Source organism: Indicator indicator, chromosome 35, assembly GCF_027791375.1.
Source record: "Indicator indicator isolate 239-I01 chromosome 35, UM_Iind_1.1, whole genome shotgun sequence".
Classification (NCBI taxonomy): Eukaryota; Metazoa; Chordata; class Aves; order Piciformes; family Indicatoridae; genus Indicator; species Indicator indicator.
Window position 1 is genome coordinate 1,461,911 of NC_072044.1, and position 68,575 is coordinate 1,530,485.

At 51.1% G+C, this 68,575-nt stretch overlaps 3 protein-coding genes across 3 annotated transcripts; 1 reads left to right on the top strand and 2 right to left on the bottom strand.

Moving 5' to 3' along the window:
- Positions 1–1,237: 1,237 nt before the first annotated feature.
- On the bottom strand, positions 1,238–11,957 carry CAPZA1 (capping actin protein of muscle Z-line subunit alpha 1). The gene is made up of 10 exons (XM_054395845.1): positions 11,919–11,957; positions 7,213–7,276; positions 6,910–6,961; positions 6,003–6,066; positions 4,645–4,851; positions 4,155–4,234; positions 3,655–3,733; positions 3,119–3,190; positions 2,029–2,091; positions 1,238–1,401 (listed from the first exon to the last, which is right to left on the bottom strand). The coding sequence occupies exons 1-10, from the start codon at positions 11,955–11,957 to the stop codon at positions 1,261–1,263; spliced, it is 861 nt and encodes a 286-aa protein (XP_054251820.1). The 3' UTR covers positions 1,238–1,260.
- Positions 11,958–12,304: 347 nt separating this feature from the next.
- Positions 12,305–37,830, top strand: ST7L (suppression of tumorigenicity 7 like). Its single transcript, XM_054395954.1, has 16 exons — positions 12,305–12,503; positions 13,476–13,558; positions 14,349–14,508; positions 15,614–15,668; positions 16,215–16,330; positions 19,116–19,194; positions 19,895–20,049; positions 21,051–21,148; positions 22,071–22,185; positions 24,001–24,073; positions 24,233–24,335; positions 27,683–27,833; positions 27,978–28,070; positions 30,735–30,874; positions 37,498–37,566; positions 37,792–37,830. The coding sequence occupies exons 1-15, from the start codon at positions 12,305–12,307 to the stop codon at positions 37,549–37,551; spliced, it is 1,674 nt and encodes a 557-aa protein (XP_054251929.1). The 3' UTR covers positions 37,552–37,566; positions 37,792–37,830.
- Positions 37,831–47,158: 9,328 nt separating this feature from the next.
- On the bottom strand, positions 47,159–64,320 carry WNT2B (Wnt family member 2B). Its single transcript, XM_054395989.1, has 5 exons — positions 64,157–64,320; positions 51,629–51,849; positions 49,424–49,701; positions 48,393–48,657; positions 47,159–47,388 (listed from the first exon to the last, which is right to left on the bottom strand). The coding sequence occupies exons 1-5, from the start codon at positions 64,318–64,320 to the stop codon at positions 47,159–47,161; spliced, it is 1,158 nt and encodes a 385-aa protein (XP_054251964.1).
- Between the last annotated feature and the right edge of the window lie 4,255 nt (positions 64,321–68,575).

Consider the following 68,575-nt stretch of genomic DNA (forward strand, 5'->3'; position numbering starts at 1 on the left):
CTCCCACCTCCTTCCTTTGTGTACATCAAAACAGTAAAACACAGGCCAGTTTAAAAAGTAGAACCTGCAGGCAGGCTCTGTGATTAAGAGCAACTGGGGCTCACCCACGAATCCATGCTCTGAAGCCTGCCTGAGAAAGCCACAGGCACACTTCAGCCTCCCCTCAGGGAAACTGGCAGCGCTGCTGGTTTTACTTCTACAAAGTACCAAAGCAAACATTTAGAGAGCAGTGAGCTAAAACTCCAACCCCCCCAACCCTGCCCTGTAAGTATGACAAGAAACTGGGCACGAGAGACAATAAAGAGGAAAGGCTTTTCCTCTTGCTTTGGTGCAAGGTTGTTTATTTTGTACACTATCCATCCATACACCTGTGAGACAAATTCAAGGAACCTGCCACAACAAAGCATGAAAGCACAACATACCCCTTGTTCCAAGGACATTTGCATTTCTCATCACCCACCCAGCCTGCCTGGCTCAGGAACCTGCAGGGCAGGGAGAAGGCAGCTGTCCAGTAACCGTACGCACACGAGGTGGGGAGAGCAGAAACAGCCACTTTGGGGGAACATGGCTCACATCTTCAGGTTAAAAAAGAAGGAAATTAAAAAAAAAAAAGAGCTGGAAGAGCTGACTGGAGGGGTGTGTGGGGGGTTCTGTAAGGATCTTGTAAACTCATTTGATAAGGGAGACAGAAGCCTGCACACTCCCTGCTCTGTGGAGGGCAGCGATAAGGGTAGAGGAGGATTTGCTGTCTTGCTTTTGTTACCTTGCAGCACAGCGCCCGGAGCTGTTGGCAGGTTTGACAAACTTCACTGTAGTACCTGGAGTGCTGTGATGGGGTGAGGGGAAAGCTCTGCACCCTCAGCTCTATTTATAGTAGGGCTTTTCCAGTTAGGAAGTTTTCCAACCAGTCCAATCAGTAATTGGTAACATGCTACACCTCTGAACCACAGCTGAGGTGTAGCTGAAACGACCTAGCAGTAAATGCAGTCACAACAGCAGGGAGTTGATGTGGCAGGAAAACACAAAAACACAGAAGACAACACAATTTTGTTCCACAGTTCTGTCTGAGGCTAGAAAACCTGTTAACTGAAAGCCCTAGAAAAATGCTGCACTGGTTTGGAACCCATCTACTTGGCATAGGACCACAATTTGTTTGTTTGGGGTTTTTCTTGTTTGTTTGCTGTTGGTTTTTTTTTTGTTTTTTTTTTTTTTTTTTTTCCACACAAACATTCTGGAGGTCTCCTCATCCTCATCCCCATGCTAAGCATTCTGCATTTCCTTGCCAATCTTGTAGCTGAGGATTTTGTTCCAATCAATCTTGGTGCGGGTGACAGGCAGCTGCCGGCGTAAGGCTTTGAAGGTGGTGTCTGACATGGTCTGGTAGTTCTCACTGATGGCTGTCTGCAACAGCAAGAAGATTTGGTTAGGGCTAAGGAGCTGTGAGGAAGCAGGATTCTGTGTTGACACCACAAACCCTTCTCCTCAAGGTGAAGGAAATACACTGTTCACTCACAACCCCCTCACCAGTGTGAGTAAAAGGATCTCTGTCCAACCCCTGGGGCTGTAGCAGCTCCTCAGGTGTTTCACTCATCTGTACCAAGTCCCTCTCACAGGGACATTATGAAAACTTGTGACACATCTCCAAATATCCTTAGGTGTTTCACTCATCTGTATCAAGTCCCTCTCACAGGGACATTATGAAAACTTGTGACACATCTCCATGTTAAAATCTCCTATTTTTAACTGTCACAGAGGAACACACTCAGACTCGCCCACTCCCCTCCCATGCTTGTTCCAGGCACCATTTGTAACCCTTTAAAATACCTATCCAGCAGCAAACCTGGCTGATAACTGCCCAGCTTTACAGCTACAGGCTTTGAACAAATCCCACTGCCCTTTTCTAGGGAATTTCTTACAGTCCACACCAGATTCAGCCCAAACCAGAATGAGGTCACTTGTCCATGTCTCCATGCACTGTGAATGGAGCCTGAAATGATTCCATCCCATGTTAACCACCCCTGAGCTTACCTGGTACTCATTTTCTGCATTTTCTATGATCTTAATAAATTCCTTAGCTGTCTGGACATCACTCTACAAAAGGGAGAAACAGGTTTTTATGGTTAGGAGCAGCTTCCAAAAGCTACACAACAGATATCTCCTCCAATAACGGGCTGGGTATGGATGAAGTGGGTAACACCCAGCAGGTTGTGCCTCATATCTGCAGGCTCATGCTGGGTGCCTCACAGCTGTACTGGCTGGAGCTTGTGCTCCAGGCTGAGACAGGGCTGCACCCTAGTGAGCACAAGATGAGCATCTCAGCATAGATTAGGGACTATGTGACTGCTGCTCCCTCTGCTGTACTGACAGGACTTCCTGTTTTCCCTTGGTACATTTGTAGCTCTTGCTGTTTCCCTTGCACATGGATACATAGAACACATTCTGTCCTCTTTAACAGAGCCTCACAAGCTTTCCAACAGTCTGCACTGTCTGAGACGCTCTGACCTGAAGCAATTGAAAATTTGGGCTTCCCACATGACTCTAAACACAACCACGTTGACTAGTGACTCTCAAATGACACTGAAGTCAAGAGGCTGTAGTCACAGGAGTGTGTGCTTCAGGAGATGTTGAAGGAATAAAACAGTGTCCAGAGAAGGGCCACGAGGGTGATGAGGGCTGGAGCTCCTCTCCTATGAGGACAGACTGAAAGAGTTGGGGCTGTTCAGTCTGGAGAAGAGAAGGCTCCGAGGTGACCTTCTTGTGGCCTTCCAGTATCTGAAGGGGGCTACAAGAAAGCTGGGGAGGGACTTTTTTAGGGTGTCAGGTAGATAGGACTGGGGGGAATGGAACAAAACTAGAAATGGGTTGATTCAGGTTAGATGTTAGGAAGAAATTCTTCCCCATGAGGGTGGTGAGACACTGGAACTGGTTGCCCAGGGAGGTGGTGGAAGCCTCATCCCTGGAGGTTTTTAAGGTCAGGCTGGATGTGGCTCTGGGCAATGTGATCTAGTGTGAGGTGTCCCTGTCCATGGCAGGGGGTTGGAACTAGATCATCCCTTCCAACCCTAACAATTCTATGATTCTATGATCATTAATTAAAAAAACCTTGTAGCACACTTACTGAGACCTGTACAGAGTCCTGGATGTCTTTATGACTGACCAGCTGAACGTTGCCATCTTCATAATAATGAACCTGGAGAGAAGCAAAAAGGCAGGCTTCATTAACACTCATTTCTTAGCCCCTAGAGCCCCCAAAAGCTGCCAGCATGGCCCAACAGCCTCGTTGTGCCACTCTGCTTATGTGGAGGCTACAAGCAGGATGGCTTTGCTAAAAGGTTTCACTCTTTGTCAAGACTGTTCAAGATTATGTTAACGCAGTAAACATCTGGAGCTGAAATAAGAGCAATTATAAAAGAATTCATGGCGTAGGGTTTTAGCCCTATGAAGTGAAGCTGAGTTGGAGGTACATAGGGTAAGAAACCACAGGCCAGGCTGTAGATGATGTCCAAACCACAAGATTTAACAATCAGCCTCTTGGATTGCATAGTTTAATAGCATCTTGACTTGAGAAAGACATCAACTGACTTGGGAAGCTGAATTGTGTGAAGAGAAGCACAGGGTAGCTTCTCCTGTTCTTGCCAGAAGGATTTAACTCACCTGGATTTTGAGCACTGCAGCCACTTGAGCTGTGGGTGGTGTGATGGTAAACTTCCATTCTGATCTCCAACGGCCATTCCTGGAAACAAGCAGAGCAGGCAAAACTCTTTCCCCAAAGCTCTAGCAACAAACAGAACCAAACCACCAAGAGCAAGTTGTGTCTGCTGTCATCTTCCGACCAGGGTTACACTGCCCTCCATGGCACTGAATTCCATGTCTGAAGCAGAGCTGAACCCAGTGCAGCTGCTCTAGAGAGCAGCTCACCTCCCTGTGCTCTGGAACAGCTCATGGGGGCTCTGTCTGGCTCTGCTACTCTCTGGATAGGTCACTGAGCCACACCAAAAGCTTCAGGGAGGTGCTAGAAGGGGATCAGAGACTACAGAATGGCTCTTGGGAAGCCCAAGGCTACCTGCCCTCCAGACTGTCTCAGAGGACACAGGGGATAGGTTTATCTGAGGACTAGCAAAGGAAGGAAGCAGACAGTGTTGAAATGGTCTTACCAGAAGTTTTTGGGCTGGAACTGGTGGCTCTCAATACAGGCAATAATTGTCTGCTGCCCATCTATAGATTTACCATAAACCTGTGTTTAGAAAGAGAGTTAAAAAGGCCCAAGTGCTGAGGAAAGCCATTCTCAAGCTGTGTTCTTGGCAGCACTGTGGAGGTTTGTTATTGTGGTAGCTGCCTGGGAACATGCCAGCACCAACTACGCTGTGCAACACCTCCTCTTGCACCTAGGTGCAAATAATGCCTCCTTTTTATTAACTGGTGGTGTCAAGGTGCTTGGCAGTCATGACCTGATGAAAACCAAGGTCTGACACACCTCTGCCACTGTGTGCATGCTGAGGTATCTGCACCCTCTTTGGAAATGGTTATTCCAAAGTTAGTCAAAGACACCACCGAGGATGGAGAGCTCAGGCAGTCCAAAGCCCATTCCTGGTCCTGACTGCCACAGAGCAGAGAACTTGAGGAGGAAGAAGATGGATACTCAACAGTGCAGAAGCCATTGGGGTAATGATCCTTCACATAAGCCCTGAGGGCACTGTCACAGGCATCTCTCCACTGCTTCAAGGCTGACTCCGTGTCCTCGGGCTGGGGGTCACTTGCTTCTTTTCTTAAGTGATCAAACTTGAAAGAAAGTTTGTTTCTTGGGTCTAAAAATCTGCCATTGCCCAGATCACCATGTTCTGTGATTAAGACCTGGAAAAGAAGTTGGAATTCAGATACTTGATACTCAAGTTATGCTGCTGGCAATGGGCTGGTTTGCTTTTTCCCCCCCAGTTTGTTTGAAGAGGGATCAATGTTCCTGAAGATTCTTTGAGCTATAACATCACACATAAGGACTTGGAAAAGGCTTTAGGTTCCCTTCCTCACGGTGACAGCACTCTTGGTCTTCTCCCCCAGAAACGGCCCTACTACACCAATGGATATATTTAGTTTCAAGTTGGGCATCCCTACAATACAAACAGGTGATTTTAAAGTTATTTTTGCTTCTTTTCTTCCCCCATTTCTAAATGGAATGGAGAATTTTATTCTGACCAGTTAGTGACACAGTCCATGTAACAGTAGCTCTCCTAGTCAAGAAGAGTCCAGAGACTTCTAACATCCACTAAAGTACACAGCAAAGCAACACTGAGCCTCCCCTCTCCTGTGTCTTATTTACCACAACTCTTTGGCTTCCCAAACATTGACTTTCTTATTTATATTTGTTTTTGCAGGCTGTACTGCAACTTGCTCTTGCCAAAGCTATTTCTATGGACAGTCCTCTTAAAAAAAAAATATCTGCCTGCCATGAATGTATCTGGGACAGCAGAGAAGCTGGGTCAGTGCTTGGTTCCCAGAAGAGAGCAGATGGCCAGGCCAGCTTTGCAGCTCTGGGAGCACTTGCTGCTTGTTCTCAACCAAAAATTTGGTTTTGCTGGCATAAGACTGGATGGTATCAGATTGGTGCAACCAAAGATATAATGTGGGGTTTGGGGTAGCTGGGGATAGACTAAAAAAGGCAGAAAATGAAAAAAAAAAAAATTACTACTAAGAATCTGCTACCAATCACTAGGAGGAAGTGTCAGCAGGTAGCAGCATAAGGATTTTTGATTGAGCTTTAAATAATCTTTAACAATTCATACTCCAAGTGGAATTTCAGTGACTTCAGCAAAGAGCTTTACTAAGGAACAATGAATTAGAGCTTCTAGGCAGTGTCAGACAATACTCTAAGAGAACATGTTGGTAGTGATAGGGGGGGAGGAAGGAGGAGAGGAGAGTAGAATGAAATTAGTCAGCATCTTGATGAAAGAGCATTTGTCTTGGTTTGGCAGTGATACACACCAAGTGTAGGAAGTGTTTTCTCTTACCTGATCATCATACCCTTCTATCTTCACTGGAGTGAACTGATCCATGTTGTACTGTGCAAAAGCACTGTCAGGAATGAAAGGAACATGAAGGGAACTTTAGCTGTACAGGCACATCTATCCTGACTCAAATTGGTGCATGGTGTGATTTATGTTACAGAAAAAAATCAGCTTAATGTGGCAAATAATCCCCTTGAGCACTCTTAAATGACTTTTCAATACCTTTTATTGACAATAGCTGTAAAAACCCCAGGTCTAAAACCAGGTTTGGTTAGTGATGGGCAGGAAAAGTACAGAGTTCAAAAGCAGAACAGCAGGCAGCCTGGGGGAATCTGAGCAAGCCAAGGCAAAGCAGGAACAGCCCAGCTACAATTCAGACAGCAGCAAGGTAAACAAACCAGTAGGCTAATATTGACACAATTTTCTTCTGTAAAGACCTGCTGACTGCCAGGTCACCTAGCCTGAAGTCAAATCTTAGCATCAAAAAGCTCATCTGCATCACCTTCAAGCACCTCCTGATGAGACTGTGAGAATAAACAAGGTCTTTGGAAAGCTTTTTTACTGAGGGCAGCTCTTTTTTCTGAACTTCACTAAGGATTACTCAGGATTTCAGGCTTCACTTGCTTGACAAATGATGCTTTAACAAGATCAGACTTGCTGCTGCAGAGTTGAACTTTTTGGCAGGGTGCCTTTCCTGTCAGTTTTATGCAGCCTCAACAGCACAAATTCCAACTTAAGGCTTTCAAAAAGAATCCCCAAGCCTCTCCTTGGGTATTTTGGTGGAGGATAAGGAACTGCAGATGACTGCTCTCAATACAACACGTGGCTTGCTTTGTCCTGGGGTGATGGGTGTGAGGAAACAGCCACCTCTGATGGCAACCTGACTTGTGTTTGGGGTTTCAGTACTTACTGTGCTGCTCCTTCCCTGAGAAGATTGTCATTGTTGAGCAGTAACCGGACATCTGGAGAGGAGAGAGCTTGGGGTTGGTTACTGGAGGTTGGATCAAACCTTTCTCTTGATGCATTTCATTGCCAGCTGCACCAATGGCAACGTCCAAACGCCTCAACCATGTCATGAGGGTGCAGTCACGGAATGACAGCCTCCTCTTCCCTCAACACTTAAGCTTTCAAAGCTAATGGGCACAGCCTTAGACTCTCCCAAGAGGTGAAACACAAAGAGAACACCACTGATCACTTGTCCTCAGCCACTCACCATTGAACACCTCGTTGAACTCTCCAGGGGGGGCATGAGTGATGAATTTTGCAGCTATACGCACCTAAGAGGAAGGAGAAGAGCAGTGAAACTGAAGACAAAAGATCACTGAGCTGCACACTGCACCCTCCATTCAAACAACCCAACAACAAACCCAGCTCTGACACTGACAGCAAGCAGCAAATTTAGGGAGAATCCAGTCTTGCACTCTCAGAACTGAAATAATCTCATAAGACTTTTTTTTCAGTGTGGCCAAGCAGAATAATTCCAAATGTACTCAAGAAGCTGGAAAAGAAAAAGGCACTCTTCTGTATCTGGGCTGGGTAAATCTAGGCTGGTTGCAGAGTGGGTTGAGAGTGGCTCTGAATAAAAGGATTTGGGAGTATTGATTGATGAGAAGCTCACCATGAGCTGGCAGTGCCAGGCTGCATCAAGGGGAGTGTGGCCAGCAGGGCAAGAGAGGGGATTCTGCCCCTTGACTCTGCTCTGCTGAGACCTCACCTCCAAACCTGCCTCCAGTTCTGGTGTCCCTCGCATAGGAAGGACACAGAGCTGTGGAGTGAGTCCAGAGGAGGGCCACAAAGATGATCCAAGGGCTGGAACAGCTCTGCTGTGAGGACAGGCTGAGGGAGCTGAGGGTGTGCAGCCTGGAGAAGAGAAAGCTCCAGGGAGACCTAACAGCAGCCTTCCAATACCTGAAGGGATCCTACAGGAAGGCTGCAGAGGGACTTTTCATAAGGGTGTCTAGAGACAGGACAAGAGGGAATGGCTTGAAGCTGAGGGAGAGCAGGGTTAGACTGGAGCTGAGGTAAAAGCTCTTCACAAGAGTGGTGAGACTCTGGAATAGGTTGCCCAGGGAAGTTGTGGATGCTTCCTTCCTGGGAGTCTTCAAGGCCAGGTTGGATGAGGCCTTGAGCAGCCTGAGGCATTCTGCCCATGGCAGGGAGGTTGGAGGAGATGATCTCTGAGGTCCCTTCCAACCTAAGCCATTCTCTGATTCTAAAGTAATAAAGCTGCACAGTGCTCTGAACAACACCACACATCTTGCCTTGTTAGAATTTAGGTATTGATTCTGCTGGAACTAGGAAGAGTTTATGGTGGTCATAATAAAATCTTTTATGTTTTTTACAGGGCTAAAGGGAACAGAATCGCCTGGGAAGACTTGAAACAGGAATGGCACCAAATGAAACCCCTCCCTACGAGTAATAAAACCATCCCATTTCTTCCATCAAGCTCAGCTAACAAAGCTGTGCTGCAGCCTTTCTTGCTCAGCCAGACATTCACTCAAGAGGAACTGCAGAAGAGTCCTTACACCTCTGATTACTTTCTCCACTTTTCATCTTGAGCAGTAAGACAAAGGAGCGTGCATCCATCCAGCTCCTTCAGCTGCCAGAGCTGGAAATAACTTGCTTCTCTCAACAGCCTTCCCTGTTTTAATTAGGAATTGTTTGTGTTGCTTGTCACATAATGACTTAAAGCAAGCCCTGAAATGAACCAACCACCTTCCCAAACAAAGGGCCTCTTGCCTTATTCCAACAGGATCAAGTAACAGCTCTGTGCCTTAACTGGCTTGAGCTTCAGACAAAAATAGATCATCTTCCAGATTAGCATTTACTCCCAAAAAATATCTGTAGATTCTTTATGACTTAAGCCATAAAAAAATACAAAGCTTTTAAGTCAAGCTGCTGAAATTAGGAGCGGAGTGCAAGACAGAAGCTGCAGATTAATCAACTCTAAATGCCAACGGCTGCTGGGTTTTGGAGTTGTTTTGTTTCAAGGGGTGACAGCTCGGAGGCAGGATGTTGGGTTTGCAGGAGCACAGAACGAAGACTTTCTGCAGTCTGACCTACTTCCTGCCCATCGTTGCCATTTCAGGTAGCTCTGCAGCAAAACTCAACTTCCTGCTTCTAAAATGGGGAAAGTCTCAGAGAGGGAAGCTGCTCAAATGTGAGCAGCAGAATGAGCTTCAGCAGACAACAGGGGACATTGTAGCAACCCCTGAACTAAAAGGAATCCCTTAGCTTACCTAAAAAATGCCTTTGGGGACTAGAGAGTGAGGCTTAGAGGGGAATGTAATAAATTAACTTTGCTCTATTGATTCTTTTTTGTTTCTTTTGCTTTATTTTAAAGCACTGGTAAAGTCAGACTTTAAAAAATGAAGCAATTGTAGATGGGTCTACAATGGTTATTAAATGGATCCTATAGTGAATCCCTGCAGCAAGTTTCTTTTTCAGATCCCCACTCGAGATCATAGAATCATACATAAGCCTCTTCTACCTGTGCAGCACGGAGTGCCTTCAAATTGAGGCTCAGTTGCCTCAGCTGGAGTGTGATGGTTTGAAACTGTCTTTTTAATTTTTCCTTGCAAAATTCAGAACAGAGAAAGTGAAAGAATGTAAATAAGTCACTATTGGGTGTAAGAAGGCAAAATACTGATTGTTCTAAACACTTCCATTGGATAGATAGAAATGTTTAAGAACTATTACCCAAAACAAAGTGGGCACTCTGCACATTCTGCATTCTGCAGTGGGGGCAGTTGCTGGGCTGTCTGGCTGCTGGTTTTTTCTTCTTCTCTTCTGGCTGAAGATAACACACACTGACCTTGGCAGCTAAGTTAACAACTTTCTGCTCTAACTAACTCTGCTTTCTGTCCAGGGGGGTCTGGGGGGAAGCTCCTGGGAGAGAGAGAGGCCCCTTTGGGAGGGTCCCCTTGGGGGGAAGCAAAGGGAGATCGGTTGTGCTTTTCTGTTGATTGTATATATTTGTAAATGTTGTGAATTTTGTATATTTGTACAGATTCATTGCATTTCATTGTAGATTTTAGACTCTGCTTGTAAATACAGCTTTTCATTTGCTTCCAGACTGGGCTAGCCTGGTTATTGTTGGTGGGGGGGGAATTTCAGCTCACACCGACACACTTTTTATTTTTGGCGCCCAACGTGGGGCTTGATTGCTTGTATGATTTATTTCTGCTCAGATTAGGAAGCAAAATGAAGCTGTTTTGGATTCTGAGTCATTCTATTTCGTCTATTATCAGTGTGAATGTCTACAGATGGGCTGTTTCCTGCATGATAGACAAGATTGTGAGATATGTGGCATATAAGTCGTTTCTTTGGGTTAAGAACAAGTTACTGAATGCTGTTGAATTCTGTTGTGGTCTTATTGGGCTTAGAAGCTATGGTAACTCAACTATGGATCTGCTAGCAGACACATTTGAGTTTGTTACTCCTCTTACAACTACAGAGGGTCTTTGAAACCAGTGGTACCCTAGATATCTTGTGCTAGCCTTAATTTTGTTGTTTCTTGGAATAATCATATGGCTACTGATAGCACTGTGTCAAGAAAGACATGGAGCATGAAGCACAATAAAAGCTCCAATTTCAAGCAAAATCCCACCTGCTCTACTAAATAAAGTAGTTGGGCACACATGGTTTTTTGGAGGAGCCTCTTCTTGAGGGACAATATCCTTGGCAAGCACTTTGGAAGAACTGCAGATGGATACCAAGGCAGGAAGAAAAAAACATCAAGTGACCCCAGGCTCTCTGACTCTTATTTCCAGATCAAATATTCAGCCTAGGTTAAACCCAGACAGGGACTACAGTTCTGTTCCCAGCCCCTTAAGGCTTTGCTGGGTTACCAAGTGTGATTTACTTACCCCAACTCCCCCAAGATTCAGCTTCTCACATCAAATGCAAGGATTGCTTCAATTTTAGCAGTTCAAATGCAACTCAGCCAAATGGCATGGTGTAAAATATTTAATACAGCACTGGACAGATTTCAGTTCTGTGCTAAAAGCCATTATGAATTCTGTCCTGGAATACTCATTTCACACAATGCTCATGTCATCTAAAATATCACCTACAGGATGAACTGCACCTTCCAAGCTCTATCTACTCCTTTCAGGAGGAGTCAGGGTAAGGAAGCTGAAATTGGCAAGCTAAAGAAAATTGAAAGCAGGCTGCAGACGACCTCTGAACCCTAACGCTCCCTCCAGAACGTTAAGAAAAAAACCCTGCATCTAATATTTTTATGATGTGAGAAAGAGTAACGGTGGATTTTTTAACTACCTTTTGTAGGTAACTGGGGTTGCTTGGCAGAAAAGGCGACCTCTTAATTTGTTAAACGAAATTCAGCGCTGCTTCTTAGGGCTGGAATTTTCCCACGTTCCCACGCAAGAGGAACAATCTGTTCATTTCTCCCTTCCCTAAAATAAATACTGCTCCGTTTGCTCCTGCTTAGTCCCTTCCAGCCAGCATAATGTGTAGGATCTACTTCGAAGTTACTGTCGGCAGTCGGGGCAAGCAGAGAAGGTGCAGACACGCTCTGAGGGTGATCTGGGGCTGAACAGGTTGCTCAGCGCCTTCAGAAGACGCCGCTAACTTTGCTGAGATGGGAAACGAAAGCCCAGGAACAGCAAATACATTTCCGTACACAACGACGCGCCGAGGCACCTGAGCTGCACCCACGCAATACGGAAATGGAAAAAACCAAAGCCTGGCGCTGACCAGCAACCGCCGATCCCCGGCCGGTCTCTCATCCGGACAGCGGCGGCCCAGCCGGTAGCGGGGGCCCGCCCTGAGGCGGAGGGAGACCGGCTCGCCGGCACCGGGAGATCCTCCCCGTCCTCCCCCCCGCTCGCTGCCCTCTCGCGGGTGCTGCGGGGCCAGCGGAGCCATCCCGCAGCAGAGCCACGACCCCCTCCCTACCTTCTCTTCATCCGACACCCGCTCCTCGAAGTCAGCCATCTTGGCAGCTCCGGGCCCGGCCCCGCGCGGAGCCTGCCGGGAGCGGGGGGCGGGGCTGCGCCGGAAGGGCGGTCGGCGCCATGTTGGCTGTGGGCAGACGCCATGCTGTGGCCATCGCAGAAACGGGCGGGCTGGACTGGATAGCAGCGTCAGGGCTGCAGCGGTGGGAGCAGCGCGGGGGCTCTTCGGGTTTTCCGGTCTACACTGAGTGGAGACGCTTGGTCCATGGCCCGCCGGTGGGGGAGCGGTGATGGGATGGGGAAAGGCGCTGCTCGCGCTCCTGGAGCCCACCGGGCCCCGCCCTGTCGTGTGGTCCGCCCCTCTCCCGGCGTTCCCCGCTGGCGGCCATGGCGGACAGCGGTGGGAGCGGCCGGGGTCCGCCGTGCCCCGGGGCAGCCGCGGCGCTGCGGCGTTGGGAGCTCCTGCGGCGGCGAGCGGCGGGAGCAGCGCCCTGGGCCCGCGGGCTCCTGGCCGTGGCCGCCGGGCTCGGCCTCTTCTACGTGGTGTTGCGGGTGCCGTTCCGACTCCGGGACAGTCTGGCGGCTGGTGAGATGCTGCGGGCCGCGCCGGGGGGCTGAGGGTTTGCCGGGGGAAGGCTGCTGCCGCCTGTTCTGGGGGCAGCCGGACCGAGCTCCCGTGGAAGTGAGCGGGGCCGTTGGTGCGGGCAGGGCTGGCAGCGTCCCGGGCCTCCCGCAGCGACACAGCGAGCGCCTCAGCCTGGTCCCGGGGCTCCCACCGGCCGCACCCTCCGGGTTCAGGGAACAGCCCCGTCTCCGGCGTCACCTCCGCGGTTGTAACTGGGTCTCGGCAGCCCTGTAGCGGTACCGGGGCGGTTGGAAGCGTCCGGGGCGGCTGCCCGAGTGCCCCGGGGGGATGCTGGCCGTGCCCCGGCTGCGTCCCCAGCTCACATCCCGGGCGTGTCTCGGCAGGCTGGAGCCCTGACGGAGGGCGAGCCTGCGGCAGTCGAGCTTGCTGTCATCCCCGGGCCGGGCAGCTCTTTGCCACCAGCATCTCTCCCGGGCCGGGGGTGGGTGGTAAAGCTGCTGTTAAATGTGGGTCAGAAGCATAGGTAGAGTAGCTTTAGAAAAGGGCATTCCCTGCCGTGGGCTATGAACACCTTGAAGGAGAGGGTTGTGGGCAATCTATGTTCTTGACTTTAAATAGAAACTTGCATTTAAACACTCTTTGCCTGTTTAGACTAAACTGAAATAAGAGATTAAATTGGCTTCTTGTGGTCCAGCAGTCATGCTGTGGTTGTGACCATCAGCTGCTTTGTCTAAGAGTTTACACAGATTTTTTTTTTTTTAGGTGGAGTCTGTAACCTAACTCACGGTCACAGCTGGTTACAGACAGGAAATTGTACACAGAAAGGATTCTGTGACAAAGTAACATTATCTGTGAAGTTTCAGGGGCTGTCATTTACATAATATTTACATCGTGTTCAGCATTGCTTAACAAAAAAGTGTTTGTGTTTTCCAGTTCTGCTTCTTAAGTCTTCGTGTTTGTTTCTCTTAACAGTGACTGTGTTCTTAAGCACTTTGACTCCAAAGTTCTACTTTGCCCTGACGGTGACTTCATCTTTTATATCTGGATTGATATTTGTAAGTAGTCTGCTTTTGCTTGCCCAAACAGCTTTGGCCTCTCTTTGGTGCTGTCACCTGGGGTGGATGCACCGAGCTTTGTTCTGAGCAGGCTCTAGAGGGTGCCTTTGTACTGGGATTGTGGGCTTGGATCTTCTCTGATGGATTGTACAGACTCCTTTGCTCTGTGTTGGAGTGAATCTAAGGAAAAGAACTTGTACCTGGGTGAGGAGCTCAGGCTTGTTTTGAGGAAGGGTCTGTCTGTGTGTACACATCTCTGTGTCTGTGTGCAGTGAAAATGCAAACTACACACAAACTGCAGACTTCTGTGTGTGAAGAAAGCACTCAGATTTTTTTTTTTTTCTCTCTTAAACTAACTAGTTAGGAGTTGAGCTTCCCACAGTAAATATTTTGGGGGATTTTGTGCCACCATGTAGCTATCCTAACAACTTTGTTGTGAAAATAAGGCATGCATTCAGCTGCTAGCATGTGCAGATGTGGCTGACTCTGCACACCCTGGCTGGGACATGCTGGTGTGGGCAGTTCTGCTGGCACAGCTCTTTCTGCGTAAGCTGGGGAGGGAAGAACACAGGTTTGACTAAAATGTTGCTTTTTTTCTTCTGATCTCTCATATTATGTGGGTGATCCATGACAAGACAGATCCAGATACATAATGGCTATTAATTTGTGTGTTAAGTTCCATCTGCAGTCACTTGCAAGGGGATGTGCTAGCTGTGGACAGTTGGCTCTTCACCCCCAGTGTTTGTGTCACCCCAGGAAATCTCTGGTGCTTTTTTATCTCCCGTGACAGGTGTTTGAGTGGTGGCATTTCCGAAAGTATGGCACCTCCTTCATTGAGCAGGTCTCTGTCAGTCACCTCAGGCCCCTCATCGGTGGCACAGAGAGCAGTCCCCCAGCCCCAGCTGCCTTCTCTGCTGGGGAGAGTGAGACCAGCAGGCAGAGCATGCCAGGTGAGTGGCTCTGTCCCACTTCTGAGGCTGTTTTGCATGAACTGGCTTTTGAGTGGCTGTGATTCTGCTTTAGTGGGGTGGGAACTGAAGACAAGGAACTAGATCAGGCTCTGGACAGCCTGATCTAGTGTGAGGTATCCCTGCCCGTGGCAGGGGGGTTGGAACTGGGTGATCCTTGTGGTCCTTTCCAACCCTGACTGACTCTATGATTCTAACAATGAGTTCAAACTAGAACATAGAAGATTTCACCTCAACATGAGGAGAAACTTTACAGTGAGGGTGACAGAGCACTGGAACAAGCTCCCCAGGGGGGTTATGGAGTTTCCTCTGGAGACTTTCCAAACCCACCTGGATGCATTCCTGTGCAGACTACCCTAAGTGATCCTGCTCTGGCAGGGGGTTGGACCTGATGATCTCTGGAGGTCCCTTCCAACCTCTGCTATCCTGTGAGACTGTGATACATCTTGCAATGACTTTTATTAATAGTGGTGAAAATAAGTGAAATAATTTTTGGATGAAAGATGCATTATTATTCATCATTAAAATGTGATTTAGGGAACCTACACATTCAGCTAGGGCTCTTTCAGCAACATGAGATGCTTACTGGTCTGAATGTGTGCAAGATTGGGTTATAGGTCATGGGCTGGACTTGATGATCTCAGGGGTCTTTTCCAGCCTGTGATTCTGTGAAGATAAACACTGCATGAGTGTGAGTGGCAGTGCTCAGTCTTCCCACCCTGTGCTTTTGTACCCCAGTAATCAGAGTGCCAGGTTGGAAGCCTGCCCAAGGATCATCTGGTCCAACTTTTCTAGGTGATGGTATAGTTGAAATGAGCTGGCCCAGCACTCAAGCTGAGTCTCAAAACTGTCCAAAGTAGGAGAATTCACTACCTCCCTTGGGAGATGATCCCAATATCTGACTGAGGGCTAAAACTACCTATGGGATAGCAGCACTTTTTGAAGAAGAAGATTGTATGAACATGCTCTAACAATGAAATGGAAACACATTTTACAAGTAAAACTGCATTTGCAAGTCAGGGTGGTATTTATTGTGCTCTTAATCCAAAAAATACTTTTTTTTTTTTTTTTTTCCCCTCTTCCACAGAGTGCAAAGTGTGGCGAAATCCTCTCAATCTTTTCCGAGGGGCAGAGTACAGCAGGTATTTATCATCTTCCTTTCCAGGGCATGTTTTACAGTGAGCTGGGGGTATACACATGGCTCTTTCACAGAGCTTGCACTGGTAATGTCAGGAGACAGCTGAGACCTGCAAGGTGACAGAGATGATAGCTGCCAGTCCTGTGTTTACAAGGCACCTGTTCAAGCTTTGGCAGTTGCAATGGTAAGAATGCAAACAGCACTGTAATGTTGTCAGGAGTTTGAGAGTAAAGTAGGAGGAAAAAAAATCTTTAGTCAGAGGCTGAGAGAGTTGTTCTGAATCTAAATTATCTTCCATTAAACTGATCTGGCTGAATTGTAAGTCTCCTTGTGTTATTTCATAGGAAAAGCTGCTTGCTAGGAAGGCAGTTCCCAAGCTGTTTAGAACTTTACACCCTGGAGCACTTGAGACTTGTGATTGTAGCTCCAGGCTTTTGTAAATACAACCATTCTGCACTAGCTTCAGTTGTTCACCACACCAGATAGCCCTTTGGTATCAGCAGTGCTGTTTACTAGGAGTGCCTCTTAACTGGAATTTCTCCTGTTTAAGATACATGTGGGTGACTGGGAAGGAGCCTCTTACCTACTATGACATGAACTTGTCTGCTCAAGACCATCAGAACTTTTTCACCTGTGACACAGATGCCCTTCGGCCCTCAGATACAGGTACCAGAGGCTGCAGTGGGTGTCTGCAAGGGAGAAGCACAAGCTGGCATGTGGAGTACATCCCTAGATTCATAGAATGGGTTGGGATGGAAAGGACCTCAGAGATCATCTAGTTCCAACCCCCCTGCCATGGGCAGGGACACCTCCCACCAGCCCAGGTTGCTCAAGGCCTCATCCAGCCTGGCCCTGAACACCTCCAGGGAGGGGACATCCACAGCCTCCCTGGGCAACCTGTTCCAGTGTCTCACCACCCTCACTGGAAAGAATTTCTTCCTCATCTCCAGTCTCAATCTCCCCTCTTCCATCTCAAAACCATTGCCCCTTGTCCTGTCACTACAAACCCTTGTAAGAAGTGCCTTCTCTACTCTTCAGGCACTGGAAGGCTGCTCTAAGGTCTCCCTGGAGCCTTTTCTTCTCCAGGCTGAGCAACCCCAACTCTCTCAGCCTGTCCCCATATGGGTGGTGCTCCAGCCCTCTGATCGTCTTTGTGGCCTCCTCTGGGCTTGCTCCAGCAATTCCATGTCCTTGATGGGAGAGAGCCTTGTGAAAAGACAGCCTTCTTCAGCTGCTGAGGAGGTTCAGCAGATGTGTTTAGTGAGATGTTCTTTCCCTTGTGCTTTTTCTGCTGACTTCTGGGCTGTTGGGACCCCGATGTGTTCCAAGCTCTCATCCCTCTCAAATAATTAACCACACAGTATTGCAAACCCAGTAACAAGGCTTAGTAACAAGCAGTGCAGTCCTTAGAATCAATTCCTCTTGTTCCATGTGTCCGGAGCAGACAACCTCTCCCTGGTTCTTGTCAGGCTGGGTGTGAACTCCTGTCAGGGTGTCAGGTTGCGGAAGCGTTACCTGTCAGCTGCCTGCGACAGCCTGGGGATGGAGGCTGTGTTTTGGTTTCACTGAACGGAGTGTCTCGTCTGGCTTCCTAAGCCAAGACTAATATTTGGTTTCCAAATCCGAACTCAAAAACGTTTTGCCTCGTTACTCTTGCTGGACAGCAAGTTTGGTTCCAAAAGAAACATCTATAGATCCTGCAGTGCTCTTATCGTCCCTGAGACAGGCCAGATACGGAGCTCTGAGAACAGGAGGCTTTGGAGTTCTTTCAGAACTCCTCTGTGGTGTGGAAGCAGTTTGTGCTGTGTGGAAAATGGGAGCTCCACATGCCTGGGTTTGCTTGTAAGAAGGTGGGTTTCAGTTTGAGTATTCCCTTGGTTTTATTTTTTTTCTTTTTGGAACAGGTCGCCTAGGGATATGGTTGAAACCCCATCCCTGGAGACATTCAAGATCAGACTCAATGTGGCCCTGGCAGCCTGATCTAGTTGGAGGTGTCCCTGCTGCCTGCAGGGGGGTTGGACAAGATGAGCTTTTGAGAGTCCCTTCCAACCTGGTGCAATCTGTCAATTCTTCCCTAATGGCAGCATCATTTTGGGGAGGGGGGTCTAGAATCATTGGGGGGAGGAGGTGGTCTGTAGTCATTGGTGTATGGGGGGTCTAGAGTCATGGGAGGGGGATCTAGAGTCATAGCAGAGAACTTGTTTGCTCCATACCTGCCCATGACACTGAATTCAAGCTGTCAGTTGAATTCCCTTTGGAATGGATCCATCTCAGGCTTTTTTCATTTGTTTCCTAGAACACTCAGTAATGAGATGATTGGTGATTACAGTAGATCTTGAATTGACTCTGTCATATTTTGCCACTCAAATGTGCTTTGTGAATGCAAAAGAAATGATTTAACCCCTCCTGATCTGGTAGTTGTTTAAGTCAGTTTCAGACTTGAGTCTGAACAATACCTGTGCAAGCCCCAGCTCACTCTGTCACTGTCTGCTTTGAAGTTCTGTTTGAAAGCTGACACTGCAGTTCTGTGCAGGCCTGTGCAAGAGCCTGTATTTAAGAGTAGCTCCTGCCAAGCTTTCCACAAGCCTTGGGAAATGTTTCCAGAAGTCTGTAGCAATGTAGAAGTTGTACATCTGCCTGGCTCTGTGAGCTGTCTGCATCCCTCTGTTGTGAAGTGCTCAGGGAATAATCTTAGAATGGCTTAGGTTGGAAGGGACCTTCAAGATCATCTACTCCAACCTTCATACCATGGGCAAGGACACCTTTCAACTAGACTTGGTTACTCATGGCTTCATCCAGCCTGGCCTTGAACACCTCCAGGGAAGGGGCATCCACAACCTCCCATTGCAGCCTATGCCACAGTCCCACCACCCTCGTATTGAAGAACCTGTTCCTAAGATCCAGCCTGAACCTGCTCTCCCTCCTCTTAAAACCATTCCCCCTTGTCCTGTCTGTAGACAGCCTTATGAAAGTCCCTCTGCAGCCTTCCTGTAGCTCCCTTCAGCTGTTGGAAGGCAGCTCCAAGATCCCCCTGGAGTCTTCTCCAGGCTGCACACCCCCAGCTCCCTCAGCCTATCCTCATGACAGAGGTGCTTCAGCCTTGGATCATCTTCGTGGCTTCTTCTGGACTCACTTCAACAGCTCTGTGTCCTTGTGCTGGGGACGCTAGAACCAGACACAGTATTTGAGGTGGAGTCTCAGAGATGCAGAATAATCTCCCTGGTGGTGCTGCTGTTTGAACTTTGGGGTGCAAGAAGGTGCAAGGTTTTGCCGCTCGTAGTAGCAACTCGCACCAGAATGCAAACACTTCTCTTCCCTGTAACAGAGTCAGGGGTGTGCAGGGTGGAAGTGAATGCAGCTGTGAGGTGCAAGCAACCAGCCTTGCCTCCCTTTTGTCCCAGGTGTGTGCTGTGTCTCTGTCCCTCACCAGCCTTTCCATGTTTCCACACAGTTATGCAGAAAGCGTGGCGAGAGAGAAACCCCCAGGCCCGGATTAAAGCAGCCTATCAAGCTTTAGAGTTGAACAATGAGTAAGTTTAGAGTCTGAGTTCAGTTGCTGTGTTTCTGCAAGTGCAGTGATACTGAGACACAATCAATTTGTGGCTCTAAGAATTTACTTTTTGGGTTGGTTTTTTTTTTTCTTTTTTAGCCTGAATAGCTTCAAGGGGGGACTTTGGTGGCTCTGAGGACTGCACAGGGGCTGCCAGTTGCACTGAAGTTTTGAACTGTTCCATAAAACACAGCTTTGGGGAAAGATTTTGTTTAAATCTTTGTGTCAGGAGCAGTAACAAATGAGAAAACTTCTACAGCTGTGGAACAGTCTGAATTGAAGACGAGATTGGATGTGTCTGAGATGGCTTTGTGGTCATGCTGTGTTTGGAGGTCACAGGTGCCACTGCTGGCAGGGGTTTGCAGATACACTTCTGATCCAAACCAAAGAATTTCACACACTCTGTGACACATTTTCTCCTTGGTTTTGTGTAAAATGTCTACTCCTGCTTTTGAAAAAGCAAAGCAAACACAACCCCCTCCCTGCCTCTAGACAAATTTCCAGACTGTTTTCAATATTTCAGGGAACATAATTGGACTTGCTGTTAGAATTCCTCCTTTTGACACTTCTCCCAATGTGTGTTTTGTCTGCAAAATAGGAAAAGTTTCTCTTTTAACATTTACTCAAAGAATAGTAAAGTTTAGCCCTTGGAATAATGAGTGGGTTCTGTCTTGTTCCAGTTGTGCCACTGCATATGTCCTCCTGGCTGAGGAAGAAGCAACAACTATTGTGGATGCTGAGAAATATTTCAAGCAGGCTCTGAAGGCAGGAGAAATGATTTACAGGAAGTCTCAGAACTGCCACTCCCAAAGTCCCCAGCACGAAGCACAGCTGAGTAAGGACTTGGGAGCCACAGAAACTCTTGGGTTTGTGCTGGGTTAGCCATGCTTGTGCTTGGGCTGTCCTGTGAGCTGCTCTAGTGTCTGGATAGCTCTTGGGAAGTACAGGATCACAGAATGTTAGGGGTTGGAAGGGGCCTCTAGAGATCATCCAGTCCAGCCTCCCCTGCCAGGGCACTCAGGGCAGATCACACAGGAATGCATCCAGGTGGGGTTTGAAAGTCTCCTTAGAAGAAGACTCCACAACCTCTCTGGGCAGGCTGCTCCAGGGCTCCAGCACTCTCACAGTGAAAAAGTTTTTCCTTCTGTTCACATGGCACCTCCTCTGCTCCAGCTTGCCCCCCGTGCCCCTTGTCCTGTCATTGGACATCACTGAGCAGAGCCTGGCTCCATCCTCCCCACACTGCCCTGCACATCTTTATCACCAGGAATGAGGGCACCCCTCAGGCTCCTCTGCTGCAAGCTGCAAGCTCCAAGCCCCAGCTCCCTCAGCCTGTCCTCACAGGAAGATGTTCCACTGCCTTCAGCAGCTTTGTGGCTCTGTGCTGGACTCTTTCAAGCAGTTCCTTGAGGTCCTTCTTGAACTGAGGAGCCCAGAACTGGACACAGTATTCCAGGTGCAGCCTCATCAGGGCAGAGCAGAGTGGAAGTGGAGTTAGGCTGTGGATCCATCGTGGGTTGAGGCTCAATGCATGATTGTTGGATAAGTAAAGCAGACTAAAGAAGCAATTAATCTGGGTCAGTAGCACCTCCTTGTATTTCTCCCAATATCTTGGGGAGAAAAAAAAAACCAAAATAGAATTTTTATGCCATTTAACCTAGTTAAAAGTTGCTAGCATTGGACTGGTGGCTCTTGTTTGGGACAGCAATTGTGTGTTATCCTTTTAAGTGTGGTTAGGGAAAAGCCTGTGAGATTCTGGTGGGGTTTGTTTGAAAGAGGGAGGGAGAAGTAAGGATTGAAAGTGACAGACTTAATTCTTTTTGTCTTTGCAATCAGGAAGAGACACCAATGTATTGGTTTATGTGAAAAGGAGACTAGCTATGTGTGCAAGAAAACTTGGAAGAATCCGAGAAGCAGTAAAAATGATGAGAGATGTAAGTAAAAACAGAAAGAAAGGGAGCAACTTGTTAATGTTTTCAGTCACATTGTCCCACTGGATGGTTGACAGTTCCTTTCTGGGTGTCACAATGGAATTACTTCCCAATGAGGTTTGCACATCAAATTGGGATGTGCAATTGATTGATTGGAGCCTTCTCCAGCCTGACCTTGAATATTTCCAGGATGGGGTTTCAACTACCTCCCTGTTGCAGTGTTCCATCACCTTCATGCTAAAGAACTTCTTCCTAACATTCAATCTAAATCTTCTCTGCTTTCAAACCATTGCTCTTGGTTCTGTCACTGCAGGCCTTTGGAATCAGTCCCTCTGCAGCCTTCTTGTAGCCCCTTCAGGTACTGGAAGGCTGCTGTTAGGTCTCACTGGAGCCTTCTCTTCTCCAGGCTGAACAACCCCAGCTCCCTCAGCCTGCCCTTATAGCAGAGGTTCTCCAGCTCCCTGATCATTTTCATGGCCCTCCTCTGACCCCTCTCCATCATGTCCATGCCCTTCCTGTGCTGAGGGCTCCAGAGCTGGATGCAGCACTGCAGGTGAGGTCTCACCAGAGCAGAGAGGCAGAATCCCTTCCCTTAATACCCTGGCCATGCTTCCTTTGATGCAGCCCAGCCTGCCATTGGCCTTCTGGGCTGCAAGTGCACACTGTGGGGCTCCTGTCCAGCCCTGCAAGTCCTTTTCTGTAGGGTTGCTCTCAATCTCATCATCCCCCAGCCTGCACCTAGGATTACCCTGACCTAGGTGCAGGACCTTCCTTCATCTTTGCTTCTCTTCATGCTGCTTCTATGCCAGTTTCTAACCGTGTGGAAGAACAGAACACTGGAAAAGGTTAAATTACTGTGCTGCTTTCTGTTATTTCAAGGGTTCTGGTGCAATTTCTGTGTTTATTTCTCTTTACTGATTTGCAGCTGATGAAAGAGTTTCCACTTCTCAGCATGCTGAATATTCATGAAAACCTCCTGGAGGCACTGTTGGAGTTACAGGCTTATGCAGATGTCCAGGCAGTTTTAGCAAAGTATGATGGTGAGTGGTGCCTGTTGGGAGTTACTGGTGGTGTTGGGGGAGCTTGTGGGGAGTGATGGGCATGGGGTGGCAGTCCAAAAGCAGCTCTCTACCCAAGATCTCACCTGGATTCCCTTCCTCAGCAACAAACAGATGCTTAAAGAGTGCAAGTCAAGTTGCTTTCAAATGCTGAGGTTAAATTCAGGCAAGCCAAATTGCACACAAATTACTTCTTAGGTTTTTAACTTCTAAATCTGTAGAGAAATCTTGGAGCTCCCTTTGCTCCTTGCGATTCAAGGATTATTTGAAGTTTTTAATCTCTTCTACATCCCTGCTTGTGCCTGAATTCATCAGCCTTTTTCAGTCAGCACATTGGCTCCTAATTAATAGATGGAAATCAGCTGGAAAAGGTGGTTTTCAGTTCTGTCATCTTCCAGGCTTGCCCTCATGATTCTGTCATATGGAGGTTGCTCAGCAGAGGTTTGCCACGTGCCAGCACACTGCTTGCCAGGGCTCAGAGGTGTGCAGGCTTTGCTCCATTAAATGATTCCTTTCACTTTCCATCTCAGCTGACACAGGGCAGATGTTGTGCAAGTCTAGATAAACATTTCATTAAATATTTACTTCCTTATTGTCCTCCTAGCTTTGGCACCTCCATAATTCCCTCATCACTGGTGTGCAAAGTGCTGCTGGCAGAGCTGTCACCTGCAGAGAGGAGGGGACAGAGGAGCAGTGCTTTGTGGCAATCATTCCCTGCCCTTGAGCAGTCACTATCTTCTCATGTGTCTCTGTTCTTTATTGCTTCAGGGAATCAAAATCCAGGATATTTTTACCCAAAATCTGTCCTCTTTGTGCTTGGCCACCCTTGCAGCCTGCTCCTGTCCACTTTCTTCTCTGGGGATTATTCACTTAACAAAACCATTTGCTCTTTTCCTGGTGCTTCTTTGTGTTAACATCACAAACTGCAACACTTTCTTTAGAAAGGGTTGCTGATATATATATATATATATATATATATTTTCTCCCCTCCAAGCATCTGGAAAAATTAATTTGAGCTTTAGACTCTCTGTAGCACCCCTGTGTTTTGCTTGACACGACAGCCAGACTTCCAGTAAGTGATGGACAAGCCCAGGATGGGATTTACAAAAAAAGCAAGAGCCATCTGACTATACACAACATGGTACTTGGGAATTAGACCCCAGACTTTGTCTGCTTTTAAAGTAAACTTGCACTGTGGAGTGCTAACCTCCTAATCTGTAATTGTCAGCTCAAACTTGGCCTCGGATCTTCTACAAAACCTACGACTAAAAGAATTTTTTTTTTCCCCCCCCCCTGTGGAACTGGAGAAGAATGGAAATTGCATTTTCCTTCTAATTTGTCTACCTGTCTGCAATGTCATGGTTTTAGTCAGCTTCTAGTTAAGCTTTCCTTCAGGATTGTGTAAAACTCTGGGAACATAGCCTTGCAAAAATTAGGTGAAGATTAGTTTAAACCTTTGTGGGTTACTACAGGGAAAGTTGCCTGTCCTTGAGGCTGTATTTATCCAGGCATTTCTCTTTTAATTCAGTTTCAGTGTCTTGGTACACTGAGGGGGGAAAAAAAAATCCTCTTTCCCACATAACAACAGCTCTGAGTTGGGACTGACTGGGGAGCAGAAAGAAGCCCCTGCAAAGAAATTCAGTTTCTGATCATAGCTGAAATCTTCCAGGTGGTGGTGTCTGATAAAGCCAAAGTGGAAAAAAAAAAACAAACCACCTTTTCAGCTCAAAGGATGTGGGTTTAAGGTGTTTGTCTTGCCTTAAAATCTTGCTGTTTAATTGTTTTATTTTATCACAGATATCAGTCTGCCCAAATCAGCAGCAATATGTTACACAGCAGCCCTGCTGAAAGCCAGAGCTGTTTCAGAAAGGTAAGTGAGCACTTTGGGGGACAGCAGTGGCTTGTTGCTCATCTTAGGCTATGCTGGAAAATAGGAAGTTAAAAGATCTAAGTCCAGAATGGAGAAAACAAACACCTGGTTGGCTTTTTATTATGTATTGCTTTTGTCAGTGTGGGTTTTTCTCTTCAGGTTCTCCCCAGAAACTGCCTCCAAAAGAGGGCTCAGCACAGCAGAAATTAACGCTGTGGAAGCAATTCACAGAGCTGTGGAATTTAACCCTCACGTTCCAAAGGTGAGAGAATTTTATTTCCTATTGGGCCACTTTTTGCTGGCTTCTGACAGAAGCCATATTTTGTTATCCTCTGGCTGTTGGAGCCTTTGTAGCTTCATCTTTACTTGAAGTTGGCTCTAACTGCAGCTGTTGAGTTGTTTAAACACTCTGGGGTTTACATCTGAAGTACTCAGTGGCTCAGTTAGTTGTTTGCCAGCAGGTGACGATCAAAAAAGGGATTTCTGTCCAAAATTTTAACCTCTGTTTTTTCAACTCACTGGCAAATGCAGAGGTGTGGTAGTGAAGGACCTTAACTGGGTAAGGGTAAGCCTTAATAAATAGGAGTTCAGATATTTAAAGCCAAATTAGGTTCTCCAAACAATAACCAATCATAGTATTTCAAAATACTGTGAGCATTGTCTAGGAAGAAATTCTTCCCCATGAGGTGGGGAGACACTGGAACAGGTTGTCCAGGGAGGTGGTGGAAGCCTCATCCCTGGAGGTTTTTAAGGCCAGGCTGGATGTGGCTCTGAGAAACCTGATCTAGTGTGAGGTGTCCCTTCCTGTGGCAGAGGAATTGGAACTGGATGATCCTTGAGATCCCTTCCAACCCTAACAATTCTATGAGTCTATGAAAATACTTTTTGCTGCTGTGCTTCCAAGCATGGCTCCAGAACTTGGCTGATGGAAAGGGCCTCACTCACTTATTTTCTTCATCCACATATAAAGAAGATGAAGAGTTGGGCTTGCTGCAGGCTGTAATTTAATGTCTGCCATTACTCAAAGTATCCCAAGATATCAACCCCCACCAAGCAGTGGGGGGAAAAGAAAATCTTAGGGTGCTATTTATTGCACCAGTCCTGGTGATGCACTGGGTTTGAAACCTTGACTGCAGAAGGTTGGCTTAGTCCTGGGACCTAATCCTCTGCAAATGATGATGGAGTCGTGGTGCCCAGCACTGTGAAGGCTCAAATTAGCCGACTGCTCTGCTCTGTCTGCCTGTCCAATCCAATAGAATGTGCACTGAGAAAGCTAATTGCTGGGAGAAATTGCTGCTTGTGTGCATGACTGATCAAGAGCACAGCAAGTTCATTTCAGACAGTCTCAGACAGCTTTTTTTTTTTTTTTTTAGTCTCTGCCTTTAGGGGCAGAAGATTATCACGCATTATCATTATCTAAAAGTTCTTTTTCTTTTTTTGTGTGTCCTCCCCTTGTTTCAGGAGCTTCATACACCTTGGAAAAGGAGTTAGGTAGCATTTCACACAGTGCTGCTTGCAAAATGCCTGCTGTGCTTCTGCAGACAGTCACAGAAACTGATTCCAGGTTGCACTAATTTGATCTTCTAACTGTGTACCTGTGCTGTCTCCATGACTTTTTTTTTTTTTTTAATTACACTATTGCCTTGAAATCCCAATTTATCAGGTGGGAGAGCTGTGGTGTTGTTGGCTGAGCTCTGAAACACTCAAAGCAGGCAAGTGAACAGAGGCACCAAGTAACTTTCCCATTGAGTTGCAGTGGAGTAGAGGGGGAAGACAATCTGGGGTTTGAATTTTCAATCTGTCCTGTCCCGTGGGCTAAAAAGAAATGAGGGTGTAAAGCAGAGCTGCCTTTGTTCTGCCATCTGTGGCAGTGGTTGTCTTTGCACATAACATCATTTTTGCATAAGGAAAATAAAATCCTGTTTGTTTCTCTTGGTTCTGAGTTTTGCTTTGACAAGGCTGGGGTTTGTTTGGAAAGTTGGGAAGCATTTTACAGGGCCAGAAAACTGCTCCTCTTTAGGCCATTTCAAATCAGGGCTCTGTAACTACGTTTTGCTGCTGTGTGAAACAATCTTTGCAGTCATCCTCTGGATATCTTAGAGATTTTTATTATGGGTAAATACTTCCTTACATCTGCAAACCCCAAGATCTTTTCTCCACTGATAACCTTGCCTGTTCTGTGGTTAAACAGGGACATGAAAACCTGCCAGGCTGTGGAATGTTTCTGTTTGTGGTGACTTGGGCACAGAGACAGCCTGGAGTTGAGGCATGTGGTGTCAGTGCCTGCAGTGTGGAGCTTCAGGTCCCTGTAGTGGCAGAGTGGGCACTGCAGAGAGCAGGAGGAGTCAGGTCAGGGGTCAGATATTTGAGACCATTTTCCCACAGCAGCCCTGTGTGAGTGATCCTTCACTGTGTTAAAAAAAAAAGTAAAATTACACACACACACACAAAAAAAAACCTGGAAGAGGATTAGAGAGGATTAGCAGGAATATTACCCTCTGGAGTGCAGGCCCAAGGCACTAAGAGAAGAACCTAGCCAGGCAGTAAATGTGCTTTATTTGGCCAGGGCACAACCCCTCCTACATTCCTTCAAGAATCTGAATGGGAAAAGTTAAGTCCTCAAACTGGATTAGTAAATAATCTCATAGTTTGTGGCATCTGCTGAAATAAATCGACTGGTTAGCTGCATTCTTCCACTTTGGGAGACAGTCAAAGGAATAGCCCAGCCACACTGATCAAAGATGTGGATTAACTTTGGCTGTTATTGAATGAGACACTGGATGCTAGGAGGGAACAACTCACAGGTAAACACTGGAGCTGAAACTGTCACTGCAGTGGTATAGGAGCTCCTCTGCCTGTAAAAAACTAGGTTCAAATATCTGTGGTGGTTTGTTGTTGTTTTTTTTTTTTTTTTTTTTAGTGTATCATGAGAAAACCAAATTGCCTGTCCAGTGTTTCAAGGTGAATTGGAAAAGGATTAATCCTTGTGTTCTTAGACCCTTCTGTGCATCAGATACTCCACTGATGCAGGGAGAAGGCTGAAAGTTGAAGCAGTCTGAAATCAGAGATTCTTTGTGGTGCTCCAGCGAAACCACATCACACAAAGGTTCCCCTGGCTTTGGTTTCTTCTTCTTCCTTTGGTTAGTGCACTGACACTTTTCTGGTTTGCTACTCATACTTGAGAACTAACGAGTACTTGGCCTCCTGCAATGAACCTTCCAGGGATTAAATAAGGAGCAAAAATACTCTTGGTTTTTTTTTACGTTTATTTTAGTAGCTCATTGGCAGCGTACCTGCAGCGTTCTGCTCTGTGTGTGTTCCACAGGAATGTGTTTTTGCTTTGCCTTACTGAAGATGCCTTTTTTTTCCCCCCCTCCTGATACTTTGTGTATGAAACCCCCAATTTAAGAGCCTTGCACACAGATGTGGCTTTGCTGCTTCCCACCTTGAGTGAGTTCAGGCTGGCTGGGCTCTTCAGCAGGTAGCAGTTGGCCGCTGTGCAAGACGCTCAGTTATGCCTCAGCTGATTGTTGGTGTTTCACAGTTAGGAAGGTTTGGGGATATTCCACATTGACCCAGAGTGCCTTCCCTTTTTTTTTTTACTTCCAGTATTTACTAGAAATGAAGAGCTTGGTGCTTCCTCCAGAGCATATTCTGAAGCGAGGGGACAGCGAGGCAGTGGCCTATGCGTTTTTTCACCTCCAGCACTGGAAGAGGATAGAAGGAGCTCTCAATCTGCTGCACTGTACGTGGGAAGGCAGTGAGTATCTTTCTTTTTTTTTTTTTTTTCTGTACAGCAGACTAATCTCTGCCTTTATTCACCTCTGACAGTGTTGGTTCTCTTTTGTGAGAGGCTGATGGCTGGGTTCAGATACAGCTCTGATGTCACTCCCTCTCTTTTCAGCGTTCAGGATGATCCCCTACCCGCTAGAGAAAGGTCACCTCTTCTACCCCTACCCGAGCTGCACAGAGACAGCAGACAGAGAACTGCTGCCAAGTGAGTGGTTTCTAAGCAGTCATGGTAATAAAACACAAGCTAAGGACGTGTTCACTTCGTGGTATTCTCTGTTTACCTTACTGTGACTTTGTGAAGCTTCAGCTTCCTTGAAGGTGATTCAGCTATTTGTTGGTGTCCCTCCCAGCCGATCCCAAAGCGCTTGGCTGCGGGTGGTAAATGCCAGCTTGGCTCCCCAGCATCAGTCCTTCAGATGAGGGCTGTGTGTGGAACCTTCAGACTCAAGTTTGGCCAGCTTGGAGAGCAGCAAGGCAGAGTGGTTCTTTAATGTTGGGAAAGCAGTGTTAATTTAGGTTAGAGTTGGACTGTTAATTGTGCCTCGTCATGGAGTTCCTTTAGGGGTGAACTTCTACATCATGGAGAAACAGGGGGTCCCATGGGATGGAAAGGGCTACTGCAAAAGCAGCAGCAGACCCACTGGGACCACAGCTGTGAAAAGGAAAGCTCCACATAAGTGTTTCTAGTTACAAGCCTGAAGTTCTATTTAAAATGTGTAATTGAAATTTGCCCCCAGACTGCTTTAAATTACTCATTTCTCACTTGTGCAGGATATTGCACAAGGAATTCCTTGGTTAGCAACTAACCCTAAATTGTAGCCTTCCCAGCATAATTAAACACCAACACATTGCAGCTATTTCAACACGATCACTCACGCATTCCTCTTAGGTTTTAAATATAAAACTACCCATAAATAAAATCATCTTAACGTTTTTATTGCACTGCTTCCTCCAGCAAGCCTGACACTTGGGTTTTGTTGGCTTTAAATGTATCTGTTAAAAATAATATTGGCCCAGATCAGTGATTCACAAAGCCTGCACTGGCCTGGCAAGTGCCAGTTCTGAAATGGCTCTGAACGTGTGGAATTGTCTTTAGTTGTCCTCATCTATTTCAGATTTGATTTGAATTTCCCAATCTAGTGAAAACTAGTGCAGGAATCATAGAATCATAGAAGGGTTTGGGTTGGAAAGGACCTCCAAAGGTCATCCAGTCCACCCCCCTGCAGTCAGCAGGGACATCCTCCATTAGATCAGGTTGCCCAGAGCCCTGTTGAGCCTGACCTTGAATATCTCCAGGGATGGGCCCACAATTACCTCCCTGGGCAACCTGTTGCAGTGTTTCACTAACCTCATGGTGCAGAGCTTGTTCCTCACATCCAATCTAAATCTGCTAATTTCAAACCATTGCTCCTTGTCCTGTCACTGCAGGCCTTTGCAAACAGTCCCTCTGCAGCCTTCCTATAGCCCCCTTCAGGCAGTGGAAGATTCCTTCCTCAAGTTTTTTTTACCCTTTCCTAGCTTATGTTGGGACTTTTCCTAAACGATACTGCTCCATGATCCCCAAATCAGGTGATCTCCACTCAGTCCTGTGGCAGACAAGTGGTGCCTTTGGTGGCTCAGCCAAGAGGAGTGTTTCTGTCCCAGTGTCATGGCCTGGCAGGGCTGGCTGCCTGGTGAGGTGAACTGATAATCCCTGGGCTGCCATGAAACATCTCTGATGGGTGTTAGACACACAGCTCCAGATGTTCTGCTTGATTGTGCTCCAAAATCATCTCCTTCAGAGCAAACCAAAGCCCAAGCACTTTGCCATTAATGAATTGCAAGAGCACCAAGCACTTCTGCTGGTGGCAGCAATCAGAAACAGGAACCAGGAGGGCAGAGTGGCTTTTTCCTCCTCAGACCTCGGTTTACAAATGAATACAATTACATTTTCTTGGTTTAACTTAAATTTTGAAGGCTTTTGTTAGACTTTTAACAGCAGCTTGTCAGGAAGCACCCAGACCTTTCAGACTTATGTCTGTAGAAACTGGTTTTCTTTCTTTTCTTTTATTTTTTTTCCCTTTCTTTTAAAACCCCCTTTCAAATCATTGGATAGAAGTCAGAGCTGCAGGTATGCAGAGCCAGTAATTGCAAATTCACCAGACAGGTCCCCAGCTAGTAACCAGTAGTAGTGTCTTGAGTGCTGAAAGCTCCACATGCCAGCCCTCAGCCCCACTAATCAGCTCCTTTTGATTTGGTTACCACAGATTGGAAATTGCAAGGAGCTGCTAGGTGCAGAATTTACAACCCAGTCCTGGGACTGTTTTCATTGAGCTCTGCTCTGTTAGCTGCTCCCAAAGAATTTACTGTAGCCTCCCAACCAGAGATCTTGGAAAAGCATTAAGGAGCTCCTTGCATGTGTGTATAACATGAGGGTCATTTTGTACTTGCTGAGGTTCTTCCAGGAAGGGGAGATGTGGTCCCTTCAGGCCACAGGATGAATGCTTCAGAGGATTGAAAAGCCCTGAGTTGGTGTTTTCCTTGCTCTAGGTAGCTTTTGACAGCTTGTGAATTTTACAGTTCTTCCCTCTGTCCTTGGGAAAAGAGTAAGTACCCAAAACTAAACCTGATGAACTGCTTCACTTTGTGAAGTGAAAAAGAAGATGGGGGAGAGAGAGATGCAGTGACTGTTAACAATGAAGAGAAACATTTCATATAGGGATAGGTTTTGGAGAAGTTGTGAAGTCCTGAGAGCTAACAAGCTGCAGAAGAGCTCGGAGTGCACACCTGCTCCTTCTGAAAGACTAGAAGCGAGTTACAAGGCTGTGTAAGTAATTCAGGATGCTGTCCTCTGGTACCAAATGTCATTGTTCTTTGTTTTCCCTTCCAGCATTTCATGAAGTCTCTGTGTACCCCCAGAAGGAGCTTCCCTTTTTCATCCATTTCACAGCAGGCCTCTGCTCCTTCTCGGCGATGCTCGCCCTCCTCACGCACCAGTTCCCGGAGCTGATGGTGGTGTTTGCTAAAGCTGTGAGTGTTGGCTCTTTCCTGGGGCTTTTCCTAACTGATTTGTGGGATCTGTGGGAGTTTTGAGGCTCATTACTAGATGGAGAATGTGTTCAGTGAGTCATTTGAGTACCTGTTCAAGGAGTGAGTGGATGGTGGCAGTCAGGCGTTGAGCTCTAGACACCTCTCTGATCTGGGTGGCTTTAAAGGCATCTGCCTATGTCTGCTCTTGAGCCCTTTGTTCTGTGGGTACCTGCTGTGCCCCTCTCTTTTCTCCTTCTCTCTGCCCTGCTCCTTTTAGGGCTTCTTTTCCTTGCTTATCTGTTAACACGGCTGCTGGCTGTAACCTGATCATCTTCTCCTGGTTTCTGGAAGCTGTGCTGTCTCGCTTCTGCACAGGCAGCCTCTCACCTGGCCTTTCCTGAGCTGGGGGTGTCATGCTGCAGAACAATTGGCAAATGAAGAGCTCTGAACTCTCTGTGAATCACTTATTCTAGCTTTGTTGATCAGAGTAGGGGGTGAGGGGGAAGGCTTGTGCTTTCTTGATGGTTTAATGCAGCAAGTAATGGAGACCTGGGAGGTAAAGCCTTTTTTTTTCCTTAAGGATACTTTGTCCTGCAAGCCCTGGCTTTGCTAGAGGTTCTAGTTTGCAGTCCTGCAAGCCCTGGCTTTGCTAGAGGTTCTAGTTTGCAGTCCTGCAAGCCCTGGCTTTGCTAGAGGTTCTAGTTTGCAGTCCTGCAAGCCCTGGCTTTGCTAGAGGTTCTAGTTTGCAGTCCTGCAAGCCCTGGCTTTGCTAGAGGTTCTAGTTTGCAGTCCTGCAAGCCCTGGCTTTGCTAGAGATTCCAGTTTACAGTCCTGCAAGCCCTGACTTTGCTAGAGATTCCAGTTTGCAGTCCTGCAAGCCCTGACTTTGCTAGAGATTCCAGTTTGCAGTCCTGCAAGCACTGGCTTTGCTAGAGATTCTAGTCTGCAGTGTCCCAAGTCCTGCAGGTCTGAGAGTGGGGCCTCATTTCCACAAGTTCTGTTGATCTTTATGTTGGAAAACGTAGCTGGCCATGCCAGTGACAAATTTCAGTGCTGCTCTCATAACTGGCTGGGTTCACAGTAACTAGGCTCTAACTATCTGCTTGATTAATTCTGTAAGGGCTGCCTTAGCAAAGTTGTCTGATTTCCAAAGAGATACAAGGTCAAATGTTATGCTAACAAAGAATTGCATGGTGAAGTTCTCTCTGCTGGGTTTCTTGAACCAAGAAAAAGAAAAAAAAAAAAGGAGAAAAAGGCTTTCTATGAGTTAGTTGGCTTTGCCCAATGGCATTCTGAACATCAAGTGACATGGCCAAGTGTGGGGGGAAAAAAAAAATCCCAGGGTTTGCTCATTTGACAGTGGGTTTGCTTCCCTTATCTTCTGTAGGAAAGGGTGGAGGGCATCTGTGAGCTGAAAAGATGATCAGCAACACCTCAGCAGATGTCACCACATCATTCCCCCAACCAAGTCACAGTGGTGGCAGCACAGACAAAGGAGTTCTTGGTGCTCAGTCTGCTAGTTTAGCACTGGCTAAAGTGGGAACTGTGTTTGGAGGTAGACCTGAAGTGAATTCTGTGTTCATCCCTGAGAGGGAAATACCACCTGCTGCTGTAGCTAGAATTGGTTAGCTCCCAGTCATACTTTAATGTTCTTCCTTAGTTCAGTTATTAGATTATTAGACTCTTGATCCTATTCCTGATGTTTTCAGATGCTTTCAGAAAACTTGTTAGAAACAGAGATAATCCACAGCAAACTGACACTGCCCATTTTGTTCACACATTCATAGAATGGGTTGGGTTGGAAAAGGCCTCAGAGATCATCCAGTTCCAGCCCTTCTGCCATAGGCAGGGACACCTGCCACCAACCCAGGTTGCTCAAGCCTTTGTCCAACCTGTTCTTGAACACCTCCAGGGAGGAGGCATCCACAACCTCCCTGGGCAACCTGTTCAGTGTCTCGCCACCCTCACTGGAAAGAATTTCTTCCTACTCTCCAGTCTCAAGCTCCCCTCTTCCAGCCCAAAGCCATTGCCCCTTGTCCTGTCACTCCCAGCCCTTGTCAAAAGTCCCTCCCCAGCTCTCCTGTAGCATCCTTCAGGTACTGGAAGGCTGCTCTAAGGTCTCCCCAGAGCCTTCTGTTCTCCCAGCTGAGCAGCCCCAACTCTCTCAGCCTGTCCCCATAGGGGAGGTTCTTCAGCCCTCTGATCATTTTTATGGCCTCCTCTGGACCTGCTGCAGCAGTTCCATGTCCCTGTTTTGCTGGGGGCACCAGAGCTGGACACAGTGCTGCAGGAGGGGTCTCACCAGAGCAGAGGAGCAGAATCATCTCCCTCATCCTGCTGCTCTCCCTGCTTTGGATGGACAGCCCAGGACATAGCTGCTGCAGGATTTTAGCAGAGGTGCTGCTAACACTTTCTAAGGCATCTCTCTGGTACCTGGAGGTGTGTGGCAGCAGCAGCTAATTGAATTTTCAAACTGAAAACAGAAATTTGCCTTCTCTTTAACAACAACCTCCTCTGCCCCCAAGAACACTGAGTATCAAATTAGTGTTAAACCTGCAGGCAGCTCCACTGCTTTCAGCTCTCTAAATGAATTTTTTCTTTTTTTTACCCTGTGCATTTCATTATTTCAAGTATTATTTTAATCTGTTTTAACTTAGGAAATATAGCAATTTGAGAGAAGAAAATTCTAAACATTAGAGCACTTGGAGTGCTTTGGCCTTAGTGGAAAAAAATGCTACCAAAAATATCCTTTCCCCCATGCCCCCCCTCCCAAAAATTGTTGAATTTCCAACAGATTTAGAACACACTTTGAGGAAGGACAACTGCAAAGTTTTGTGCACGTGGAATTTTTCACTGTAAACCCCCCTAATCAACTTCCATTTGCCCACTTAAAATTAGATTTCAGTCTCTCCTTAAGCAAACTGTTGTGCCCAGCAGTTAAATCTCCAGCAGACTGCAACCTCTGAAGGGCTTGAAGAAGTTGAATACCTTTCTATTGGCTTGAGGAGCCTGAGTTTACATATTTTTCATTTGTTAGTGCTTGAGTTTGTTTCCTCCATAATAAATCTCAAGAGTAAACCTTGGCCAATTGCTAAAAATATTCCCAGTGGCCAAAAATCACAACGAAACCATTTGCTGGTTCCACTGCATACAGCTTGCTACACCAGCAGCAGGGGCTCCTGGCACGGCCGCCTACCGCGCGGCGCCGCGGGGATTTCAGTGGCGTGCACAGGTGGAAGGGGCTGCAGGGACTTGGGAATGCTGCTGGCAGAAGGGCTCAGCGTGCACAGATCCCTTCAGAGCCAGCTCTGGCTGTCAGCTCTTTTGCAGCTTGGGTTGGTAATGTCCTTTGTTGATGGGAAGGTGCTCTGTGTGAGCAGCTTGGGCTGGTAATGTCCTATGAAGGGAAGGTGCTCTGAGCAGCTTCTTGATGATACCCTTTGAAAGGAAGGTGCTGTGTGTGAGCAGCTTGGGTTGGTAATGTCCTATGAAGGGAAGGTGCTGTGTGTGAGCAGCTTGGGCTGGTAATATCTTGTTGAAGGGAAGGTGCTGTGTGTGAGCAGCTTGGGTTGGTAATGTCCTATGAAGGGAAGGTGCTCTGAGCAGCTTCTTGATGATACCCTTCGAAGGGAAGGTGCTGTGTGTGAGCAGCTTGGGTTGGTAATGCCCTATGAAGGGAAGGTGCTGTGTGTGAGCAGCTTGGGTTGGTAATGTCCTATGAAGGGAAGGTGCTGTGTGTGAGCAGCTTGGGCTGGTAATATCTTGTTGAAGGGAAGGTGCTGTGTGTGAGCAGCTTGGGCTGGTAATGTCCTATGAAGGGAAGGTGCTCTGAGCAGCTTCTTGATAATACCCTTTGAAGGGAAGGTGCTGTGTGTGAGCAGCTTGGGCTGGTAATATCTTGTTGAATGGAAGGTGCTGTGTGTGAACAGCTTGGGCTGGTAATATCTTGTTGAAGGGAAGGTGCTGTGTGTGAACAGCTTGGGCTGGTAATATCTTGTTGAAGGGAAGGTGCTGTGTGTGAGCAGCTTGGGCTGGTAATATCTTGTTGAAGGGAAGGTGCTCTGTGTGAGCAGCTTGGGCTGGTAATGTCCTGTCACAGAATCAGCCAGGTTGGAAGAGACCTCCAAGATCATCAAGTCCAACTGATCACCCAACCCTAACTAATCAACTAGACCACGGCACTAAGTGCCTCATCAGGGTTTTCTTAAATGTTGAAGGGAAGGTGCTCTGTGTGAGCAGCTTGGGCTGGTAATGGCCTTTATTGAAGGAAGGGTGCTCTATGGGAGGCCAGGTAGAGCTCTGTGTGACCTTAGAGCTGCATTTCAATATCTGAAGGGGACCTACAGGAAGGCTGGGAAGGGACTGTTTAGAAGGGGCTGTGGTGATAGGACAAGGGGTAGTAGTTTGAAACTGGAGCAAAGGAGATTTAGGTTGGATATCAGGGGAAAGTTCTTCACAATGAGTGGTGAAGCAGTGGAACAGGTTGCCCAGGGATGTAATTGAGGCCCTGCCAGTGGAGACATTCAGATCAGACTTGATGTGGCCCTGAGCAACCTGGTCTAGTTGGAGGTGTCCCTGCTGAGTGCAGTGGGGACAAGGTGACCTTTGAGGGTCCTTTCCAACCTGATGCAATCTGTGACCTGCAGTGCAAGTGCTCTCAATGCTAAGAGCTCAGCCTTGCTGTGTTTCAGCTGGGTTCTGATCTCCTGGAGAGCCGCTGTTCATCAGCCCAGCCCTGGTTCTGAAGCAGCTGCTGTCCAGAATGGTCTCAGTGACAGAAGGGATGACAAAAATCCTTCCAGTTCACTGAGCAAGCTGAAAAATACTGTTACATAAACCAGCTTCTGGTGCCACTGCTGATAGGAGGCTCTGATGATTTTCCATGCAGTATGAGGTTTTTACTTGTTAATAACTCCACAGGTGGAGGACTGGGTAGCCTTTTGTCATCTGGCAAAAGTGATGGGGCACAATTCCTTCTGTAATATCTCCCAGTGACCCCAAGGAACCTCTGGAGAGGAGAGCTGCAGGGTGACAGCAGCGCTGTAAATTGGCACTCAAGTTCGTGATCACAACCAACGTGCTGAACCTCCCCAGCAAATCAATCCTGCTTTAACCTTCTGCTACTGGAATGGAGCAGTCTTGAGTTCCTCTTAAAGGGCTGAACAAATCCTGGGATGGTGTGGCTGCTGAATCCTCCCTGCTCAGGGAATTGGACACAATCCTGACACTCCCTGTTCCCAGGCCTTTTGATAGGGATCGCTTGATCTTTTGACAACAAAGAAAAAGAAGTCATGGGACTTAAATTAAAAATTGGCCAATTTTTTTTTTTTTTTAAATGATTGCAAGATCAGGAGCAAACATTTCTTTTCTCTTTGTGGCTGTTCCCAGCTCTCTGTCAGAGGATTCCATGGCATTCTGCTGATAGCAGCCATCCAGAGACAGAAAGGAGGACTAAACAGAGCCCTGTCTGGCGAGTTCCTGCTTTCTGTGACACTCTGCTGTGCTTGCTGAGCAAATCCCCCTACCACTTTCCCCCCAAAGCTCATTAAGTGAGACTGGAGAATTAACTTTTTTAGCCAGCTGCTGAACTTTTCATATTTATAAACACTTGAGTCTTTTGCTTATCTAAGAGAAAAATGTGTATAGTTTGGAGATGTGCACTTCCCTGCCAATGTGCAATGAGTGGTTCTACACTTCATAGGGGGGAGGAGGGAAAAAAAAAAAGCAAGCCTGAAGTTTCCTGTCACAGCTGAGTGTGGATGCCAAGGGCAAAGGTTTCTTGCCTTGCTAATCTACATCTTAACTCATGCACTTAATGGGAAGGTGCCACACGCAAAGAGGCAGGGAAGGAGCTGGCTGCAGAGAAAAGCTCCCACCCTGCTGCCAATGTTATGTTTTAAAAGCCTTTTTAATGTAATATTTGAGGTTATGATAGAAGCCAGGAGGGCCAAAGTAAAACCCTCAAAGTAAATGAGTCCTGTCATTGCTGCCTCCTGCAAAGAGAGGTTTGCGTGAGGATAACCTGAGTCCCAGTGGAGTCTTCGGAGCGGGGGGAGGGATAGGGCTGAGAAGGAGCAGCAGGAATCTGGGAGTCTAGAAAAGCAGAGTTTTATAAATAAGAAAATTCCCTGAACTGTTCTTTTTTTTTTTTTTTTTTTAGAAATTAAAAATGCAGTTTGCCAGTTTTAATGGTGCATAAATGAAAGGAGGTGGCCCTTCCCTGGAAGTGCTCAAGGGCTTGAGCAACCTGCTCTGGTAGAAGGTGTCCCTGCCTGTGGCAGGAGGGTTGGAACTGGGTGATCCTAAAGGTCCCTTCCAACCCAATCCATTCTATGGTTCTAAGGTGCTGATGAGTTTTTTACCTTTAGTTTCAGCCTAAACTTTATTTCTGGAACTGTTTAGATGGCTTCTAGAGTATGGATCCTGCCTGGAAGCGTGGGCTGGGTGAATGAGCTCCATGGGGTCAGTTTTCACATATCTGAGTCTATGACTTAAAAAATCCATGGCTGAATGTCTAAGAAATACATCACTCTCTTCCCCAGTCTGTTCCACAGTGCCTGGAGCAGCTGGGAGAGCTGTAGTGCAGGGAAGCACCATCCTGACCCCTCTGCTTCTGCCTATAGGTGCTGCGGGTGCTGTGGCCTGTGAGTGCTCCCAGTGTCCTGGCCTCCAGCTGAGCAACTACCCCAGGGGTGAGTGAACAAGGGTGGAGCTGTGGTTTCCAGGGAGCTTTGTTGTCTTATGTGTGTCTTGGCTAATAGTTAATGCTTGCTACAAGCCCATTTCATGGCATCTGCACAGAGGGGATCATAGCTCTCTTGCCTTGAGGATGTTGTGTTCATACCTTCAGTCTGTCAAAGAATGTTGGGTTTGAAACTGAGCTAATTTTTTGTTTTGTTTTGTGGTTTATTTTGCAGTGCTTTGGGACTCTTCTTTCACCCTTCAGCTTCATTATGGAAAGCATCAAGGTCCTTTTGCTGTCCAGTGTCTGGCACCAGCTGACTCCAAGGTGACTGGAGTCTGTTTTGTTGAGATGGTTAGCTGACCCCTAGATGTGTGGGGGGGAAGGAAGAAAGCTCTGCTCTTCAAACTGGTATCTTTGGCAGGCTTCCCTGTTGGTACTGGTGCTCAGTGTGAGGATTTCTTCATTGGCCTCAGTCTGTGATCATCTAAGAAACTAGATTTGCTGAGCAATACCTTCTTGCTCTCTTTAATCACTTGTACAACTGGAAGCTGATATTTCCTCTGTATGAAAAGAGAGGCCACAAGCAGAGCAGATGTTTGGAGCATTGGCACTTCCTCCTCAGCTGCAGATGCACAGCTAGTTGGCTTAGATGGGATTTTATAAGCCTTGTCCAAAATATTTGTTAACAGCAAAGTATGGTTCTGCTTTCTTTATTAAAAGGCTGCTTCTTAACACATTGAATTTGCTGATTTCTTCAGTGTCTGGATACAGATTCTGGTGTGCAAACAGAGATCTGCTGCTTCTCTGTCCTCCAGGCTTGTGTGAGGTGAGGAAATGGTGGCATGAACTCACAGAATTGTTAGGGTTGGAAGGGACCTCAAGGCTCATCCAGTTCCAACCCCCCTGCCATGGGCAGGGACATATTCCACCAAGTCAGGTTGCCCAGAGCTCCATCCAGCCTGGCCTTAAAAACTTCCAGGGATGAGGCTTCCACCTATTTGGGCAACCAATCCAGTGTCTCACCACCTTCATGGTGAAAGAACTTCTTCCTCATGTCTAATCTAAATCTTCCCTCCTCTAGCTTGGATCCATTCCCCCCAGTCCTATCACTGTCCTTTGGTTCCTGCTCTTTAGATGTCATTGTGCATCTTCTGTCTTTCCAATGCTTTCCCTTAAGGACAGGGTGGGTTCTGAAACTGCCAGAAGTGGTTGTGATACCTGCATGGGAGTCTGTTGGGCAGATCTGACCTTCCAAGCATTAGTCCAGAGTCCTGTCATTGTTGATGTCAGGGCTTGAAGAGAGCTGAGATGTGGAGCACTTCACAGGTATCACTTTCTGTGCAGCCCTGCCAGGGGGGTTTGTTTACTGCAGAGGTGAGAAGAAGGCTGTGGCAGCCAAATGCTTTGAGGTCACTGGTGTGTGACTGCCATTCCCACTCACCCCTGTTAGAGAAAATGATGTCAGCTGTCAGGTTCAGCTCTGCTGCTCAGCATGGAGGAGGCAGAGCCAAGTTCTTCTAAAGTGGAAGTGATAAAGCCAGCACAACCTGATGGAGAAATGCTGACAGTGAGCACCTGGGAAGTTGTGCTTCACCTACATTTTACACACACACATGTGCTCACCTGGGAGATTCCACATGGCTGACTTTCACTGCTGTTTGGGAAGGGTTGATGCAAGCTGGGAGACTGACTTCCAAAGGTGTTGGCAATGCCTCTGGCTCCTGACTCCTGGATGGAAGCAGCTTGCTGTAGCCTACCTCTGTTCTCTGAAATCCATCAATTCCAGGTCGTTTGAGGTGACCTATAATTGGTCTTGACACAGGAGGCTGAGATTGATGGTTTGTGTTTTCAAACCCTTCTTTACCTTGTAAACAGAGTGCTGTGGAGCCACCTGTGCATCTCCTGTGGGTGTAGCTTTGTTTGGAAGTCTGGCTGGAGGAAACTTGTGTCGAGGCAGCAGTGTCATTGCTGCTCTCCACTGCATGCTCCTGCTGCCTGGGCTTGCAGCCAAGTCAAATACTTGAGCTCATTGAGGAGCTCTGCAGAAAGGTACTACCCAAATTGCCCTGAGTTGCTTAACTGCTAGTAGGTAATTTTCTCAGCTTTCTTTCCAGTTGCATGTGTGTCACTGGGGCTGTTCCTCACTCTGGGCTCATCCTGGTGATTAATTGATGTGTTGTGTTCATGTAATTTCACTTCTTGCTCCGTGGGGGCCCATAAGGTAACCAACCTAATGCTTTTGAGAGTTGAACACTGTCCAGCCTTTGTGTGGGGTTATAAATGAAGGGCTGCCTCCCATGTATCATCCCAAGAGCTGCTTTCTTTCACTGTCCTCCCCTGACACAGCAGGAACAGCAAGGGGCTGGGCTTCTGCTGAAAGCAGGCTGGCAGATGGTGCTGAAACTGAAGCCCTTCCTGTCTCCAGGAGTGCCAGCAGTGCCTGGGGAAGGAGGAGCTCAGGGGGAATTCTTAGCAGGATTTTTTCAGGCTTTATAGAAACAGCCATGTGCCAGGCAGGGCCTTACCACCTGATCCATCCCATAGTGATACCACATACAGCCACCTGTGATGAAGTTGATTCCATGTGTGCATATCAAAGTGGCAATTCTGGCTCAGGTTGTGATGCCTGCATGGGAGTCTGTTGGGCAGATCTGACCCTTCACAGCATTAGTCCAGAGTCCTATTGTTGTTGATGTCAGGACTTGGAAGAGAGCTGAGATGTGGAGCTGCCACTGCTCTGAAACATGCCCTAGGGTAGCCACTGGGGTGGCAAAAGCCTTTCCCTGGGGCTGTGTGTGATGTTAGCAGACTTCTCAGCTTTTTACTCCATTCAGAGCAGCCAGTGAAAGCCAAGGAACCTGAGCACCAGCCTTTAGTTATCTACCTGATGCCAAGGTGTGTATTATAAAGCAGTGATGGAGTCTGGGATCCATTCAGGCAGGATTTGAGTTTGGGGTGGGTTTGGTTGGGTTTGGGTTTTTTTGTATGTGTCTCCATGTCAATCCAGATTAGTTTTGATCAGAATGTCCAGGAGGAGGAAAGCTGCATCAGCTCTTCTGCCAGCCTCTTTTCCAGAAGTCATCTTGAAAGGAGGGGAAGGAGAGAGGGAAGAGTGAGCACAGAGAGGACAGCTCTTGTTTGTGAGGCAACTGGGCAACTAAATCCCTGTGGGAACTTGCCCTCTCTTACTGCTGATTATAAAGAGAGTGTCTGAAGACCTTTGTGGATCAGGACTTTGTTTCAGCCCCCATACCTCAGGTTGTCTCCTCCAGACGTGGTCATCTGGCACTGATCAGCTTTCAAGGAGTGAAACTTCGCCACCACTCTGAAAGCAGGAGTGAGGTGGTTTAGACTAGTGAGTATTTCTGGGTGCCAGGGTCTGCTTGAGCCAGCCCTGGTTCACGTGGGCTTATTACAGAGTCACAGAATTGTCAGGGTTGGAAGGGACCTCAAGGATCAGCTAGTTCCACCCCCCCTGCCATGGGTATGGATGCTTTCCACTAGATCACATTGCCCAGAGCCATATCCAGCCTGGCCTTAAAAACTTCCATGGATCAGGCTTCCACCACCTCCCTGGGCAACCTGTTCTAGTGTCTCATCACCCTCATGGTAAAGAACTTCCTCCTAGGGTCTGATCTAAATCTCCCCTCCTGTAGCCTGGATCCACTCTCCCCAGTCCTATCACTACCCAGCACCCTATAAAGGTCCCTCCCCAGCTTCCTTGTAACCCCCTTCAGATGCTGGAAGGCCACCATAAAAGTCTCCTTGGAGCCTTCTCTTCTCCAAACTGAACAACCCCAACTCTCTCAGCCTGTCTTACAAACCACCTCAGAGCTGTCCTCTGGGGATGAGTCTCTAGCTGTGCTGTACTGCGCTGGGAGCCCTTCATCCTCTGAAGCTGGGGCTGGGGGGGGGTGTGTGCCTGGCTCTTCTCTGTTTGTGTCAGCAGTGGTTCTCCTGCCATCACCAAGAGGCTGCTGACAAATCCACATGGAGATGGTCTCTCTTAGCCCTGGGGCTGCACTGCAGTGGTTCTGGGTCTGGCTTTGTCCCAGGCCGGTTCCCTTCCCGCATCTCCTCCAGCTCTGGCCAGGTTTCTTCATTCCCTGCTCCTCATCCTGGAATTGTTGTGAGGGTGCCAAGGCTCGTAGATCCCTGACTCTGAGCAAGGCAGGGTGTAAAGGTCAGAGTCAAGACCATTAATAACAAGGTGCAAACGGCTGCTTTCTGTGTAATGTGAAGCTTTTTACTTATTTCATTTTTGCACTTTGGGGGCTCTGTTTGCTTATGGAGCTCTTGGTGTCTGGTACCTATTTAGGCTGAGAGCAGGCAATTGGGTTCCTTCAGGCCTTCAGAGGAATGCAGAAAATTGTTCTCTGGTGTTGTAATTCTGCTGGGATAACTGGAGCTTATTTGTCTCACTGCTTATTAAATGCATACTTGTCTTGAGGTCCTCTTTTTTTTTTTTTTTTTTTTTTTTTTTTTCTGAGAAACGTTGGGTGAATCCCAAGGACCACGAGTGAGAGGAAGATTCCAGGGGGAGGGGGAGAGTGAAGTGCCTGCACCTCTCTGCATCATCCTCCTCCAGTGCCAGCAGGCCGAAGAGGTTAAACAGGAGAGCAAACTCCCCTGGAGAGGAGGAGACTTAAGTGGGGCTCATACAGACATAAATTAGCTTTGCCCTTCCCCCTGCCCAGAGCTGACAGGCTGAGGGGAGATGCACCTCCCAGGCTCCTAATCTATGGGGTGTGTGGTTGGGGCCATGTGAGGCTGCACTGAGGCTTCAGAGTGGGACCAGCTGTGGAGGTTAGGAGCAGATGTGCACTGGTGCTGTGTTCTTAGCAGAGGGCAGTGTTGGCAGCAGGGGCAGGCAGCAGATGGGGTTCATACTCTGCCACCCTCTCAGCAGTACCCAGCTTGCTCTGTCCTGCTGTTCAGAAGGACAGGCAGACCCCTCCCTTCTGCTGCACAGGTGACGTGTGAGCTCTTCTGATCTTCGTCTTCTGGGTCCAAAACCTTTGAACATCAGGTCACACTGACAGCAAGAAGGCTTCTGTGAGCCTTCTTTGGTCTGAATCCACCCAGCTTTTGGTAAAGGTGGACAGAGGGGAAGGGTAGCTTCAGTTTCCAGCTCTGTCTCCTGGCTCCCTCCTCCCTTTCTGGAGCCTCCGAACTGGGGTGTGCTCTGCGTGCCCCAGCCCTCAGCGCTGTGGGGAGCAGACTGGGATCAGGGATGCTGCTCATAAGCTTGGAATTTTCCTCATTTCCAGTTTCCATTGTTGTGCTGTGATTTTTGGTAGGCCCTTCAGTGAGGCTGGTCCCCAGGGAAGGCCAGACAGCACCCACCCCTATTGCATCAGCATGGGGGCAGCCTCCACGCTGAGTCTACTCCTCCATTGGGGATCTTCTTGCTTTGGTTATTCCTGGCCAATGACATTTTCCTTACTCTGGATGCATGGATTGTGCAATCACACCATGGCCTCCTCAGCCCAGACCTTTCTCTTGAGAACCTCTTGATTTCTGCTCTAGTTTGGCTGGAGGCTATCATCAGTTGCACACCAGAGTGACACACGATGTGACTATTGCATTCTCCTGCATTGACTCATCTGCTGGGATTCCAGAGCAGGAACCCCCTGCTGCTGGCTGGAGCAGCCCTCCCTGACTGCTGCAACAGTGTGGGGTGTGGAAGCTCCTGCACAGACCCTGACAGATTATGCAAATGTTGTCCAAATGCCTCCTCCATCTGTCATCCCTCAGAGTGCCCAGCAGGCACCTTGGCATTGGCACAGGTACCTCAGCAACGCCCCCTGCCATGTGTGGATGGGATGGGGGATAGAAAGGCCTCACAGCAACAATGAGGGGGCTTTAGGAAGGGGTGAAGCTGAGCAGTGGACACATTCTCCATGGCTGGAACTCCAGAATGTAACAGATCTACCCCAGTATCTACCCAGATGGATGTGGCTGTTACCTGGGCTCAGCCACACATGTGAATCAGTAGAGAAAGTGGCCTGGATTGGTGTGGATCCTGTGCTTCCAGTGCTGCCTCCCTCCTCCTCTGTCCTGTCCAGCTTCTTCAGAGAAGGTAATTTATTCAGAAGCTCATTAAGCAATTAATTCTGCTCCTTGTCCTTGAGTTCAGACATGCTTTGGACAGGAGGGTAATTAGAAGATGATCTTGCACAAAAGGCTCCCTGCAGGTTTTAGGCAGCTGACTGAAGAGGGGCTGGGAGGCTGCAGCCTTCAGAAACGTTGTGAGATGGGAAACATCTGCTGGCCAAGGATGAGTGTGCTGGAGGGGAGCTTGGTAGGGCTCGGTGGAAGGCACAGACCTGTCTGCATTTCCTTCAGCCCACACTGGGACATCTTGCACAAGCACTGGGAGTTAGCCCCAGCTCCCTGATCCCAGGCACTGTGCTTTGCTAATTGCTTGTTAATAAACAAGAAGTGAGTGTAGCCTTGCAGAGGAACCACTCTCCTCTTCTCTTGGGCTGTCCACCTCTGCTTCTCTGGCTGCTTCTGCAATCCTGGTACCTGCATCCCAAGTTTTGTGACTCCTCTGCTGTGCTGGGGCAGGGGGAGGCACCTGGGCAGGGCATCCTGCTGTGCACCCTGCCAGGCTCTGGAGGGTTTGGTTATTCTACAACGTGCTGGAGGTCTCCAGTTCTAGCATCTCGGTGGTGACACAGGGAGAGGGGAAAGCAGCAAACCCAACGCTCCTTGGGAGCTTCCTCCTTTGTTTGGAGATGTTGAACATCTGCATGCAAAGGGAAGCTGTATTGTGGCAGCAGCCACTGATTGAGGTGTCACTCATCAGGACGACCTGCAGCTCTGCCAAGGACTGATTCTGCTGGAAGAGCCCTCCCACGGGTCCTCTGGAGAGAAGAAATGTTTTATTGATGGCTGACCCCCGGTCCCCAGGCACTGGGTCCCTCCCAGCCCACGGAGCGTGTCCGGCTCAGGGAGGGAGCTGGGGATTGATTGCTGCGGGGCAGCGTTTTCCCAGCCCGTGGTTAATTGATGGTGGGTGGAGCAGTAATGAAGATAAACGAAGGAGCAGAGCAGCCCTGTGCTGGCGGCCGCGGAGCTGCAGCAGGACCGGGATGCCTTTGGCTCAGGCTGCAGCTCACCTGCCAGCATTCCTGCAGGCAAAGCTTCGGAGAAGTGCCTCTCCTTGAGGTTCAGAGAGAGGGCTTTGAAGGGCCTGGGCTGGGACTCAAGAGCCTCCCAGGTAAACACCAGCTCGAGTGTTAAGTTCTGCAAGGGCAGTGTGGGGGAAAGGTGCTGCTCAGCCCCCTCACGCTGTCAGCACTGGATGCTAAAGGTTTAGTGCTGTAAGGAACGGGTTAAGCAGCAGGGGGTGGGATTCCTCTGGCAGGTTTCAGAGCTCTGCTCACCTTTGTGCTTGTCCATGGCTCTGCAGAGGATCCTTTTCCTGCATGAGCAGTCCTGGTGGTCTGGCATGGAGATGCTCTAATCTTGCCCATGGCAGACTCTTGACGTTCTTTGAGCAGTTCCCATCAAAGCGCTTCTCAAAGTGGTTTTCTCTCACCACTTAAATGAATATTTCCTAGGGCCATTGGGTGAAATCCCCACTCTGAGATGCTCTCCATGCAGTAGCCGAGGGGTGGTTTAGGACCAGAATAATCTTCTTTGCCTTAATCCCATCCTGCTGCTTTGACCTTCCTACAGACCTCGCCCATGGAGCTGCTCAGCTCCCTCTGCCCACAATTCTGGCTGCTGCTGGGGGACACCCTGAGTACCTGGGGAGCTTCCCCAGCACCCCCAGCAGGAGCAGTGGTGTGAGAGCAGAGCCAGGTTGAAGCATGGGCAGGGGGGTATCACTGGGGGTTTGTTTTTCCTGCTGTTCTTAGCTTCTAACTTCCATGAACATAGGCTTTGAGCGTGTGGAGTGTCCTCAGCTGCCTACCAGCACAACACGAGGAAAGCTGACAGCATTTTGCCAGGGTCAGGGAGGAAGTGGAGCAGAGCCTGCTCAGGGCAGGAGGCAGTGAGCTCTGAAAGTGGAGAAGCTTCTGGTAGCCTCAGAAGCTGCAGTGATTGAGGGAATTTTGTTTTACCTGGGGCATTGCAGTTTGCAGGTCCAGCTGCCTTGGGCAGTAAGTCTGTGTGTGGGGATTGGCACCTTCTGACCACACTCATAAAATATCTGGGCACTAAATAAAGTAGAATGCATAGAATCATAAAATGCATCTGGTTGGAAGGGACCTTCAAAGGTCATCTTGTCCAACCCCCCCTGCAGTGAGCAGGGACAAATAAGCCCTCACTGCTTGCCCATGTTGGGAGAAAAAGAATTGAGGAATTTCCAGTGCTGAGAGAGTTTGATCTGAATATCTATGGGCAGCTCTGTGGCTGCTGGCCCCCTCCTCTCATCACCTTCATTTCAGGTGATAATTTTGGATGCTTGTTTTGGTTTTACTTTATGGGAATGGTCTGAAAACCAGCCTAGCATCTCCTGCTTGACCCACTGCTCATCATCAGATGTCCTGGAGTGTACTGCTGCTTGTGAAGGACTCCCCAGGGGGTCTTGGATGTTGGATTCTGGGGCTCTGCTCTGTTCTGTGGATGACTCAGCAGGAAGCCCCCAGCCTGTGGAGCTTGTGGGAGCTGCAGGTGAGCAGGAAGAAGAAATGCATGGGGCTGACTCCTGCTCTGGGAACATGCCCAGCGTAGGGGTATGGGAATTCAAAAAGCAAAGAAGGTCATTTTCTGATACAGGTTTATAATGAATTTTGACTTAAAACAGTAAGCAGTATACACAACATACAGGTGAGCTTTACAGAGACGCTCTGGTGTCTGGCTCCAGAACCTACCAGGACCTTCACAGACTTCTTTTGCTTTCTTTAGCCCTCTCTGGCCACCAGCACTGGGGGGTGGCCCTTGTCCTTGTGCAGTCCCTCGGGTTTCAGTCCCAATTTACAGCTCCTCTTGTCGCCTTGGTGGGGAGACAGGGAGAGAAGCCTCCTGCAGGGGCTGCTCTGCTCAGCAGGGTCAGCAGTGCGTGCCAGGTCTGCCGGGGCAGGGGAGGGAGAATCACGGAGCTGTCTCATGGTCAGTGACACCCATCCTTGGCCTTGCAAAGAAGGAAGAGCAAAGGATGCTTCCTGCAAGGGTGGGTTGTTCTCAAGATAGTGGTTTTTTTCGCTGGTGAAACTGCAAGGTGAGCTCTCTGGGGAGGTGCAGGTGTCCTCAGCCACTGCTTCCCGACGATCGGTCCCCCCAGTCCGTATCGACTGCACCGTCCCTTTGCAGAGAGAGCCCAGGGCAGCAGCAGGTTCACAGTTGAAGCAAGGGTTGCAGACTCCTCCTAGGTGTAGGGGATTAGTTTTGCTGAGCAAGTGGAAGGGTCCACAGTACCTCCTGGGAAATGTAGTCCTTTTTTTTTTTTTTTTTTTTTTTTTTTTAGTGCTTTGCAGAATTTAATTAAATAAAAAGCCATGCAGTCGAACTACAGCTCCCAGAACATCGCAGCCCTCGGGGTTGGAGGCGGGGGGCGGGGGAGGGGAGGACAAGGGGTTAAAAAAAAAACAAAACTGCAAGGCGGAGCTGGCGGCAGCCTCTTCCCTCCGTGCTCCGTCAGCTCAGGTCTGGTCCAACCACTCGGCCCGTTTGGGCGCTTTACAGGTGTGCACGTCCACAGTGTCCTCGCACTCCTTGCAGCGCACAGCGCAGCACCAGTGGAACTTGCACTCGCACTTAGTGACGCGGGTGACGCGGGTGGTGTCGTACCCCCGCCCGCAGCACATCACCTCGCAGCCGTCCGTCCCCCGCGACAGCTTGCTGCAGACGCGCCCCGCCGTGCCCAGGGAGCCTGCAGGAGGAAGGGAGAGTGGCTCGACGGGGGGGTTCCTTCTTCAAATGCTACCTCCACACCTCTCCTTTCACCCTCCCCCCTCCTCGCAGCTGGTCTTCGATTTTCAAGGCCAGGCTGGATATGAGCAACCTGATCTAGTGTGAGGTGTCCCTGCCCATGGCAGAGGGGTTGGAAGTGTGTGATCCTTGAGGTCCCTTCCAACCCTAACAATTCTGTGATTCGATGGTTCTGGCAACCCTGCTGTGGGTGACCCGGTTTTGACAGCAGGGTTGGGCTTGGATGATCTCCAGAGGTCCCTGCCAACCCTCACCATGCTGGGAGTTTGTGATCTGCCATCAGTTATGGAACATCTCTCCTGTGAAGAGAGACTGAGACCTGGGGCTGTTTAGACTTGGGAAGGCTAAGGGGGGATCTGATCAATGTCTATGAATACCTGAGGGGTGGGTGGCAAGATGAAGGTGCCAGTTTCTTTTCAGTGGTGCCCAGTGATAGGACAAGGAGCCATGGGTACAAGCTAGAACCCAGGAGGTTCCACCTCAACACGAGGAGACACTTTTTTAGAGTGATGGAGCACAGGAGCAAGCTGGCCAGAGAAGTTGTGAAGACTCCTCTGGAGACTTTTAAAACCTGCCTGGATGTGTTCCTGTGCAGTCTGCCCTATATGATCCTGCTTTGGCAGGGAGGTTGGACTCAATGATCTCTGGAGGTCCCTTCTAACCCCTAATGTTCTGTGCCCTTGGACATGACTGCCTTGGCAGCAGTGAAACCTCATTGCTTGTGTCACAGCGTGGCCTCCAAGCGCTGGGAAGAGGCTGCAGAGCCTATGCTGGCTTTAAGGGCACAGGTTGTAGCATGGGCAGTGAGCCTGGCCAGGGATGCAGCTTCAGTAATGCCCTGCATGGCCTCTTCCCCACGCCTGGTGCTCGAGAGCGAGCTGGGAGCTGCTGGCCTGTCAGGAAGGGAGGAGGAGCTGGGCAGTGAGCAGAGCTTTGGTTTTTTACCTGCTGACTTGTCCATCACGCAGTAATCAGGTGAGTTCTCAAAATACACCAGATCTGTTTTTGTGGGCTTCCTGAAGTTTTTGTTGGCCACCGTGAAGCCGGTGCCGTCCTGGTTCATGGTCACCTGGATGGCTCCGTTGTATTTCTTCCTCAGGTAATCTCCTGTTTTCCGGAAGTCTGACATTGCCAGCCAACAAGTCCTTAGTGTGCAGGAGCCACTCACCCCGTGGCATTTGCATTCCAGCTTCAGGAAACGCTTCACTGCCTGTGGGAAAAGGGAGGGACACCGTGGGGAGCGGCCATCACCCAGGCATCAGACGCCATGCCTGGGGCTGCTGGTCCCCAGTGCAGCCCATCAGCCCTGGCTGTGTGGGATGGGGCTCCTCATCAGAGAGGGGCTGCCCATGGGGAATGAATTCGCACTGTCACTGATGCCAGCACCAGCAAGGACACGTGCTGGGGGCAAAGGTAAGCAAGGTACTGCCATCTCTTGATCCACTTGATGTGTCCCACATCCACTTCATGGAATCATAGAATGGTTTGGGTTGGAAGGGACCTCTGAAAGTCATCCAGTCCAACCCCCCTGATGCCAGCAGGGACATCCTCCACTAGATCAGGTTGCCCAGAGCCCTGCCGAGCCTCATCTTGATTATCTCCAGGCATGGGGCTTCAACCAACTCCCTGGGCAACCCGTTCCAGTGTTCCACCACCTTCATGGTAAGGAACTGATGTGGCCCTGGGCATCCTGACCTACTTGGAGGTGTCTCTGCTGCCTGCAGGAGTGTTAGCCAAGATGACCTTCGAGGGTCCCTTCCAATCTGATGCAATCCATGAATCCTCATGGAGCTGTTCTCTGGGCAGAGCGTGCTGTGGGCACTGGGAAGGACAAGGACAGTGCCCTGCCCCCATCCACAGCAGAACCTGCCCTCTATGGCCACCCAGGGTCCCGTTGCTACACCGGAGCTGCTCCCCGTGCCCGCTGCCCTGCGGAGGTGCCGCGGGGAGCCCAGGGCGGGCGAGGTGGCACTCACCATCCGCCCGCAGCGGTTGTTGTGCAGGTTCATCAGCGCCCGGGCGTCCTTCACCTTCTTCTCCTTGGCGTCCACGAAGGCCTTGGCGAAGCGGATCCCGTAGTGGATGTTGTCGCTGCAGCCGCCCCAGTCGAACTCCCCGCGCTCGTCCTTGGAGCGGCCTCTCTTCAGCGGGTCGCAGCTGCAAGCCTTCAGGTCGCCCTGGCTGCACGCCCGCGTGATGGCATAGACCACCCCCGCCGAGGAGATGGCGTAGACGAAGGCGGCCTCCCTGCTGCCTGCCGCGGGGAGAGAGACAGGGGTGGGGAGTGAGCCTGCCGGGCTGTGCCAGGCACCTGCAGCCCACCCAGGACCTGCCTGGCTGGAAGGCAAGATTAGCTCACGCCTGGGCAAGTCCAACCATCTCTGCTGGCTACCAAGTCCAGCCTTAGCTCTACTGGCACACCTCAGACCAAGGGGAATTTCACACTGGGCCTCGGGGCTCAGCAGCTGGGTCTGGGCTGCTCTCAGGGCTGCCCTACCTGCTGCTCTTCTTGACCTCCTTCATGTTTATGAATACGTAAAGGGTGAGTGTCAAGAGGATGGAGCCAGGCTCTGCTCAGCCATGCCCAATGACAGGACAAGGGGCAATGGGTGGGAGTTGAGGCTTAGGAAGTTCCATGGAAACAGGAGGAAGAATTAGTTCACTGTGAGGGTGACAGAACACTGGAACAGGCTGCCCTGGGGGTTTGTGGAGTCTTCCTCTCTGGAGATATTCAAGACCCGCCTGGATGAGTTCCTGTGTGATCTGCTCTAGGTGATCCTGCTCTGGCAAGGGGTTGGACTGGATGATCTCTGGAGGTCCCTTCCAGCTCCTAACATTCTGTGATTCTGTGACCTGCAACTCAGAGGCCATGCAGGTGCCCATTGGTTCTGAGGCTGCAGGACCCACCAGCACCCTTGGCCGTGGCCGATGCCAAGGGAGGGAGCTGGTGCTGGCTCTGGCTGGGCTGGGCTCTCCCTGCCTGGCACAGCTTTGCTGCTGCTATTTTATGTCTCTGCTTCGAGTCCACAGCTGTTTTTATAACGCTGTAAAAGAAGCTGCAAATCAAAACCATGCTCCTCTCCATTTCGAAGAAGCCTTTGAAAGCAACTTCAAAGGCAGCAGAGCTCTCTTTGGGCCTCGCAGGATGGGGCTGTGGCCGAGGAGCTTTCATCATTCCCCATCCTTTGCCAGGAGAGGACATGGGCAGCCGCAAAAGGTACTGCTGCAGGACCAAGAGGCTGAGACCAGGCAGGGTAAGTGCTGTGCCCCGGAGCTTGCAGCCCCCGTCCCTCTGGCCAGCTCCTCTCCGGGGGTCTGGCTCATAGCTCTGCATCTCATCCACCCCATGGCAGCTGCCCCTTCCCCCCACCAACTGGGAGCAAGCCCCCCATCCTCAGCTCCTCAGATGTCCTCCATATGAGCTGCTCCTGGCTGTTCCCAGACGCCTTTGATTTGGAGGCCGCGTGGCTGGATGCGCCCCAGCACGTCACAGGGTGCAGCAGCAGCATCTGTCCCACAGTGCTGCTGTTGGTCTCGGGGCTCCCACCCCTTCCTGGGGTCTGCTCACTGCTGGAGCTCTCCCAGGGGTGGCTGGGGCCCACAGTGCTGCTTCTGCTCTGCAACTACCCCCATCCTGTCCCTGTGGTGCCTTTTCATGGGTCCCTGCCTGGTTGTCCTGTATCCATCCCTCACCTGGAGTGAGAAGATTCCTCCTGGGCAGGGTCTGAGCCCAGACAGTGGTGGTGCAGGGCTGGTGAATGCCTGCAGCCCTGGTCCTGGTCCACCTGGGAACCTGAAGCGAGGAGTGGAGCTGCAGCTCTGCCTTGCCTCCCCTGCCATGCAAGGGAACAGCCAGTTCCCACGTGAACTGCTGAGTCCTGGCCAGCCCTGCTCTCCAAATATTTATATATCCCATTACTGTTTACATAGGAGCCTGTTCTCCGGAGGTGTCTCCTCCTTCCCCATTCTCCCCCAGCACTCCCCCCCTTGCTCCATCTTGTCTGGTGCAGCTCTTCCAAACGTGGTGCTCTGCTCCCATTACCGCTTGATTAATTTACAGGGGAAGGCAAAGCTCTCCCAAGGGAGTAACCCAAGCCACCGGGCAGGGCAGCCTGGCGAGAGGAGGGAGTCCCAGGGGGAGCAGGCGCGTGGCAGTGGGACGGGCAGGGGGCAGAACCTACTTCTCAGCATGACCCGGCCGAAGACGGTGTGGTCCCGGTCCAGGGTGCTGCAGTTCCAGCGGTGGTGCCGGAACTGGTGCTGGCATTCCCGGATCCACTCCTTGGCTCCCTCCCCGACCGACTGCATGATGTCAGGGTACCTCTGGCACAGCTGCCGCTGCTTGTTCACCAGCCCAGGGATGTTGTCGCAGATCACCCTGGCTCCCAGCGCCCCGATGTACCTGTGAGAGAGACAAGGACCAGCTTACAGCCTCCAGGGCTCCAGCTCCCCGGGGCCACATCCTGCTGAGGGGGCATCTGGTGACCAACTCATGCCTGGGTAAGTCCAACCATCTCTGCTGGCTACCAAGTCTAGCACCCCTCAGACCAAGGGGAATTTCACACTGGGCCTCGGGGCTCAGCAGCTGGGTCTGGGCTGCTCCCAGGGCTGCCCTACCTGCTGCTCTCCTTGACCTCCTTCATGTTTATAAATACATAAAGGGTGAGTGCCAAGAGGATGGAGCCAGGCTCTGCTCGGCCATGCCCAATGACAGCACAAGGGGCAATGGTGGAAGTTGAGGCATAGGAAGTTCCATGGAAACAGGAGGAAGAATTAGTTCACTGTGAGGGTGACAGAACACTGGAACAGGCTGCCCAAGGGGTTTGTGGAGTCTCCCTCTCTGGAGATATTCAAGACCTGCCTGGATGAGTTCCTGTGTGATCTGCTCTAGGTGATCCTGCTCTGGCAGGGGGTTGGACTGGATGATCTCTCGAAGTCCCTTCCAGCCCCTAACATTCTATGATTCTGTGATCTTACACTGAAATCTTCCTTTCCCTCTGATTTCTACCTGTGGCACAGCTCCTCTGGGCCCTGCTGAGAGGATTCCCCCAGGGCAACCTGCCCTCTTTGCAGCATCCCCTCAGCATGGATGAGCTGGGAGGCTGTGGAGCAGGGTGAGACCTGCCTGGTGCTGGGTTCATACAGGGCACTGCTGAGCCATCACCATGGCTGGGATTTGCTCTTTGTGTTTGACAAACTAATCCCGAGCTGCAGCAGCCTGAGGCAGGCAAAGCTCAGCTCTATGTGTGCATCCCTGTGGGGGGAAAATGAGGGGCCCTGGGGAGCCCCTCTGCCCTCAGAGACACCCAGCTGTGGGTGCTGCTGGTCCTGGGCTCTGTACCCCTGAAATGCCAGGCTCTCTGTGAGCCCCTGGGGCTGCAGCAGAGGAACCTGCTGATGTGCAAAACCTCCCTCCCAGCCCCTTCCCTATGTCCCAGTCCTGCTCTGCTGAGCACAGCAGGATGAAGTCCAGCTGAGCCCAGCGTGGCCAGCACAGGCTCTGTGATTTCTTCTGCCTGTGACCTGGGGATGCTGTGGGAGCAACAGGCCATGGCACAGGCACCATCTGATGCTCAGGTAGGGGAGAAAGAGAGGCAGGCTTCACCTCTCATTGCTGTAGTCCTCGTTCACATTGTGACCCTTCATCCTCTGTGCAGGTCTTGTGATGATGGTGCCCTGAAGCTGGGTAACTGGGAGAACTGGACTGAGCTTCCCACCCTGCCTGTGCCCTGCCTGCATCCTGCTCCCCTCCCTGCAGCAGTGCAAAGAGGACTGGAGCTGGAACCAGAAAGACAATGTGCAAACCACAGCCTTGCACAGACTGGCCAAGAACCATGGGCATGGGGAGGGACTCTGAGCTCTGCCCCACAGCCTCACACCCACCTGGACAAGGGCACAACGTGGAACTTTCCACCCCCAGGCTGCCTGCTCCCCCCAGCCAGGCAGCAGCTGCTGGTGCCAGAGGCTGGAGTCTGCCAGTGAGTGCAGAGTTGTGATTCTGCCTGGGAGGGAAGAGGTTTGGGTGGGATTCAAATGTTTCAAACCCCGCCTCCCACCCCCCATGGAAGTAAGAAAATTCCTTATAGTAATAACCAAAAGCCACAAGCTTGGGTGCTATTTCATTGTCTCTCTCTGGCCATGATCTGTGCCTTCTCTCAGCCCCAGGCTCAGGGAAGCCCTGGGAGCAGGGAGGGCAAAGGGATCTGTTCCCTTTCTCACAACATTTTGTTTAAACACTGGCAGAAGCACGAGGTCATCCCAGGCTGGAGCTGAGGATAACAAACCAGGCTCCCCATGGCTCTGTGAGCCCCAGTGGGGGCCAGCAAGCGTGACTCACATCATGCCCCCCAGCCTCTCACCCTGCAGCAGGGGCACAGGGAGATGGCAGAAGCCATTCAGGACAGAAGAGCCAACAGGAGCTGATCACACAATGCCAACTGTGGGCATTGAATTGTTTCACTCATGGGGGCTGAGAAGCACCCAGCAGCAGGGTGATGGTGTGGGCCAGCAGCCTCCAATGGAGCTGCAGAGACGCAGTGGGAAGCTTGGCTGGGTTCCATGTCCCTGAATCCATTCTGCCCAGTCTGCCTGCTCCCAGTGAGGATGGGGACAGCAGATGCGTCCCTGCCTGTGCTGCCAGGAGCTGGGATGAGGCTGCTGGGAGCCAGTGGTGCTGCAGGATGGAGGTTGCAGCAGTAGCCAAAGGTCCCCTTTGCTGGAGGAAAGAGCTGCTGGGAGAGCAGCAGGTAAGCTGCTGGGAAAGGTAAAACTGTCTTTGATGGGCCACTTCACTGGGACCTTTGGGAGAACCCTGTCCCCAGCACTGCTGAGCTGTGGCACTGGGCTTTGGTGGGCTGTAAGCAGGGCTGGTGCTAGGGAGACACGGGGGCAGAGGAGAGCTGGCAGATAAAGCATTGCCCAGCCCAGCCCTGGGAGACAGATCAAGGCAAAGCCTCCAGACAAGATAACACCAGGCACTCCCTTTTCCACGCTGAGCTAATTACTCCTCATTAATTCTCCTGCCAAACACCCAGATCGGAGCAAACATTATCAGCAGGAGAAAGTGGAAGGAGAGCAGAGCGAAGGGCACTGACTGCTGAGGGAGCAGCTCACAGCATCCCAGGTCAGTGGCTGCACCTCCCTTGGCTTGGGGCTGCAAAACCAGCAGTGCATTTTGCTGTGCTACCAGGAGGTCTCTGTCAGAGAGGATGTCCTGAAGCCCACCCCATGACTGCTGTGATGCTGGGAAGCAGCATGGCACAACAAGGGGGGCAATTCCTCATGTGCCTTGGACAGGCTGCAGCGATCCTGGTGAGCCAAAGATCTTCCATTTCCTCAGTTATTCTGAAATGGAGCGTGACAAGGAACACGGAAAACTCTGCCAAGCAGAATTTTGTGAGGGGAAAAAAAAAACATAACCCAACCCCAAACATTTGTTTTGGATTGATTAAAGCATCCCTTCTGATTTTATTTCTAAAAGCCTGTGACATTTGAAAACCACTGCAAGAGGCAGTGGACAATGGAGGTTCTGAGAGTCCCCAACTGTCTTATCACAACTTCCAGTTTAAACCATGAGGCTCTACTGGAAGTGAAATGCTGCACTCTGGGGGAATCTGCATTTTTATAGCAGAAAAAAAAAAACAAAACAAAAACAAAAACACAACAACAGGCTTAGTTCAGCAAAGCCTGCAAGAGACAACTGCTCTTAATGCTGGAGGCTGCTCAGACCTGGACTTCTGCAGGTCAGGAAAAGCAGAAGCAGGCTGTGAGTGCTGGGATGGAGGGAGGGAATTAATTGAGTGGGGATAACGATCCCCAGCCCGTCAGACAGGGTTCCATGGGATGCTGCCTCCTGCGAGGTCCTGGTGTTTGTTTGCTCAGCTAGGAGAGGGGCTGGCACCGACCCCTCGGACAGCCCTTGGCTGCAGGATGCTGCATCAGTTATTCCTTGCAAATCCACCTGCAATCCCAGCCTCACTGGATTTCCCACCGCCTCCTAGAGTTCAGCCGCCTGGAGATGGGTGTGAGCCACAGAGCTGCGGGAATCGCTCTGCTGCCACTGGGACATCGGATCCCAGCTCCTGTCCTCCCTTCCCTTCTCTCTTCCGGCACCGAGCGGCTTGTGCAGTAGCAGCAGGAGCTGGAGCCTCCACCTCGCAGAGGCAAGCGCTTCCAGAGCCTGCATCGGCCAGCCCTGCTGCTCCCTGCCCTCCTCTCCACAGCAGCCCAGTGCAGGGATGCAGGGAGGCTCTTTCCCAACAGCCCGGTGCAGGGATGCAGAGGAGGCTCTTTCCCAACAGCCCGGTGCAGGGATGCAGAGGAGGCTCTTTCCCAACAGCCCGGTGCAGGGATGCAGGGAGGCTCTTTCCCAACAGCCCGGTGCAGGGATGCAGAGGAGGCTCTTTCCCAACAGCCCGGTGCAGGGATGCAGGGAGGCTCTTTCCCAACAGCCCGGTGCAGGGATGCAGGGGAAGCTCTTTCCCAACAGCCCGGTGCAGGGATGCAGGGAGGCTCTTTCCCAACAGCCCGGTGCAGGGATGCAGGGGAAGCTCTTTCCCAACAGCCCGGTGCATGGATGCAGAGGAGGCTCTTTCCCAACAGCCCGGTGCAGGGATGCAGGGGAGGCTCTTTCCCAACAGCCCGGTGCAGGGATGCAGGGAGGCTCTTTCCCAACAGCCCGGTGCAGGAATGCAGAGAGGCTCTTTCCCAACAGCCCGGTGCAGGGATGCAGGGAGGCTCTTTCCCAACAGCCCTGTGCAGGGATGCAGAGGAGGCTCTTTCCCAACAGCCCGGTGCATGGATGCAGAGGAGGCTCTTTCCCAACAGCCCGGTGCAGGGATGCAGAGGAGGCTCTTTCCCAACAGCCCGGAGCGCGGCCGCTGCGATGCTCGGGGGAACAGGAGACAACTGTCACATCTTGGCTCCCAGTTGTAGTTCTTATTCTAAGAGTCTGCTGACTTCGGCTCTTGTAAACAAGGAGAAACCTAAATTGCTTCTAAGATAAACATGCAAATCAGAGGCAGCCGCATCTATTTACTTGGCAGCAGAAATCCTGTGCTAAGCCCTGTCCATGGCTCGACTCCGTGCTGTGTGTCCTGCTCCCGCACTTCCCACCGCCGCCTGCCCGGCTTCCCTCGGGGCTCGCAGGCTCCTCGGGGAGCTCTCGCAGAACCCTGTGCCCAGTGGCAGTGCCCTCAGCTCTGTTCTGGTGGAAGCCTGAGCAGCTCAGAGCTCTCCTCCCCATGGCTCTCCTCCTCCCTCTTCCCTGCGGGCTAGGAGGGGATCCCCGCAGCTGCACGTGGGATCTGCTGCATCTTGTCCCAGGGATCAGCTCTCAGGATGCCTTATTTCTTCTCCATCTTTAGAGGGCTGGGATCTTTCTGAATCAATGAACTGTGCTTCACGGGGTGTGCCTCTTCCCAGCTGCTGAGATCTTTAGCAGGAAAGACCAAAAGCTTCAGTACCCTTGGTGAGGCAATGGGAGAGCAGGAGCATGGCCAGAGCCCAAAGCACCTTAACACAGGCTGATGAAAACTTCTCTGGAGAAAGCAGAGCTCCTTGGCAGCCTGGGTTTCCTCATTGTCACTCATTAATGCAGGAACAGTTCATGGCTGCAAAGGAATGGCAGCTTTACCAGGTCTCCTTCCTGCAGCTTCTCTCTTCCCGAGGATCCTGAAGCCACTTTGGCACCTGTCTGTAAGCCCTGGTTCAGTGGCAGAGCAGGAGTGGCTCTTCTCTCCTCAGCAGAAGGAGGTGTGGCAGCCTGGCACTGTGTGCAGCGCAGCTCTTGGGGCTCTGAACTTGGCCAAGCCATATTCCAACCGACAAAGAAAACCAAAAAGCAAGCAGGAAGAAAAGCACCAAGGTGGCCTTCCTGGCCATGACAAGCTGCACCTCAGTGCTGTGTCCTCTGACGACCACTGACTGCCTGCCACGTGCAACTGTCCCACCAGATGTGACAGAAAGGCTGAGCTCTGAGACCCTCCACATCCCATTAGTGCCAGCAGATGCAATGAGCTGAGCTCTGAGTGGGGCTTGGTCCCCACTCAGGACATTGCCCACAGCAGTGGTTCTCCTCTTGCTCCTGAACGTGCTGTGGTCAGCTGTGAATGCCTCCTGCTCCTGGGAAAGCCCTGGGAGGGGTGGCCTGGCCCTGGTTTCAGCTCCATCATCACAGCGCTGGGGGTTCCTCTGTCCTTCTGCCAACTCAGTGCTGTGATGCCCCCAGAGTTCCCCTTGTCCTTGCCCAGGTGAAGTGTGGTCTGGCTGTACCCTTTCTGACACAAAGTGTGCCCATGAGGGCATCTCTAGCCTCCTCTCCCGGATCGGTGCTGGGGGAGGTGGTGCTGTCTCACTTCCTGTCTCCCTGGGTGGGAGATGCTCAGCTTCTTGTCCAATCCCCCAGGCTGGGGCTGTGAACTGGTTTTGCACAGAGCTTCCTTGCTGCTGGCTTCTGCTCCAAGAGCTCTGCTGAGGGTGAAACCAGGGCACGGGCTGGCATCTCAGTGGCATCACAAGCTGCTGGAGTCCTTCTCCTGGGAAAACTGACTCAAGCCCCTGTGGCTCTCATGACCACCACATTGACAGTCCTGAGAGAGCAAACTAGGAGCCAAACTGTCTTGGCTTCAGTTCTCTTCCCAATCCCACTGAGCCAACATCAGGTCTGTGTCTCGGTGGGAGTCTGGAAAGCCCCAGGCAGCAACTGGAGACACCTCTAGCAGATAGGATCAGATCCAACATCCCTGCCTCCCTGCCTGATTAAGAGCGAATTCCACTGTGCCTGGCAGCCTTTCACCTCCTCAAGTTCCTCGCATACTTCCCAAGGATGCTGCACCTTCCTTCCTCTGCTCTCCCTGGCTGTGGGCAGACAATTTATAGCACTCTGGGTTGCAAGGTGTGTGTCATGGGTGTGCTACAGACATCTGAGATGCTATTTTATTATTATAAACCCCCAGTATTTGATTAAGCCCCACTGGGAATGGGGCCATCCTGGCCTGCTGGAATTGTTAACACCTTGGAATGATTAATAGTCCTAATTTCCTCACTGAGAGCCACCACTCTGTGTGGTGAGAGTGTTAGTCTCACTTGAATAATTTCTAGTATCATAATGCTGAGCCACTACCACTGCCAGTCAAGAGGTAGGTTTCTAATTTTCTGCACCAAGATCTTTCTGTTTCATGTGTCTCACCCTTTTCCCCAGTTGGGTGCCTTTGGTTCCTTGTCAGAGTCCCCTCCGTGGTTTTCCTGCATCCTTGTGGGAGGCAGTGTCTGTGGGAAGGGCTGAAACGCTGGGAAAGGCTGTGGTCCTGGGGTGCTGGGCCCTGATGAGCACCCTGCCCTGCTGTTCCCTCAGGTATGCTGTTGGCATCTTGTGCCAAGAGTGACCTGGGAGCCTGGCTATGGTGTGAAGTGGGACGTGGTATGTCCAGAACATCTCTCAGGTAAGCAGCAAAGCCCCTAGTGAGGGTGGGAGGTTACAACAGCAGAGGGAGAAAAGGACCCTGGGGCCTCTGCAGCAGTGACCAAGACCTTACTTAGTTCTGGGTGGAAGCTGTTCCTCAGGGCTGTTGTAAGGACACAATTCAAACTGCCCATGGAAAAGATGCTTTCTCCTGAAGTATCCATTTTTTTTTTTTTTCTGCTCAAAGTGCTTTGCTAAGGGGTGTGGAGGAAAGAGAGTCTCTGGTGATAAAGCAGGATAGATGGCTCTTCTCTTATACATGGCACATCCTGTGTGCTCTGTGGCTTGGCACAGAACCCAGCCCAGCACTCCTCAACGGTGGGCTGCAGGCCCTGCTGGAACCTCTATTAGCAACAGCAAAAGCTAATGAGTCTGGAAGAGAAGAAAGATTGTATGTTTTTGTCTTCTCTTTTCTTTCTTTTTTTTTTTTTTCCCCTGTTGCATTTCTTTGTAAGAAAGATTTCCTATAGGTGAAAGTGACCCCAATGAAAAATGAACTAAGGCACAGAGCGAGGATCACTCTAACGGCACCGAGTGGCTGAGGGAAGGCATCTGTTCCACCACCCCGACCAGGAACACCAGGGCTGCTGCAGAGGCCACAGGGGTCGTTCTCCATCAGCCTGACCTTACTTTAAAACTGCTTTTTCACGGCGTGGCTGCCCAGCCAGCTGAGCTGCGAGCTCCTCAGGATAAAGACTTCCCGGTCGCTGACCTCCTGCTTTTATTGCCACGCAAAGAGCTCTGCAGCAGCCAACGTGCAGCCGCCGCGAGCCCTCCGACATCCCCCGAGTGCTGCACGCCATCCTCTCCCCTTACAGAGCCTCTGCTCCCCTCCTGGTACCTCGCCTGTGACAGCCCTTGGCCAAGGAGCTGCTTGGTAATAGGGGCAGGTGTGGAGGAGGGGGTCCTAGAGTGGTTTGGGTTGGAAGGGACCTTAAAGACCATCTGGTTCCAATCCCCTGCTCCAGAATGGCACTGGGAGCTATGGACACGCAGCCCTCAGAGCCACTGTGTGAGCTGCTGGGACCTTCTGCCAGGGAAGCCCTCCTGGGGTTGCCCGGCTGAGGCTGGCACAGGGGAGAGTCAGTGGCACCCCCATTACCTGGCCAGCTGCAGAGCTCCTCCATGCAGCTGTCTTTCCCTTGGCTTGATTTCAAACATTCCTGCCGATGCTATTTCCCCTCCCACACACCTCAGAGTGATGCCTGCTTAAATCAGCCCCTCTCTCCTCTATCCCATGTCCACCCATTAAGTGTGGCTCCATTTTCCATCACTCCTTGTGCCCATCCACTGCACCTGCCCCAGGAGCCAGCGCTGGTGTCACAACAGAAACTCATGACAGACCCTAGAGAGGACCAGCTGTGGGAGCACAGCTCCTTCCTGCCCATGGTGGTGGGAGCATCCCCTTCTCCACCTGCAGTGGGGGGGTTCTGCTAAGTCCTTGGGAAGAGCCTAACACCAGCTGGGGGTACAATGGGTGCCCCTTCTTCATAATTTTCCCTTGGTGTATTCTCCCTCCCCCTGAATCATGAAACAGTCTAGGCTGGAAGGGACTTTTGAAGGCCATTTAATCCAACCCCTCTGCCATGAACCTTCTTCCCTGACTGAGGAAAAAATCCAGGGGATGGTGGCTGCTTAACTCTGAACTAGAGCATCCCTAAGACAGTGCCCACCTGGGCATCACTCCCCAGGGTGCAGCAGCTTCCCCAGAGCCCACCGATGCCTTGAGGATCCCCACGTGGCTGCCAGGCTCTTGCACGCTCCCCGACCTCCGCTAGTCTCCCTTCCACAGATTTGTTTTATCTCTTTGGGAGCCTGATGCCTCCCATCTGTTCCGATGCCAGATGAAATTAAATATTTGGAGTTTCCAAGGGCTGTGGTTAGCAATAAACAAGTTAGCTAACGAGGATTTGGTGTGCTGGGGGGTTGGGGGGAGGCCGGTGTGGGCTTGCAGCGGGCGGCTATGTGTGAGGGTGGGGTGCAGGGGGTGTGTGCAGACGCCTTTGTGTACATTTTTCTTTAACCAAACCTTCCATTTCAAATGGCTTTCCACACCAGAGCAGCCAGCCGGGCTCTCCGCAGCGAGTAAACCCTACTTGGTTATTTACTCCGAGTTTGTTTATCGCGCAGTTGATGTTTAGAAGCGACGTTGGCCTAATCTCTCCCCAATCTTTCAGCATGAATTTCGGAGGCCGCTCTCGGGGCTCACGGTCCCCTCGCAGGGCACAGCCCTGCCAGCCCCTGTCGGTGCTGCTCGCCCTGCCCGACTGCACGCCAGTGTAAACGGGATTTAGGGATTTTCCCATCACATTCCATCTTAATTTCCATCTGTGTTTCAGCTGGTATTTTGTTGCTAAGTGACACGGTGCAGTTTGGGAGCACTTCTGCACCGATGCTGCTCTCCATGCCCCACATCCCATTGCTGGGCACCGTGGCCTTGGGGTCGAAGCAGTGTCACTGGGCACAACCATGCCAGGCTGAGTCTGTTCCCTCTGCCCTCTGCACAGCCACACACACCCCCACTGGGTGCAGGACACTTTGCTGAGCACCAAGTGGACCAATTCCTGGTGATGTTGCGAGGCAGCGTGGGCCGAGGTCGCTGAAAATTAATAATTTGCAGTTGTTTAGAAGAAACATTTGGTTGATATTTCCTCCCTATATACTGCAATCAGAACTGACCCAGTTTTGTGGGTTTTTTTTCCTTCCCCCCCCCCCCCCCCATTAATCTACTTTAAAAGCCAGCTCTGAAAATGAGAAGCATTTCCTCTATTTCCACAAGTTTATTGTGTGTGAATCCCTAGAAGAATTTGGCAATAATAATAAAAATAAGGAGCGATGATGCACCACCAAATGTATTCGCTGTAATATCAGTAATGCTGAGGATCTGCTTGGAAACCTCCGTAAATCACTGAACAACTTTTTCCCAAACCACAGCTGGGTGAAACCGTTTTCAGTAAGGCACAATTCCATCTGAAGAGGCTATTTTGTCAGGGCTGACACGGCCCCTGCACGGCGCTCGCTTCGCTGGAGGCTTCGCTCAGGCATGTTCTGCCCCACGGAAGAGAAAGTGCGACCAAAAACCTGAACTTGAGAGTTTAACAGGTTTGGGATTGTAATTGATTCTTTCCAGTCGCACACCCCAGGTCCTCAGGACCGATTCTCCTTGCTGATAGTGTTCAGAGAAGCCCTGCGACCCTGCCTGGCCACCCCACTGCCAAGGAGCCCCTTTCGCCTTCCAACCAGAAGCTGCCAGCCCGGGAGTGGGTCTGCAAGCTGTGAACACAAACCACTGTGGGAGCTAAATTCAGCTTCTTCCCAGCAAGCCGCAGCTAATGGGGCTTGGAACGTGGCTGGGCTTCCTCCCGCCTGCGGGGAAGAGACATGCACTTGGGATTAAGGCAGAGACCACGGCGGAGTTGTGACGGGGAAAGTGGGATAGAACAGCAAGGCAAGAGGTGTTTTTCATACTTCTCCCAAGGGAATAATTTTCACCCTCCAGCCAGCACCCACATGTGTTAGCAGAGCTGCCCAGCTCTGGGCAGATGATGCTGGCACTACTCAATACATTGTCTTTTTCCAGCTACTTTCCCCCATGCACCCTTTCCGCAGGTCTACCAAGCCTCCTCCATAACAGAATTAAATAATCCAACTTCTCTGCTGCCCTAAGACTCTTCCTTCCTTCCTCAGCATGCAGCACACCAGCCACATCACCCTCGCACAGATGCGGCCCTGCCTGCGCCAAGGCTGCAGGGTGGGGGCAGATCTGGGGCTGAGGCCAGGCCAGCGCCTGCATCGACCTGACACTCGCCCGTGGTGACTCATTTTCTCACCAGTGATTTCAGTTCCTCGTGAGCTGATCTGGCTGTGGGAGATCTCTTCTGGCTATGGCAAGGGTTGGCATTGCCATTCCCAGTTTGCATTCTAGGTGCCCCCCCCTAAAACCTCACACCATTCACTTTGGTGCTTGGTTGCATCCTGCTGCCCAAGCAGCACATCCCCTGGGCTCCCCACTCCTTCCCAGCCCCACAGCTCACCCTGAGATGGCTCTGCCAGCGATGCCAGCCTGGCTGCGACTGCTGCGTGCCCAGACGTGCTCTCAAGCACAGGGCATGCTTGTGCTATCAGCCCCGCTCTCAAGTGCTCCCGGGCCCTTCTAGCATGCTCCACAGTAGCTGAGGAATTCCAGAAACCACTGTTCTTGTTCTGAGGCAGAAGGAATGAATTCAACTAAATGCTGCTTCATCCACTGTGATGTGCTAATGATGACGAGCCAGGGTGGAAAACAGTGCTCTCCACGAGATCAGAGAGAACTTTTACAGGGTGGGGGCCAGTGAGAACTTCTCTGCAGCAAACTGTTGTTTTCACCCATGTTACTGAGCTACTGAAGCAGCTCGGGGTGGCTTCCAAAACCTCACAGCCGTTGTTTTCCCCAATTACTCTCATTCTGTACATGGATTTTCATTGTTCGAGCCTCTGGGACTGGAGGTGATGAATTTCTAGAAGGCTGCTATTCCTGTGGCATCACTTCTGGCTGTTCAGAGCCTCATCTCATCACAGCAAGGGCCAGCAGCAGCTTTCTCGCTCAGAGAAGCTGTGACACAATGCACGGGGAGATGCCGCAGCCCGCAGCGACCCGGCAGCTCCTCCAGGATCTCGGCCGGGATCACCGGATCGCTGCGGGTGGATCCGGGAAGCCGCTCGCTGCTGCTGCCGTTTCCCAGCTCCAAACCCCACCGAAGAGCTGATCCTGCCCCTGTCCTCCCCGGAGCGGACTATGAGCAGGAGGGGTCCCCACGCATGGAGCCCGGCGGGAGCCAGGGGGTCCCCGGAGGACAAACGCGCGGCGGCGCTTTCGGGGCTCGGGGACCGCGGCGGTTGCGCCCCGGGCAAAGCCCCGGTACCGGCCGCGGGACAGGCTCGGGGATTCGGCAATTCCTACTCCGCCGCTTCCCCGGGACTCCGGGCCGCTGCCGCGCAGGTGGGGACAGGGGTAGCCCCAACCCCGTCCTGCCGCGGGTCTCCCGGCTAGCCCCGGCATCGCCGGCGCGGGGGGAACCGGGGACCCGCTCAGCCTCGGCCGGTCTCCACTGGCTCCTGCTGCCCCTCGCCGGGCTCCCTCGGCCGCACGTCGGGCTCCGGCGCGGCGGGACTCGCTGCGCTCCCGCCTACGCTGCCTCAGCCTCCGGCCGCATTCGCCGTCCCCATCCCCATCCTTATCCCGATCCCGGTCCCGGTGCCGGACACTCACCACCACGAGGAGTCCGCGCGGGGCGTGAGGGCGAGCAGCAGCAGCAGCAGGGGCAGGCAGAGCCGCGGGGCCGCGCCCGCCGTCCGAGGGAAGGCTCCGCACTCCGCACGCCCGGGGGCCACGGCAATCCCAGGAGACGCTTCCAGGCGGTTTGGGCTGAGCATATCTCTCCGGGGCGGGCTCCAGACCGAGAAATGACCAGGGAAGGAGCGGGAGGGTCCTGCCCGCGCTCCCCTCGGGGGGCACTACCCGTCACGGCCCCGCGGCGCGGCTGCCGGCTCCGCGCTGCTGAGCGAGCCCCGGCTGGGCCCCCGCTCCCGGGAACATGCTGCTGCGCGGGGGGCGGCGGGGCCGGGCCGGGCTGTGCTGGGCTGGACTGGGCTGTGCTGGGCTGGACTGGGTTGGGTTGGGCTGGGCGGTGGTCCCCGCTGGGTCCCTGTCCGGGGCGCTTAGCGGGGCCGGCTCCCCCCGGGCGGTGTGGGGCGGGCGGCGGGACCGGGCCGGGCCATGGAGGTCCCCGCTCGGAGGACGGGGACGCTCTGGGGACGGGAGCGCGGGGGCCGCGGCCAAATATCGCCGGCTCCCGGCGTGCTGCGGGCTCTCATTGGGCAGAGTCAGAGGCGCGGAGCCGCCGCTCCGGCCCGACCGACCCCCACCCCTCGGGCAGGTCGGACCAGCCCCCTCCGCGCTCCTGCCCCCGCCGCCGCCGTCGCGCACCGGGGCCGCTCCCACAGCCCGCGCCCTCAGCCGCCGGGGATGTAACGCGGAGCCGCCGGCTGCGGCCGCCCCGTCGGGTTCCGCCCGGAGAAGGGTCTCGGCGGCGCTGCGGGATGCTAGGGGCCGGGGCTGGGGACGCGCTGGCCCCCGCCAGGTGTCACTGCAGGGTGGGAAACCGCTGGGGTTCCACCGGCACCGGCTTCCAGGAGGGCAGGAGCGGTCGGGGCAAGCGGCGCGCCCCCGGGGCCGGGTGTTGGGGGTGATGAAATCTCCAGCACCGGGGGGACGATATCTGCAGCACCGGGGGACAGCCGCTGCTCTTGGGACACGCACTTTCTGCGGTTGTGGTGTCCAACAGTTTGCCCAGAGAGGTGGGAGATGTCCCATCCCTGGAACCATTGCAGGTCAGGTTGTTTGGAGCTCTGAGCAACCTGCTCTAATTGCAGATGTCCCTGCTGACTGCAGGGAGGGGGTGGATCAGATGAGCTTTAAAGGTCCCTTCCCACCCAAACCAGTCTCCGATTCCATGACTGCAGCCCTCTGTGCCGCTTTGGGGAGAGCTTTCTCACCTATGCCATGCCTTTGCTGTCTGTGGCTGCAGGACGAGAGAGCTGCCCTTGGCTCTGAACTCTTCTCCATTCATTGCCCTAAAACTGTTGGCTGGTAGCTGGTGAAGACCAATCTCCCCCGGGAGCAGCCTCTTCCCAGGGTGGTCTCTGCGTGGCTGGTCCTTCCTCATCCTGGAGGTGAGCAGGTGTTAGGACTTTTCACATTGCTGGAGCCCTCAGCCCAGCTCTGCTCATTCTGCCCCTTCCTTCCTGTTCCTGCTGCTGCAGATCCTCCACTTCCCCAGTCTGAGAGCAGCAGGCACTAGGGACTCGCACTTGGTGATGATCCAGTTGCACCTGGGAGAGCTGGTGCTAGTTGGGTGCTGGGTGGGAAAGGATGGGGAGGGGGTGACAAGTGCCATGTTGATCTGAGTGTGCAGGTTTTGGTTGTGACATGGTGCTGGGCAGGAAACCTCTGGACCAGGCTGTGGCTGGTTCCAGGATGAGGGCAAGAGGCAGTTGGTGCAAGCTGTGGTGCCAGCCTGGGAAGGGTGGAGGAGGTCTACTGGATGTAGATGTTGAAGTGTCAACACTTTGGGCTGGGTTTCTCAGAGCTTGCATCCAGTGCACGGAATTTCTCTGTCAACCTCTTTAGCAGTTTCAATGCTCTCCTCCACAAGACCTGACTGGCAGAGCACAGACTGTCCCCTGGAGTCCCCTGGCTCTGTCAGGCTGTCCCTCCTCTGGCTGCTCTCAAGGCAGAGGCTGGGGCAGCCCTCACTGCTCCAGCTGAAGCTGAGCGGGGCAGAGGCTCCATTAGATCTTCATTCAAATGAGAGCTGGGCTCAGGGTGTCTGGGTGCTTCATCCACATGAGCAGCAGTGGGTAAATAAACAGGGCTCTGCTTTCAAAGGCCTTCACGATTCATTAACTTCAAAGGAATGAGCTCTCTATTTTCTTAGCAGGTTGGTTGCTCCAGAGGTTGCTGAAGGTAGTGGCTGCTCATGCTGGGAAGCTGGGACAGCCTCTGCAGGACCGGGTGTCATGCCCTGAGGGGCCAAGGGGCAGTTCAGGTTGGTGTTACCCCTGGGGAGGAGAGCAGGGTGAGGACATAGAAAGGCAAGGGCACTCTGTGGCTTTCCCTGCCCTGAAATGCTGCTCTATAGGTGGCATCCAGCCAGTGGAATGCTCAGGGCACCGCTGGGCAGTGTTTGCATGACCAGGGTGTGTACCAGACCCATGCCTGCTCTAAGGAAGCCTCCCTATCTTTCTACAGAGGTGAGAGCAGTGTGGTCTTTCCTGCCCATGCCATCCTTCCCTGTGAGAAGGGCTTGCCCTGGAGGCTGCTCTCCCCCACAGCTGTCCCCCTGGCCAGGGCACTGGATTCCTGCTCTGATTGTGCAGGCACAGGTGCTGGGGCTGTGCCAGAGGGATTGCTGCACCTCCTCAATGCCCGTGCTGGGCACAGCTCAGGAGCTAACCTTTCATGTGGCAGCCCCAGGAATAACTCAGAGCCTTGTGTAATTGCAGCCTCCTGGAACCCCAAGGGGAAAAAAATCACTGTCCTGGGATAACCCTCAGTCTCAGGCCTGCTTGGGAAACCTATTTTCTGAGGCAGCAAAGCCCCCTTATGGACAGGTTTATTGGGGTCTTACTTTGGGATGGGTTGTGCAGCCCAGCTAAGGTCCTGAACTTGTGCAAAAGTGGCCACAGCAGGGCCAGGTGCCAGCAGGGTCAGCACGATGGGCACAGCTCATGCTTGTCCCCTCTGCAGTCAGCACAGCACGGCCTGGGCACTGTGGGGACATGCTGCTGGGCATCGTCACTGCCCAACTGGTGAGAGCCATGCTGTTGGCAGTGCCCTGCTCCATGCCAGGGGTTCTGATGCCCACAGGACTTGAGCCTGTGGATGCTCAGGAAGAAACAGCTCCAGGTGGCTGGAGGCAGGTAAGGAGGTTCCTTGCTGGGGGACAGAATTGGGACACGATGGCCATGGCAGCTGAATGGGCTCTGCAGGCTGTGTCTGCCTGGTTTGATGAAGGAGGTGCCTGGAAGGCTTCAGCACTTGGTGGTGAAAGGTGGGGGTCTCTTATCCCCCAGAAGAGGGGCAGCTCCCAGGGACTGAGCAGTCCCCAGCTAGCCCCTGGCTGTCTCTCTGAGGTCTGAGGTGCTAAGAATACATTTGGGACAGCTACAAATATCCCAAGTGATGAACTGACCCTTCCCAACAGCTCCTCCACCATAGAAACAGGAGCCAAACAAACAGGCAGGAGCAGCTCTCCCCCCAGCAGAGGCTTTGTCAGTCGATCCCCTGCTTCCCCTGTTAATTGCTTTGTTCCTTCTCAGATTAATTGATGAATTGCTGTGGGGACACACAGTGCCCAGCGTTTCAGCCACGTGCTGTTGGTAACCCTTCAGCCTCTGTGGGTTATCTGGTCACACACAATGTGGGGGCAATCTCCCCTTCTGTGTGTGCCTACTGGTGCCCAGCTGTGGGTGGACACCTCCTGCCTGGTAAATCACAGAATCAAGGACTGGTTGGGATTGGAAGAGACCTTAAAGCTCATCTAATTCCAACCCCACTACCATGGGCAGGGATACCTCATTCTAGTCCAGGTTGCTTATGGCTCCATCCAACCTGGCTTTGAACACTTTCAGGGTTGGAGCCTCTACAACTTCGCTGAGCAACCCGTGGAAGGACATTTGGGCAACAGATCCAACTTCAAGCAGGGTTAGAAGGTTGAACAGTGAAAATAAAACCCTCCCATGTTTCCACCTAGGAATTTTTTTCCCTTCCTGGAGTAATTTCCCAGCTGCCCTGCCCAGAGCTGATTTCCTCTCACAGGACCCATCCTATGCTGCAGCACCAGCCTGGTTGCAGCTCCATCCATCCCTTCCTCCTTCCCTCCCTCCCTTCCTTCCCACCTGAGCTGCACTCGGCTGTATTTGCAGCAGCGCCCAGGTTCAGGTTGGTTGCCCTAAATCCAGCTACGTTAGCCAAGAAGTGCCCAAGGGCCAGAAATGCTGTGATAACACCTAAAAACCATCCCCAGCTGCCATCACCCTCCCCAGGACCTGCGCAGAGCTGTGAGCCGCGGCGAGAGCGCTCCGGGAGGAAGCCTTCATAAATCCTGCGGCTCTCAGCTTCCCCGCG

Coding starts and splice junctions, on each gene's coding strand:
- ST7L (XM_054395954.1), top strand. CDS start 12,305: ATGGCGGACAGCGGTGGGAGCGGCCGGGGTCCGCCGTGCCCCGGGGCA. Junction 14,509..15,613: donor CAGCAGGCAGAGCATGCCAG/GTGAGTGGCTCT, acceptor CCTCTTCCACAG/AGTGCAAAGTGTGGCGAAAT. Junction 28,071..30,734: donor AGACAGAGAACTGCTGCCAA/GTGAGTGGTTTC, acceptor TTTCCCTTCCAG/CATTTCATGAAGTCTCTGTG.
- WNT2B (XM_054395989.1), bottom strand. CDS start 64,320: ATGCTCAGCCCAAACCGCCTGGAAGCGTCTCCTGGGATTGCCGTGGCC. Junction 51,850..64,156: donor CGCGCGGACTCCTCGTGGTG/GTGAGTGTCCGG, acceptor TCTCTCTCACAG/GTACATCGGGGCGCTGGGAG. Junction 49,702..51,628: donor CGGCCGGGTCATGCTGAGAA/GTAGGTTCTGCC, acceptor TCCCCGCGGCAG/GCAGCAGGGAGGCCGCCTTC.
- CAPZA1 (XM_054395845.1), bottom strand. CDS start 11,957: ATGGCTGACTTCGAGGAGCGGGTGTCGGATGAAGAGAAG. Junction 7,277..11,918: donor GGGTGTCGGATGAAGAGAAG/GTAGGGAGGGGG, acceptor CCTTCCTCTTAG/GTGCGTATAGCTGCAAAATT. Junction 6,962..7,212: donor GTTCAACGAGGTGTTCAATG/GTGAGTGGCTGA, acceptor TCTCCTCTCCAG/ATGTCCGGTTACTGCTCAAC.